This window comes from Gobio gobio (genome assembly GCF_949357685.1).
Source record: "Gobio gobio genome assembly, chromosome: 22".
NCBI classification, from domain to species: Eukaryota; Metazoa; Chordata; class Actinopteri; order Cypriniformes; family Gobionidae; genus Gobio; species Gobio gobio.
The window spans coordinates 26,438,568-26,503,741 of NC_137118.1; the positions used below are offsets into that span (position 1 = coordinate 26,438,568).

Sequence of the window (65,174 nt, forward strand, 5' to 3'; positions counted from 1 at the left end):
AACTCTGTAAAGGATATCTCCTGCGATGTTCTTCCAGAATAAAAGTCTCGTCTCCTCCAAACAGCTTCAAAATATCAAGGTCAGCACAGAAAATATTCTGCAAAAGTTTGTGAAATCGCCTCAGTCGTCTCTCTCAACAACAGATCAACAACACAATCGGTGCGTGTCTGAGTCTGAGACAGAATTCAAAACAGGCGTTGCCATAGCAAGTTTAACCTCTTAATCCGCAGTGGTGCATTAAATGATTAATGAAATGATAAATGATTAATTTAATGCTTCATTTAGCATTGAATTAAATGCTAAAGGACCGGCCACTTAAACATCAGCATAATAAATGCAGTTACTCATCTTTCATCTCCTATCGTGCAGATCCGATCGGACGAATCCAATAAACACCAGCATGTAAGTGTAAGGGTCCTCTCTGAAAAATAGAGGGGGGCGAACAAAAAATCCTCCTTTGTTTACTTGAGCGTATTTGAGTTGTATTAGTAATTAATCACGTCCATTTTCAATGGAATAGCGAGTATTCTGAGGATCTCCCCTGCAGTTTAGAGTCTTCAGCTCCAGTTAAACCCTCCCAGGTCTCTCTCCTTCAATCACAGGCCTTCTGATGACTCATTATATACAGGAAGCGCATTACAGGCTCCGCGAGGTGTCAGTCAAAGCGGCTATGGTTTTGGTTGGATAAAGGCAGGCAATGCCTTGCCAATGCGAACCATATCCATATATGAAGCAATGCGAGCGCACACCGCAGTGGAGACTCCATGACATAGACCGTAAAAAAATATGGACGACGCGACTTCATTGACTTCCGCTGACCAAAGTTGAAGCTTTCATAGGCCCGCTCACGGCGCTGACATCTTGGGACCGAGTCTGTGCAGTAGCGATCTCGGGACCGGAGTTGCGCAGTAGAGAACAGGAAGTAGAGGCACGATTATCAAAAGCCCGCCCACACTCTCGCAGATGCAGAACAATTAATTATGTTGGTGTGAAATAAACAGTTATGGAAATGTAGAAATTAAAGCTAAAGCTCCAATCTCCTCCCAAAAATCCAGAAAAAAGTCAGTTAGTGCCTCAGTGACAACTTCACTCAGAGAAGCCGTCAATCTCAGCTGTCAATCATGACGTCACACCCCCCGTTTTTATAGCATCAAATAACTCACTAAAACTAAACTTATTTAAAAAATGAACACTTGAAATGAAATTATTGTAATAAAAACTGCCTAAAATGACAGAAACAATCTTTAGGAAACAATTATTTGAAGTGTAATTAAATTGTTTAGTGTGTCTCGCGCCCATTCAAATACATGGAGAGGCGGGGTTTAGGAGCTGTACTGGGACCGGCCACCGGGGGGCGATCGAGGCGCGAAAGCTTCAATTTCTATCTGGAGCACTACAGGCTTGTTCCATGACTGGCAATTCTTATCAACTAAATTAGTTTTTAACACTTTGTAAATTCTGTAATAGTTGCTTTAGTTTTCAGTAACTGTATATCCATTATAATTAGCAGTTTATTGCAGATTTATTTGAATGAAACGCTACCCTTTACAATTACAAATCTTCTGAAATAAAGGGCCTTTTTGAAAGGATGCCTAGAGTTTAGTTTTTTTTTTTTTACATTAAAGCTTACAGAAGCAACATTTTTGAGTATCATCCTCAAATTTGAATCAAAATATGATCAGAAATTCAGTTTTATATTTAGGTTATTTTCAGGCCTTTAACATTAAAGTATCATCAATTTTTCCCTGAGTGAATTTCAATACAACTTTTAAGGGTAGAGGAGGCGCCCTGATCCAACTTTTCAAGATGGCGCCCTGATCACATGTACGTTTGTGAGCTCAGCAATCCCAAACTGTTTTATAATAGTTACAACGAAACTTTAGAGGATTTGAAAAGAGGAAAGGTGTGAAGAAGTCAGGGAAAACAGTGTCGGAGACTCCTGCTAGATCTGCTAGCACAGGTGACGATAAACAAGCAGTCGAACGACATAACAGTACTCCTGCAACCGGGGTATTGAAGGACAGTTTGCATGATTATTGTGAACAAAATGATGATTCTGAGATTAGGCTGGCTGAGGAGGTGATTCCACTGCTTCCCGACACCCCGTGCAGTTCCCCGGCCGTTAAACTTCGGAGAACTGATAACGTAAATGCGGCAGTTATTTCAACACAACTCTCCGAGCTCTCACAGTTGGTGAAAAACAGATCAGACGGTTTGGAAAAGTGAATTGGCGAAAACTGGTGGGTGATTAAGGACATGAAGGAGGAGATCTGCAGGAATACGGAACGAATCTCTGGAATGATGGAAACCATTGAGTTTGTCTGCAGCGAAGTTAAAAGTTTGAAAAAAAGAGTTGATTCTAATCGCCTTGCTCATTTAGAAGCCTACACACGCAGATGGAACGTGAGAATCCACAGAATTCCAGAGAAAGAAAGAGAAAACATCCGTCAGGAGGTTATCAATGTGTGCCAACGCCTTCTACCACAATTTAAAGATAAATTCCCTGAAGTAGTTGATGTGGCACACTGACTTGGCCGTGTTAATTCAAATAATAAAGCTCGTGGAATCCTCTTCCAATTTACCTCGCGTTTTTACCGAGATGCTGTCTGGCGTGCCGCCAAGGACGCTGAGTTGATGGTACGGAAATATTTCCTCCTGCTTAAAAGTTAACGGATCTGAATTCCACATTGACTGATACTACGCTGACTTGACCTTGGAACTGATGTGTGTGTGAATTCTGGAACTTCCACTTTGATCCAAAAATACCGTTACCCACTTCTGATGGTGATGCGCTTATTTTTTTTCTTCCCTGGACATTCTTTTTTTTTTTTACATCTTCCCTGAGTCTTTTTTTTTACATCCATTTAAAAAGAAATATGATTATTTCAGACTTTCATCGATTTAAGTAAAAAATGCAAATTATTTTAACCCCTTTAAAAGGGGGAATTATATTTGTTGTTCCTCAATTATATGTTTGTTCTCTAGATAGATTAATGAAGGGATTGTTGACCTCATCCCTTACTTGTTCTGACCAGTTAGGTTCTCTATCTTGGTGACTTAGTCCTTATACTTGTTCTTAGAACAAATGAAGAGTTTGGTTGCAAAACGCGATAAACGCCATTTTTTGACATTTGGATTTTATTATTGGAAATCACTGTTTAGATGTACCTTAATCTATGTGTGAATTGCTGCCATTAATAAGATTTGAAAATGTACATTTTAAGCCAACTACAAAATGTATTTTTTCACAAAACGCGATATCCGCCAGCCCAGTTTCTTTACAAAGTGCGATATAGAACGTTCAGGATGCCGCGCAAGCTCAGGATGTCACGCGAGGAGAGAGTCACCGCCGGTGAAGTGCTCCGAGTTTGCGCAGTGATTTAACGATAATATCAAAACAAAAAACATATTTTTAAAAAGAGGATTCAATAGGCTAACTAAAAAACGTTTACCAGTTTATACTGTAGGCGAGCTGTCAGTCACGTAGGCTACGTCACTGATCAACAGCTGTCTGTCAGTCAGAGAATCAAAGCTTCAGAGTCAAGCTAACGTTATGGATTTCGATGACGGATTGGAGCCGGTCATTCCAGCTGCTGTTGGGAGAAAGAGGAAGGCATCTTAAGAAAATCATCAAAGGGAGAAGACAAACGGGCAAGGCATTCAGGGGAGGGAAAACATCCAAAGATGAATTGTTGTCATCGTGCGACTGCGAGTAATGTTGGTCTGACACACACACACACACACACACACACACACACACACACACACGCACACACATTGATTCACTAGCTTTTCTTAATGGTATTACAGTAGTAGAATACCTAAGGTGGATATATAGCGTTTTGCAAAAAAAAAAAAAAAAAAAAACGTTATGTTGTGTATGTTCTGACCAAAACTAACTCGGAATCTTATTATTATTAATCAATCTTTGTATATACTATTCCATATATTTATGATGTATTGTTTTTTTAACCAATTTAAGATGTTTGACAATGTTAAGATAAATATGTTGCATTTTGGCATGGTTTTTGACTTATTTATGGACATAAAATTAAATAAAAAATATCCTGGATTTGAAGAATATTGTGTCCCGGCCTTCACTGAGCTCAAGTAATAGTTTAATGTACAAAAAATTGTGAATGAACTTGACTGTTGATGTCTTAAATAATAATGTCAAATAACCAACATTTCTCAAAATGGATATATCTCGTTTTGCAACGAAACTCTTCAAATTCTTTCTTCTATTGTTCTGTTTTTTTTTCTTTTTCTATTCTTTATTCCTCTATGTCCTTATCTGTTATTCCTTTAAATTGTTGAGGGCTACGAAACATTCTTAAGCGTAAAGCAGTCTTTCTCTTTCTGTATCTTAAGACCCTTTTATACTGTTTATACACTGCACGGCCAAAACAAAAGTTGCTGTTTATATTCAAAGGCAAATGCTTCAGAGTCTATTATTGGACCATTGGCAACAGACCCTAATGGATAGAGTGTGTCTCTTTTCATTATGTGGGAAGACACATCAAGGCCATTCCAGGATGACAATGTCAAATTCATCAGGGTTAAATTGTGAAAGAATGGATGAGAGGGAGCATGAAGAATCATTTTCACACATGAATTGGCACCTCTGAGTCCAGATCTTAAATGTATTGAAAGTCTTTGGGATGTACTGGAGGAGACTTTACAGAGTGCTGGACTCTTGCATTGTCAATGCAAGATTTTGACCAAAAATGCATGCACCTATTGATGGAAATAAATCTTTAAAAATTTTTATTAGATCTAATAAACTTTTGATTAGAAAAATAAAATAAATGATGGTTAAATTGATGCTTAGATGATTAGGGTTAGAAGAACTGTTGCCAAACATATAACTTGCTGGAAAATAATAATCACCACAATGATGGTCCAATCATAGACTCTTAAGCCTATTTAAATAAAAACAGCAACTTTTTTGGGGGACCAGGAAGTGTATTATTTAGTAAGTTATTGCTATTTGATACTTCAACGATTTCCTTTATTAATAATAACAACAGTAAACAATAAGCTTAAAACATGTTTAAATGGTACAATTAAAAGTTCAACCATATGCATACCATAGAAAAAGATCATAGTTGTAAAATCGTATGAAAAAATAGCCTGTTGTTAAGACTCAGTAATTTTATCAAACAGTGATTCTTCAGTGTCCTCATGATTTAAATGAATCCAAATGATCCATGAAAAGCTGTACAGTATTACAATTTTCAATTGGTCACTTATTTCAGGCAGATTTCCATCAATTTCTGCTGCCAGAGTGATTCTGCGGCCTCTGGGTCATGAGAGGAGATGGGCTGCGTTTTCTCTGCGGAGGAATGGCTGGAAGAACTTGAATGTTACGTAAAGGTTCTCCTGTCAATGGAGTTGGGAAGGAGCTGATTGACTGGCTTTGGGGAATGCTGGAGCGGTGCAGTTTGGATGCAAATGGAGGTGGAAGTACAGCCAGACTCGCTCCTAGAGAGGATTTGGACTTCTTCACTCCCTGGGAGACCTGGTCAGGTGGTAAGGAAACTGTGGACGACATGAAAGCTGGGTTTGTTCTTTTGTTCAACCGAAGATAAAAAAATACAAGGAGTGTATCATATTTATATATGTTGATATATGTTTTTCATGCAGGAAAGATTGTGAAGTGTTTAACACATTTTGTTTAAACTTCAACAAATTTGAACCATTTTAATAATAAACAAATAGACAGCAAAATAGCAAATACCTGGTAAATATGGAACAAACATAATCAACACAGGCTAGTCTCGCTAGTCTCTTTCAACTGTTGCAAAAGTAACCCTATATACTGTCTCCTGTGCAATCTTTCTGGGTCTAAATTAAGTACTTTAGTAAGAACAGGGTAGTGTTATGATGATATTTTTATTTTATTTATTTTTATGTATCTTACAAACATTTAGATGAAAAACTTGTGCGGATATTATTTATCAAATTAAACAATAGAACCTGCTGTTTCAGACTACAACAGTTAAATTATAAACATGATTGCAAATCAAAAGTAATTTTTGTCTTAGTTTCATTTTCCTGGACTTTTAGTTTGTTTTCCTTCAGTCACATTGTTTTGTTGTAGTTTCCCCGCCTGAGTTTGTAACTATGGTTACTGATATGATTAGTCATTCTGTTCAACTGTTCTTCATTTATTATTCTTGTTTGCCTGAGTATTTATCTGCCTGTTTTTTCAGTTCCCTTCGATTGCCGTTAATGCATGTCCTGAGTGTGGTTATGGTTTGCTTTCATTTTATTAAAGTTTATTTTGTATCCATCTTCATTTTCACGGTCATCTGGCTACACCAAAGTTTAGACTATGTGACAGAACAACCGACCTCAAACAGAAGATGGATTATGCAGCGAGATTTACCACTTTAGCCCGGGAAGGGCTTCCTTTATTGGACTTTACTCTTCACTCTAGCCAGCTCGCTTTCTTCGATGATGAGACTTTAAAGTCTCTCTTCTGGATCGGGGTCAGCTATCACTTAACATCAATTAGCTGGAAGGAGGCCATCATCAGGTGTCTGGAGAGCGTCTACCCCTGTTCCAGACCACAGATAAACCCAGAACCCAATCCACCACCACCCTTGACCACAGAGATTTCGCCCGAGCTGCAAGTGAGCAGCCTGTAACAACAGCGCCAACCATCACCCCAAAGCTGATGTAAGTCTGACCAGAGGTGTGAGTCGGCAACAACCGTGCCAGAGGGAATTTTTGTGGTTTTGGACAGAGAGGACTGGTTAATTGATTGGGACTCCAAGATTCCACCCTATCCCACCATGAATCGTCTATACTTTGTCTGTGCCTTCATCGCAGCTGGGTCAGTACAGCATAATGACTGTATCGTCGCCCTGTATAGATATTGAATTACCATCATTGATCCCATCCAGCCTACCTAGCCCACCTCCACTACAAAGCTAAGACAGTCCTTCAGCCCCGCCTCTGCTGGTTTCCTGCAGCCCTACATCTTCCCCTTTGACACCCTGTGGCATTGTTACACCTCAGGTCATGCAGTCACCTGCATTGCCCAAGTGTGGGGATCTCCATCTCGGCCTCCGCCCGATGATCCCTTTGCGCCACCTCAGCCCGTCAACCTGTCGGCTTCGCCTTGGCTCCTCCCACCCTCAGCTCCACCAGAGACCCTCTGCCTAACGGCTTCACTGGGTTCCCTCGGCCTTACGGCTCCACCGGGTTCCCATGTCCCTCTGGCTTCACTTTCGTCAGTCATCACCCTGCCTACAGCTTCAGTGGGCTTCTCCTTCCCACTAGCTCCGCCTCAGTCCTCTGGTTCCACCTCGGATGCTCATCACCGCGGCTCCACCTAGGTCTCCAGCGGTGTCGTTTGGTCCCATCGGCTCGCCGTCTGCTCCCTGGGCTCCATGTCGAATGGCTCCATCTCCGTTGGTCATGCCCCGGATGCCACCATCATGGCTCCTCCCTTCATCGACTCCGCCGTGGACTATCACCCTAGCTGCACTCTGGGTCACCACCACCTGGCCACACCTCCCATCATCTCCTCCATGGCTTCTTCTTCCATCGCCTCCTTGGTCTGTTCTGTCTGCTCTCACCAGCCCTTCACCTGCTCCTCATCCACCTCCTAAGCCCCCACCCTCCCTCATCTCTTCTGATACGGCACAAGGTTGCGCCTTCTGGGAGGGGGCGTTATGTCACAGTCCTTTTCTTAGTTTCATTTTCATGGACTTTTATTTTATTTTCCTTCAATCACATTCCTTTCCTTTGATCTAGTTTCCTGCCTGAGTTTTCTGCACTGTATGATTAGTCATTATGTTCAGCTGTTCGTCATTTATCTGCCTGTGTTTTTAATTCCCTTTGTCAGTTGTTTGTAAACGCATATCCTGAGTTTGGTTATGGTCTGCTGTCATTTTAATAAAATCTATTTTGTATTCATCTTCATTGTCCAGTCGTCTATCTACGCCAACGCTTGGACTACGTGACACAAACCAGACTTTCAAACAAATTTTTACTTTCTTTCTTCAAAATTGTTTGTCACAAATCTGTTAAATTTTTACACAGAGACTTTTATGTGTGCAATTATGTGTCTATATTTCTGAACAAACCAATACAACTATAATTTTAGTTTTTCTTTAGCATCATGACCAGGGTATTGCATTACAAAGAGTCTTATGAACCATGAAAATATTAGGACAAAAGGATTAGACTTACATCTGTGAGTGCAGTGGTCACGGATGGGAGCAAGACTGTTCCGTGTGAGAGCAGTTTCTCTAACCCTCAGAGGTAAAAGATGATTTTGAGCTGTTTAGAGAAGAAAACACACAACAAACTGCAGGAATTCTACAAGTATACATTTTATAGATTAATTCACTCATTTATATCTGAGTGGTTCTTCAATCAGGGACACTTGACTACTTGAAATCTTTTTTCATAATGTTTCAAATGATAAAGCATGACCTTGTAGTTCATGTCACAACTTAAAAGCATAGTTTAACCTGTAAAAATGTTAATGACATAAAAGGCCACTTAAAGAGAGTACATTTATGCTTCCTAACACTTATAAAAGTGCACTTTGAAATAATGTCAAAATAAAAGTTTACTTTAAAGTTCATTTTATATAATTATGTTTTAATAATTCTTTGCCATGCTTTAAAGTACATTTTTATGTGTTTACTAACTTACTTACTTAAGCACATGTAAAGTACTTGATTATAATTTTAAATGAAGTGTGTTATTCAGTATTACACTTCAAGTTAATATATTTTAAATGTACTAAATTGCAACTTCAACATTACAAATATGTACGAAATTACAAATATATTTCAACATCTTTTAAATGACCATGCTTGTCAGTGCACTTTAAAAATAAAAAAATATATATTTTAAAAGTAAACAAACTTAGTGTCCCTATTGTAGTTTTTCGAATATTTTGTGTTTGTGAATAAACGTAATAACGTTCTGCAAAGTTGTAAAGTCGAAAGTGCACGATAAATAAAGTTATTGTCTCCTAAAGGAAAGAATTGACTCTGAACCGCCTATACGAGTCGTTTGTGTTTCGAATCTCACTGTGACGGTTATAACATCACTAGAAAATACATTTGCATGATACCCACCTACAATATGTTGTACGTTGTCTGTCTGCGAATAACTTTGTTGTAAGTATGATTAATTAGTGATGTATATATTTTCTACCGGGTGTTCAAAATACGTGTTTTTGTGTTTTATATTGTGTAAGTTTCCAGCTAACTGGCTAACTCACATTATTACTGTCTTACTGAAATACTTCTGCTAAGCCACTATGGGCCACTATTACCTAGAACTGTCTATTAATGCAGATTTTCTGTTGTTCTTACTACTTTGATTAAAGATAAAGGATGGAGCAAGGTTTGTTTTGCAAGCTTTAATGTTACATTAGTAATTCACGTTAGTGCTGGGTTAATGTATGTGCGGCTGTTATTGATACAGTTCCCACATGCGCACCGCAATAAATTAGAAATATACACATCGGTTTGTTGACAAACACTTGTTAATGCTGATAGGGAGGAATTACAGCTGCAACATCCCCTAATGTACCTCAAACTGAGTAGCGTATCACTGAGAAATGTTCTGCTCAAGTTGTCTTTGGGATGGAGGTTCGGGTTGAAGAATAAGTTCTTCCAATGTTTCATCATCGGACTCGCACTCGAACTGATATGGTAAAATTGCCGTCATCGTTACTGCCTTTTCAGTGTGTACAATCACTGAGCTTTAGGAAGCCTCCGGATGGAGCTGGAGTACAGTTATGGTAATGGGCATTAGCTTCCTACGCGCGCAAATTGTAACAGACTGGGCCATCTGGCCAATCAGAGCAGAACAGGCTCACGGAAAGGAGTCGTTTGAGAATCATTGAAAACACTTGGGGTTACTTGACTGTAACCCTTTTCCCTGATAAAGCGGAACGAGATGCTGCATAAGCTTATGCAAATGGGAAATGTCTTTGACATAACCAGCTGTGAAAATAGTGTGAAAACACGTCAATGAAATTGACCCGGAGGTATTTATAGCCTCGGCCGGTGACGTCATAGGCGCACCTGCTGCACGAGGCTATAAATAGATGAGCTTCAGCTGGAGCAAACCAGATCTTCTTTGTTTGAAGACCAGTCCTGAAGCATCATCAGCACGGCCTAGCAATGCAGCATCTCGTTCCGCTTTCTCAGGGAACAGGGTTACAGTCAAGTAACCCCAAGTGTTCCCTTTCAAAAGCTACACTCAATGCTGCATAAGCTTATGCAAATGGGAACGAGAATACCCACGCCGCCGTGCTTGATGGTGCCTGGACCCCTTACGGTTGTGTAGGTGTGCACAAGAACACAAGAAGCCTCAGGCATTAGCCTGTGATGTCGACTCAAGGACATGAGAGCCCAGAGTGGCATGAGCATCCAAGCTGTAAAGTCTTAAGAATGTGTGCGGAGAGGACCAACCTGCCGCATCACAAACACTTTGTAAGGGAGCACCCCTTGCTAACGCAGTAGAAGAGGCGACTCCCCTGGTGGAGTGAGCCCTTAATCCTATAGGTGAAGCTTGACCGCGCACCTCATAGGCAAGAGCAGTAGCATCCCTGACCCAATGTGACATTGTTTGATGGTGGCAGAACCTCTGTTACGGCCCCCATGGCAAACAAACAGTTGCTCTGACTTACGCCACTGGCTAGTGCGGTGGACGTAGGCCTGAAGAGCATGGACTGGACACAGTCTATGAAGTTTCTCCTGATCCGGCGTTGTGAACGGCAGAGGGCAGAAGGTTTCAAGAGTGACAGGATGTACAGTCGACAAAGGAACCTTAGGCAGGTAGTCAGGGTGGGGATGCAAAATCACTTTCACCAAACCTGGGGCAAAGTCTAAGCAGGATGGCGATATTGACAGAGCCTGCATGTCCCCAATTCTTTTCAGAGAAGTTATAGCCATAAGAAAAACCATCTTTAGAGTCAGAAGTTCGTCAGACGCTGATTCTAGAGGTTCAAAGGGGGTCTCAACCAGACCCTTGAGGGCTAAAACTAAGTCCCATGAAGGGATCTTGGCTCTTAATGGAGGCCACAACTGCCTGGCACAACAAAGTGAGCAGGCAGAAGATGCCTCCCAAGCGGCACCCCATCCACCAGGGCATGGCAAACCAAAAGAGCGGCCACATAAACCCTGAGAGTGGAGGGGCAAGCTAATGTTTCAAAGGGGGTCTCAACCAGACCCTCGAGGACTAAAGCTAAGTCCCATGAAGGGATCTTGGTTCTAACAGGTGGCCTCAACCGCCTACCCCACGAATGAAGCGAGCGAGTAGAGGATGTCTCCCGAGCGGCACCCCATCCACCAAGGCGTGGCAAGCCGAAAGAGCGGCCACATGAACCCTGAGAGTGGAGGGGCAGGTGCCTGATGACAACTTTTCTTGCAGAAAATCCAGAACTGAAGTTACCTGGCAGTTGACTGAATCTACATTGTGTCGTACACCACCTTTCAAAGACACCCCATTTATTAGCATAAACTTTCCGAGTGGAGGAAGCTCTAGCACTTAGGATGGTCTCAATAACTGCAGGCGAAAGCCCCGTGTCCCTCAGTTGGTGCCCTTCAGGGGCCAAACATGAAGGTTCCACAGGTCGGGCCTGGAATGGAATATCGTGCCCTCTGCCTGAGACAGAAGGTCCCTCCTCGCCGGAATCGCCCAAGGCGAGCCGTTGAGGAGAGACACTATCTCCGAGAACCAAACCCTGTTCGACCAACGCAGCGCTATCGATAAGAAGCAAGACCCTTGTTGGCGAACCCCGGCTAGAACTCCCAGGAGCAGAGCGACTGGAAGGAAGGGCATACAGACGCATTTTGGGCCATGTATGAACCATCACATCCAGACCCAGTGGGGCTGGGTGACAGAGAGAAGCAGGGACATTGCGCTGTCTGAGAAGAGGCGAAGAGGTCCAGATCCAGATCTGCTTGACTACTTCTGGGTGGAGTTTCCACCCCCCCCCCCCCCCCCCCCCCATCTGTAACTCTGTCTGGACAGTAAATCTGCTCCCACATTCAACCGCCCTTGAATGTACACTGCTCGAGTGACAGGAACTTGCTCTGAGCCCAGAGAAAAATCTGTCTTGCTATTCTGATAGCGTGAGCACAGACCCCCCTGGTGATTATATATGAGATATTTAGCTGTACTGTCCACCCGCACTAGGAAATGACAGCCCCTCAATTGGGGGAGAAAGTATTTCAGGGCCAGAAATACAGCCGTCAACTCGAGGCAGTTGATGTGCCAACTGAGTTGATGACCCTCCCATTCCCGTTGGGCTGGACGGCCACTTAAGGCCGCACCCCAGCCCGTCAGGGAAGCGTCCGTCGTTAGTAACTTGCGACGACACGGTATGCCTAGAGTGGGACCCAAGGCAAAAACCGGGGTCTGAACCACATAGTTAGTGTACGAAGCCACATAGCGCGCCACTTTATTTGCCTTAGGATTGGCCCTAAGTCCTCTGGCTTTGAGCCACAACTGAAACGGTCTTATGTGCAACAACCCCAAAGGGAAACCCGTGGATGCTGATGCCATTAGACCTAACACTCTGGTGCTGATGATCAGTAAGATCTTGGTCTAGCCTGACTTTGCTCAGGGAATACTGAATGGTCTTGATTCAAGCGGGAAACCATTGTGTCCACCTTGTGACCAAAAACCGAACAAACCCTAGATAAGTCGTTCTCTGGGCAGGAGAAAGAACACTTCTCTTGGTGTTGAGTCTCAACCCTAGAGAAACCAGATGAGCCAACACACTGTGTTGAAGCACCATCTCATGTGATTGTGCTATTTTTAGCAATCGCCTCTGTAATTCAAAATTTGAATGCCCCGGAATCCCAATGGAGCCGGTAATACATCCATACATTTTGTATACGTGCGGTTACAAGGCTAGCCAAATGGAAGACCCGAAATTGGTAAGCTTTTGCCCCCAAGAGCGAACCTCAGGAACTTCCTGTGTTGTGGCAGACTTTATATGCGAATACATGCGTCCTTCGGATCAATCGTGCCGAATCCAATCACAATGTTGAATATGCGACACGACCGCCTTCACTGTAACATCTTGACCTTGAGTACTTTAACTGCTTCACGGTTTAAGACTCGAAGATCTGAGATTGGACACCCCCCCCCACCCTACTGGGGACCAGGAAGTAACTGCTGTCACTTGTGACAGTACGAACGCCAACTCCGCCTTCACGGAAGTGGAGACCACGCCGTTCAAACAAGGAGGATGACAAATAAATTAGTTTACTAATTTTTACCGTGCTTAACACCCATGCAGAAACGCCTGGCAGAAGTTCACACGCTGCCTGAGACTCTGAGAGTGACAATTTTAACACTTCCTGTTGAGGGGATGTTAGACGTTCTATGTCCTGGATGATAGCAGGATTTAAACACTGAACGTCTAACATTTCACTGGAAACCACTGCCCCCCCGATTCACCAGAGGGATGGAGTAGTTTTGAGGATAACAGGGTGGGGCGAGCAAATGTTTGACACGCCCTGTCCCGTGGGGGCAGACTGGGCACCAGACCACCGGACTTCTTATATTGATGACAGTCCCGAGGTCTGCCCTGGGAGGTTGTTGAGGATGACGAGCCGGTCTCCAGTCTTTACGAGGGAGAGCGCGACTCGCCACACTCTGCTTATTACCCCCCTAAATCTTGAAGGACTGAAGAGAGGTTGTGTGGCTGATAGCCCCTCCCCTTGAGTGCATTGAGGAAGAAACTGAGTGAACACTTCATGTTTCTTCCACTCCCTTAAATCTGGCCACTACAGAGTTAACTGAGTCACCAAATGAACCACTCAAATCCTTCAGAAGGTCAGCCTGATATGCCTGCAAGACAGCCATAGTGTGCAGCGCAGCACCAGCCTGTCCCTTTATATTTATTATTCTTATATAAATCATATACAATATATATTCCATATAAAATAATATATTATATATATATATATTCCATATAAAATAATATACAATATATAATTCATATATATAAGCTTTGCCCATGACAGCCAACGTTTATTTTCTACATGGCTTTGTGGGGAGGTATGTCTCTTTAATGAAAATGCAGACCCAGGCGAGAGATAGCTCGTGAGCGTCTCCCACCTGGGGTATTCTCACATATCCACGCGATTTCGCACCCATGATAGTCAAAAATGTCGAAGTCAAGGGTACAAAAACACGTGAAGTAAATGCTTTCTAGACAGAAACCTCAAGCTCACTGCGTTCGGGGATCTCTCATTCACGGTACCAGACAAACTGCCCTGCAGGCCACCGCGCGAACAACCACCTCGATAAATTCCTCGTATGGATTCACCATCATGTGAGGAACGATCGCAGGCGGCTGCTCGAGGTCCGCGGACCCAGAGATTCATCATCATTCCCCGCGCGAGCCGAAGAAACGCTGGAGCGCGCTTCGGGATCACGCGGGGAAACATGCATTTGGTGAGCGAGCAAGCGAAAGGGACGGACCCGTCTCTTGCTCGTCAACAAACCCATTCGAGAGCTCCGAAAACAGGTGCGGACTGAAAGTAGCCCAGACGAGCATAAAGCATTCAAACTGTAAAGGCTTGCAATGCTCGCACTCGTCTGACTCAATGCAGCGACCGCATGCTCTTCCCCAAACACACACAGCAATAAACGTGCACATCCAGTTCTATTTGAAAGAGAACATGGATATACAGCGTTTTACTCTGCTGACTCGTTTACAACTGATTAGATTTAACTAGAACTCTTTCCACTAATGTTTCTTTGTAACAGAGATGAGAAAGAGAGAGAAAAATCTGCACACTGCCATGTTGAAAACTAACTCCTAACAAAGATCTCAAGTTGAGTCTTGAAAGAGAGAGAGAGATTTTTTTTGTTTTTTTTTTCTCAGAGACTTTGTAACACACCATAACACAGAGTTGGTCTGAAAACAAAAAGACCTGGTTTGCTCCAGCTGAAGCTCATCTATTTATAGCCTCGTGCAGCAGGTGCGCCTATCAGTGATGCGCGGGTCAATGTATAAACAACCCGCACCCGACCGACGTTTTCAACTAACCCGCCCGCAACTCGGACCGCAAAAAAAAAAGAAGAAAATATTGTACCCGACCCGCATTTTTTAAAAGTAGTAAATGCTCATCGTAGCTCATTGGGCCATTGAGAAAATGTTTCAGGCCCTGACGTGGTGTGCTCAGGTGCAGCAGCGAGAGCAGGAAGTTCTTGCGGCGGCCCATCATTTTCCATTTCAGCTCCAGATGCATATTATTGATGAACGCGATGTGTATGTTTCGACCCGGCTTGAAAAATTCATCAGCCCACATTTGGAAAACATTTGGAAAAGTGTGAAAGCCCTTAGGAGCGCAAACTGTTATTTTTCTGAATGCTGTATGATATAGCCTAGTGTTATGTAATACAGGCTTGATTTATTCATTTATTTCGTTTAATTTTCTTAACAATTAAGATGCTGCATGTGTTTATCCAGTCTAATCGAAGTGTGCGTCTCTCCCCCGACTTTCCCAACAAAAATCCCGCCCCCTCTCAGAAAATACATAAAACTGACTTTAAATGCATTTAAAAGTAGCCTATTAAAATGGTACAATGGCATTGCTCAGTTCAACGTTTTGGGAAATCGGGCATTTTGTCCCGCGTCAGCATTTATTCAAAAGTTAATAACGCTCAACATTCAAAAGGTAAATAAGGATTTATTGACGATCCGACCGACCGTGACCCGAATATCATTAAAAATATTTTTGGATGACTCGTAACCGCGGGTAACCGCGGGTGGCCGCGGGCACCCGCTCATTTTGGATCAACCCGCGCATCACTGGCGCCTATGACGTCACCGGCCGAGGCTATAAATACCTCCGGGTCAATTTCATTGACGTGTTTTCACACTATTTTCACAGCTGGTTATGTCAAAGACATTTCCCATTTGCATAAGCTTATGCAGCATTGAGTGTAGCTTTTGAAAGGGAAATGTGGTTATGTGCAATGTATATTATGAGAAAATGTTTTTTTGACTTTTGATGCATGTAAAACTGTTGTAGGAGACCTCCAAAACTAAAGTAGAAAACTTTAATTTAGCATAATAGGGGCACTTTAAAGGGTCAAAAATGTTCGCCTAATTGAAGAATCATATAACTACCAATATGGAATATCTTACCTTGGTCATTTCTCTGTATGTATGGTGAGTGATTTGAGCACAGCACATCTAAAGGGCTTGAAGTTCCATGCAGCAGCTTGTCAAGCAGCCGTTCAGAAGGAGTTGAGATCCATGCTTTGTGAGTCAGTATCTGACTCGATTCAGTCTTCCATGCATGTCCGACAGCTTTTTGGTCTTTAATTTTACCATCAAACAGATCATGCTCGCTCTTGCTTTTCTGCGACCTGTGCGCTAAATGTCCTACCACATGACCTCCACTGGTCCTGTGGGCCAAAGTCTGAGAGTTTGCCAGCAAAGACTTACCTAGAGTGATTGGAGGAAGACTCTGTGTGCGTATGGGTGGGAGACTTAGGAAGTCTTTGCTGGATGTGTCCTCAATGAGGTGGGCTTTCTCAGAGTCATTATTTCGTTTTCTGACAGTAGAGCTGTTTTCACTCTCATCTCTGGCTAACGGTTCAACAACACAGTCAAACATAGTGATGATGTCGTCCACCTCAGATGTCTCCTCTTTGAGCTGACATTCTTGACTCAAGTCTATCTGCTGAGAAGGATGCAGTTCTTTCTTCTTCTTGCAGAAGATGTGATTTAGCATACGAAATTTCCCCTCCTTGCGCATAGAAGAGTCACTGTTTTGAGCATGCAGTGGCCTGCTTGACTCAGACCTGTGAAAAATATGGCCATCTTTTAGTTTAGTTTATAAATACTTTATGGGAACTCTTCCTGAATTTTACATCTGAATGATAAAAGAACAAAGTATGGTTTGCAGTGTGTGTGTGTTCACTTCTTACTACTCTACTAATGTGTGTACACTAACTTAAATGCAGAGGACAAATTCTAAGTATGGCCATATTGGCCTTCGCATGTCACTTTTACTTGTATATTTCTTATTTTATGCTACATATTTCATGAGAAATAAACAAACAAAAAGTGATGACTGCACTGTATCATTAAACTGAGAAAGAAGCATTTAAACATGCTTGAAGTCACATTTTTGTTCCATTTTTAATAAAATGTCAGTGAAATTACCTATTAACTGTCACTGTCCCTCAAGAGGCAAACTGGCATGTCAATACCTCTACAGTATGAAAATTTTTCTATCATATATTTGAGTAATCATCATACACTGATCAGCCACAACATTAAAACCACCTGCCTAATATTGTGTATCGGCTCTGATGTGTCAAGGCATGGTATCCTGTGGTCTCTGACACCAAAACATTAGCAGCAGATGCTTTAAGTTCTGCAAGTTGTGAGGTGGATCCTCCATGGATCGGATTTATAGATTCAGAACCTCCCATAGATACTCAATCGGACTGAGATCTGGGGAATTTGGAGGCCAAGGCAACACCTTGAACTCTTTGTCATGTTCCTCAAACCATTCACAAACATTTTTTTGCAGTGCATTATCCTGCTGAAAGAGCCCACAGTCATCAGGGAATACTATTGCCATGAAAGGGTGTACATGGTCTGCAATAATCTATAGGAAGGTGGGACATGTTAAAGTAACCCCCATGACTGCCAGCAATGTTTCCCAGCAGCACATTCTCCAGAGCATAACACAGCCTCCGCCGGCCTGGCTTCTTCGCATAGTGAATCTGCCATCTCATCCCAGTTCTCTCATGGTCCAGTTCTGATGCTCATGTGCCCATTGTAGATGCTTTTGGCGGTGGACAGGGGTCAACATCAGCACTCTGAGCGGTCTGCGACTACGCAGCAAACTGTGATGCACTATGTGTTGTGACACCTTTCTATCATGGGCAGCATTATGTTTTTCAGCAATTTGAGCAACAGTAGCTCTTCCTGTGTGATCAAACCATATGGGCTAGCCTTCGCTCTCCACATGCATCAATGACCCTTGGGCACCCATGACTCTGACCAGTTTTCTTTCCTTCCACCACGTTTGGAAAGTATTACTAACCACTGCATACAGGCAACTGTAGGACAACACAACTTGGGAAAACTTGGTTGATACAGACAAGGAGGGGCATTTTATTGCCGCTTCATGAGCTAAGGAAAGGGGTCTTCGTCTTCAAGTTTTGACTGCCCCATTTACAGCTTATGCACTAAATGGTCATCCATTGGCCAGTGTCTCATAGGTCACTGCTCTGGTGAGTCTCACAAATGGCAACCACACTGAGGAACTGGTGTTTTATGTGTTGGACTCCCCATTCACGTCTATAGTTGACGGCCATCATTGGCTATCCCTCCATAACCCCCAAATTAACTGGGAAAATAACAATTTTATCCATCCCTCCTGTTCTCTGGTGGGGATGGGTTTCTTTTTTGTGAAGAAGAAGGATTGCTCCTCGCAGCCCTGCACCGATTATTGGGGACTCAATGACATTGGAACTGAACAGGTACCCCTACCTCTTATGTAATCAGGATTCATTAATGAAACTACACCTCCACAATGCTTACGATCTGGTCTTGATTAGGGAGGGCAAAGATTGGAATATGGCATTTAACACCTCGATTTTGAATATGGATTTGGCTTTGATAACATTTATTGTCGCTTTATTAGACATGAGAACAAGCTTCCTTCCACTGGTTTTCCTCTGCCCAGTCTTAAGGCACATGGGGCTATCTTGAGGACTATCAAGTCTGTAAGGCAGTTCATTGTAGAAGTGGATGCGTAGAGTTAGGTTTTTTTCTTCCAGATGTTCCAGGAGGGTTGTAAGGTTACCAATGCCCCTACTTCTCCCACTGCCTGTCCCTCTCAGAACGGAAATGCAGTGTAGGTACCAGGGAGTTTTTGGCTGGCTCCAGGTGAGTGGCGCTACTAGTACCCCTTTTCCACCAAGGCAGTGCTGGTGCTAGTTCGGAGCCAGAGCCTAGTTTCAAATCGTTTTTTTCTCTGTCCACACCCAAAGCACCAGCTCCGAACCAGGAGAAGTGGTTCTTAAGTAGCACCAAAACATTGCTGGGCTAGAAGTAAGAACGGATTGCGTCAGGCGCTGGGGGCGGGGTTACCGTGACCCAGGGTATCTGCAGGTTTCACCAAGTCAAATTTAAGACTTTTTAAGACCTTTTTAAGACCATTATGAATTAAATTTAAGACCTATATAACGCAATAAAAAAAACGTACAATAGGAAATGCAGAATCACAAAATGACTTGCAAAGCAAATTAAATTTATTAAAATTGAACAAAGTATTAGTAAACTTGCACTTCCTCATAGCTCAATCCCATCAGGATTAATATACAAACACACTACTGGTCAAAAGTTTGAGAACGGTAAGACTTTTTAATGTTTTTACAGAAGTCTCTTCTGCTCACCAATGCTGCATTTATGTTATTAAAAATACAAAAAATCTGTAATATTGTGACAGTTCTGTTGTGACTGTTCTCTATGTGAATATATAGAAAAGTGTCATTTATTCATGTGATCAAAGCTGAATTTATCATCATTACTCCAGTCTTCAGTGTCACATGCCCCTTCACAAATCATTCTCATATGAGGATTTGATGATCAACAAACATTTATGATTATTATCAGTGTTGAAAACAGTTGTGTAAAACATTTTTTTAGGATTCTTTGATGAATAGAAAGTTCTAAAGAACAGCATTTATCTGAAATAGAAAGTAAAAAAAAAAAGGGTTTTGAAGGATTATGTGACTCTAAAGTCTGGAGTAATGATGCTGAAAATTCAGCTTTGAATCACAGAAATAAATTGCGTATTCAAATATAAAAAAGTTAATAAATGCAGCCTTGGTAAGCAGAAGAGACTTCTTTAAATACCATTCTCAAACTTTTGACCGGTAGAGTGTGAGTGTGAGTGTGAGTGTGAGAGTGAGCATGTATGCATGCATGCGTGTGTGCGTGCGTGTATATATATATATATATATATATATATATATATATATATATATATATATATATATATATATATATATATATATATATATATATATATATATATATAAAATATAAATATATATAATATATATATCAGTTATTTTGATCTCACAAAAAATTATATTATATGTATAATTATAAATTATATTGTCTGTGGGGCAATCCAAAAGAGCCTAGCGCCAATAACATGAAAGCTGATTGGCTGCAATATATGATGCATTCTGGTCTCATTTGTAGTTGTAAAACAGCGAACTATAGTTGGACTAGCGAAAGAACGAACTACAACACACACACACACACACACACACACACACACACACACTAAAGCGCTGCCGGAGCATTTCAATGAGCAAGAGGTAGCGTTACATGGACGTAGGAAAATTAAGACCCGTTTAAAATTATTTAAGACCTAGAACTCAATACTTCAGCGAATTTAAGACTTTTTAAGGCCTAAAATTTTGATTTTGAAATTTAAAGACATTTAAGACTTTTTAAGATCCCGCGGGTACCCTGCCAACAAGACGAACACAAACATGTTACCGCCATTTTTTAATAGCAGCTAATTGAGCTAACAGCTGCTGCTCGTTTGTAATCTCCGTCTAAACAAATTACGACGAGCTGCATGAATGCGTTGAATTCACTGTGTTTTAATGCCGATGTAGAATCGTAAAGCCATTTGCATCAATAGTAACGCAACGTTTGCCATTGTTGATGGAAGGCTTGTTCGAGATGCATCGGTGCTGTGCAGAACAAACGCCGTATGACAACAAGTACAACGAGAGCATATGACTCCTTATGCTTTTTATTCACTCATGCAGTTTTTTGATATCATATGCGGATCGGTTTGCACAGCTGCGATGCATCTCGAACAGGCCTGGTATGTTTGTGTTTCCCGCTGTCTCGCTAGCGTTGCTGAGAAAGATAAGACGTATACAGTGACGTAAGACCTGGCTCTGTTGTGGCTCTCTAGCATGTAGAAAGGCAAACCAGTTCTTAGAAAGCTCGTCAGTGGAACCAACTACGAACTGGCACTAGCACTGGCTCTGAACTAGCACCCGGTTCATTCTGGTGGAAAAGGGGTATAGTTGGAAGGGTCTGTGGTCCCTAGGGGTGTAACGGTAGACTTATTTGTACCGAACCGTTTCGGTACAGGACTTCCGGTACGGTGCACATGTGTACCGAACGGTAGCAATGCAAGCTTTAACAGTTAACAGTAGGCTTGTTTTACGCACGGAACATACTTCAATCCGAGTTCCCACACAAACAAATAAAGTATTCTGTCCATTTTATCACGAAATTCAAACGATAAATGCCGTTTTGACGCTCTTTAATGTGGTGTGACTGATCACTGTATAGGTGCGTCGGTTCAAGCGGCAGAGCAGCGCGCGAGTGAGCACGATCATCTCTTATCGTATCATTTGACTAGGGAGAGATCATCTCTCCCTAGTCAAAGAATAAACATGAATCAACATCTGAAGGTATGTTGAGGACACATTACAACTTACTGAAACGTATCATATGTTGTGTAATCGTTCAATTAGAGCCTAGTTTCAAGTATGTGCAAGTAAGGGCTCCCTATATAGTTTACAGCATTATCTTTAAGAAACTTTTAGTTATAATTGAATTAATTTAAGGACAGACACAATTTGTTCAGTAACTCAAGCAATTTTATATTTAGTTTTCTCTCCCCTGCTGTACCAAACCCATATCAAACCATGACTTCAAAACCGAGGTACGTACTACCGAACCGTCAGTTTTGTGTACCGTTACACCCATAGTGGTCCCATCTGTGGTGTGGACCAATCATAGGAACCTCAAATACATCAGCTCAGTCAAAAGACTGAATTAGAGGCAGGATCAATGGGTACTTTTCTTTGTCTTATCGTCTGGCTCCAAAAATTCGAAGCCAGATGCTCTCTCCCACTTCCTGAAAACATTTTGCCTTATGATGGGAGCTGTCATCCGTCCCACCCCACCCAGTCTTGGTGCCTGCTCTCACTCTCCTGCTCTGCCCAATATTCTGAATGCCCTCCCTGGTTATGACACACTGCCATTCTCTTGATGTGACACTCGCCTAGCCCTTTGGATTGGTTGCCTCAATTAACTATTCTCCTGGCTCTCAACCCTCAGTTGTTTCTCAGAATCCCATTCCTCTCTGTCAACTGCCTGATTTGTTTCTGTCTCTGCACCTGGGAATCTGCCTTCTGTGCGTTTTTACCAAACTTTTCAATAAACTTTTGGGGTAACTCTACTATAGGGAGTGTTTAGTTGCAGTTATTGATGTTAATGGGTGGTAGCCAGTTATTGACACTAAGAGGGCATTGCTTCTTTAAAAAAAAGTCATAGATATGTCAATATGTATTCAGCAAATCTTTTTTTCAAAAAATTTTTACAAAATGACAAACCTGTTTTCTGTGGACAGGAGTTTGATGCATGCAGTATGACCACAGTACATGGCGTATGTGAGTGGCGTGTTCTCATTAATATCTCGAGGGTTGGGCTCCACTCCCAGCTCCAACAATACCTGCACACAGTCATCTTTACCGGCTGCAGCAGCCCAGTGAAGAGGGGTCCTGATAGAAAAACAGATATTATGTTGTATAATAATAAAGAATATGGAGGTGTTGGGCTCATGGTTAAGAATATGACATCACAATAAGCACACTAAGGAACTGCCACTGTTATCCATCAGTAATGTGCTCTAAATGTAAAGTATACTGTAAGTACATTTATGCATTTGGCAGACGCCTTTATCCAAAGCGACTTACAGTGCCCTTATTACAGGGACAATCCCACTGGAGCAACATGAAGTAAAGTGCCTTGCTCAAGGACACACTGGTGGTGACCGCTGAGATCGAACCAGCAACCTTCTGCGTATCAGTTCCATGGTTTAACCCACTGGACCACCATCTCACACAAGCAACTTACTAAACACTAAAAAAGTGTGTTCATACATAAAAACGCTCTATTCTTACTAATTTTTAGGTTCATACTTAAGTGGTCCTATTATTAGCTTTCTTTAGTGTATAATGTTGCTGTTTGAGCAAAAGGTCTACAAAGTTCCAAAGTCCCTCCAAAGGGAGTTATTCTCTAAATGATGTTTTATTAACAAAGTTTGGGAGGAGCACATTCAAATTATCTATCCAAACAACTCGTCATCAGCAATCTCCTCACCTCTCCTCGCACAGCACGCCAAATACGCATACCATTTATTCTATCTGACTTATTTGTAAGTTGAACTTGTGAAATCAGTGCACACTGTTTCTAAACTCCTTATAATGCCTCCATTGTAGTCTTGAGTTTTCTTCTGGGAATGAACACGTCACAATATTCTTAATTTAAATAATTCCCGCCCAAAGCATACGCAAAATAAAGGGGGGGGGCCTGGTTGAGTTAGTTAGTAGTGTGTTGACACTCTACTTATGGGAAGGGGCATGACATTTCCCAAACATGCCTGAGGCGCTTGACCAATCAAAACACACTGGTCCAGCCGACCAATAAGAGCACATTGTGCATTTCAGAAGGTGCTTCATAGAGACAGGAACTAAACAGAGTGTTACTGACAGACTGGGAAAAGAAGAGCTTGCAACAATGTCAAATATGTGAAAAATAATAATGTGTTTTTTGAACATTCAAGCATAGACCCCAAAAACAAAATCAAGACTTTTAAAAGGGGCATAATATGTCCCCTTTAAGAATTTTGACATTTTAAGGAAACGTCTGCTACAGTGCTTCTACGGTGATACTAGAGTTCTGCCCCATCACAAATAAAAGTGACATATTGTCCTCCAAACCAATGGCAAAAATTCTCTGTTAAACACTGTTGCTAGCAAAACCAAGTTTTGTCTTAGTTGTCCCTCTGGTAAACAAAAAAGCACTTCATATGAACTCCACTCAAATATCCCACAACATGTTTACTGTACCGTTCATCCACGTCCAAAGCTTGCAAGTTGGTCTCAGGAATTCGAGACAGTTCATAGATGATGTCACTGAAACCTGCAGCGGCGGCAATGTGAACGCAGGTCTTCCCATTCTCGTCATCATAATTGATCACAGAGGAGCCCAGATTATGGTCAAGAATGAGGGAACACATTAACTGGCTGCCACTCTGCCACATAGTTAAAAAACAATGAGACATATAAATTAATTATCAACTTGCAATTAGGGGTGGGCGATAAACCGGTAGATCCGATTAACCGATTTAAATTTGTCAAATGGTTTCGGACTATCGTCTCTATCGCGGTTATGCTCATGTGACGTACTCGCACTATGCCGCCACGAAAGATTATTATTTGAATGCGTTTTTAAGCCATGCGGTTTAAAAAGAAAGTGATTTTAAACTGCTGAAGCGCAATAAGCAGCAAAAGAGGACTCATTTCGGTATATGCATACGTTGTCTCTGAGACTGTTTCTTAGCTTTGTGAGAGACACGCACACATGAAGCCTTGAACTGAGTTGTTTTTGGCGCATTATTGGGCTTGAACGGTCAAATACACACTCGTCAAAATACCTGTCTTTGCTAGTATCATTGGAAACACAGTCGTGTATGTCTTAAGTGAACATGAACAGTTGAGATTTGATTAACATTTGATTACTTTATACAATTTATGTAGTACCTATTTCTTATTTCTAAGTTATTTTCTATGTATTATTTCTATTTCTTATTACTAAGTTTTTCAGGTAGGTCTAATTAATTTGTTCCATTTGTAGTCTTTGTTCTATTTTAGATTTTGCAGTATATTGCTTGTAATTAGTTTCTTTGATCATATTTTTATTCTTTGTTCTAATTTTTCTCTGTTTACTGAGATTGACCGTTTTTGTTATTCATCTTTTTTGTGATATTGAAATCGGTAATTAAATTAAAAATAATTATCGTGAAATAACATTCCTCATATTGTGAAATTTTGGTCATATCGCCCACCCCTACTTGCAATGTACATATATAAACCATCTTTCACAATGAATTTTTAAGACATAAATAGTATTACATTTCATGATGAATCATGACATTTGTCTACCTTACTAGGAAATGAAATGTATATAATAGAGTATGAATTAGTGTGCTATAGTATACCAATACAATATAACACTACTGTAATAACACTTCAGAATGATGTATTTGTTTATGATATGTACCTGCACAGCCCAGTGAAGCGCTGTTTTAAAATCTTTGTCCACAAGTGTCGGGTCAGCTCCTTTCTGCAGCAGCGCCTGCACATGCTCTGGTCGGTTATGGAAACAAGCCCAGTGAAGAGCTGTCATTCCCTACCAAAGCACAATCAGAGGGTTATACAGGTTACACAAATGCTCATGGCTGTTACTTTATAGCAGCAAATGGAGCATCAGATGACAGTGAAAATTTTTCCCTGCACAACGCAAAAATACAACAAACCTACTGTTATCTAAAGGCCAAAAGGACAGCACAGCATGATACAATAACCATGCTTTTTACAAATGGATGAAAGTGTATGAAAATGTATAAGTATGACCACACAGAGAGCAAGCCTTTTTACATGAAACCCAGCAATATGCATCCAGATCATCAATATTTGTCACCCTACATTCAAAATAAAGAAATACAAGCCTATTATAGGCCGTTAAGATTTTTTTTCTTTCTGACAATATGTGTGTTTGACTTGAAGTGGTGCTGCGCAGACCGATCGGTGTATGACTTCAGAGTACAGCGAGAATGATTCGAAAGCATACAGAGCCTCTATGCCGTGGGCTACGCATCAATTTTCATTTATACTTCTACGTTGTTGTCCGCGTCGACATTCAATTACACATGTAGAGGGAGCATGATAACCCCTGAGGGAGGGGTTCTGGCAGACCAATCACAGCATTTGTGGTCCGCGTAGAATTGACACATTGTTACATTTTTGGAGAGTGGCACGTCAGGCTACATCGTAGCTACAGTTCACACACGACGCAGAAGTATAAATTGGGCTTAAGACAGTACAGTTAAAATTATATATGTAATTTTAAAAAGTACTTTTTATATTATAGTATTTTACATATGCTAGTCATAAACATGTTAGTCTACATATCAAAATAAGTGTACTTCCTTGAAGCAAGACAAAAGATTATTAAAACAAAATTTTTTGAAATATACTTCAAAGTAAAACCTTTCATTTTACAGTGTGTGTGCAAAAAGCCTGCATTGGAAATTCATTTAATCTAGTGCAGGGGTTTTCAAACTGGGTTCTAACGGGTCCCCAGAAAATCTCAGAGAATAAAAAGAAAAAGCAAAAATGGACCAAAAATTCGAACTCTTTTATAAAATTATTGTGAAAGTTGCTTATATAAATAATTTTTATTCAACATTAAGTATAGCCAATTTAAGTTTGGAAACAATATGTTGTATTTATAATGTCACACTTACTATTTATCTAACAGTTTAAATGTTTTTTCCATACATAAAAATATATAGATGGATATATTGAACCCATATTTGGGGGTCCTTGGCATCATATAGTTTGAAAACCCCTGATCTAGTGGATCTTACTGAAAGCTAATTTTTGGAGATATCAACCTCAAATTTGGAACACAACTAGTTTAGATTTATGGCTTTGATTTTTTCACTGCGTTTTAGAGTAAAACATGTTTTGGAAAATATTTCATATTAAATTAGAAAATTTTATTTTGTATAATACTTTTTCATAACAATAAACTTAAACTTCTATAACTTTTTTTTTTAAATTTCACTTTTTTTACTTCCGCAGTACTTGGCCATGTGTCTTCTTTAAAAAAGACACCAAACTTAAAGCCCAAAGTTCTTCACTGTCCACATTTCACAATGGTCCGCACTCCATGTGACGTAATTTTCCTAACCACGCGGTCCATGGATATTCAAAAAACAGCGCATGTAAAGAAAAACAAACAAAAAAACAACAGCGCATGTGCGAGTGACTTGAGTGCTTGAAAACAAAGACCACTAGACAGTGCGGACACGGCGAATGCAGCTTTCCGTGACTCACCTCATTATCTTGATGATTGATTTCACACAGTGTTGACTGCTGCAGCAGAACAGCCATGAGCCTAAAACAAACAAACAAAGCATGTTTATTGTTCTATACATGCTGCATACACCAATTTTAATTCCATAACTAAACGTGAACCATATAATCAATGAGGAAAAAATGAAGCCGTTGATTTTCTAAGTCAGGAAAAGGAAATGATTTGGTTGGTTGGAGGGGTTGGTGAGATCAGCTGAAATCGAGCATTTATTTTCAGAGGCAGAGCACATTATTGTCATGATGCACTTTAATATCCAAAAGACGATGTGTGACGCGGAAAGAACCATAAAGATACTTTGTAACCAATAAACACAACACATTAAACATTGACATCACAGAACAATGAATTGAGGAAAGATGAAGGATTAAATACAGAATAAATGATAATCAATGCAAAAGGGAACAGGTGTGAACTAATCAGAAACAATGACAACCAACAATCAACAAGAACTCAGGCAAATACAAAGGAAGTGGGAAAAAAACAGAACATGACAATGAACCTAAACACAACATGATCATGACAATTATTATTATTTTGAAGACTATTTTCAGAATAACAGGCACTGATGAATCAAGGAAAGTGAATTAAGAAAATTTATTTTTGGTTTCATATTTACTTTAAAGGGTTAGTTCATTCTGTCATTAATTACTCACCCTCATGTCGTTCCAAACCTGTCCAAGAACTTTGTTCATCTTCAGAACACAAATTAAGATATTTTTGATGAAATCCGAGAGCTCTCTGACCTCTCCATAGACAGCTATTTAATGAACACTTTTAAGGACCAGATAGGAAGCAAAGACATCGTTAAAATCGTCCATATGATTCCAGTGGTTCAACTTTAATTTTATGAAACGACGAGAATACTTTTTGTGCGCAAAAAACTAAAATAACGACTTTATTCAACAATTTCTTCACGTCTGTGTCAGTCTCCTACACTGTTGACGTAGTAAATACAGTCCAGTGCTTCAAAGTTACCTCAGAGCTACGCCAGAACGCCGGCTTACCATTGGCCGATGATGTTCACGTGAGCAACATAACCAGTGGCGGTTCTAGGGGGGTGGCCAGGGGGGCCGGTGCCCCCGTGTCAACAAGCCTGGCCCCCCCTCTGGCCCCCGTAAATTTGGAATCACATCGCACCAAACAATGTTCTGAAACTGGTTGCAATGTGCGTTTTTTGCTGTGGCGGTGTGTGATGAAAAGAGCACTTTATTGTGTCATAACCAATAACCAATGCAGAGAAGCAATGAGGAGGCTGTTGACAGTAAACAGGCAAGTGATGTCTGTTTATGAATGATTCGTCACTCAGTCTGCATTCGCTCAAATGGTTGTAAAACGCGGGCTATAGCGGTTGCTACGCTCTTGATTATAGATAAAATAAGCTCTCTTTATACACGTTGTGTTGAATGTAACTGCACCCTTACGCAGCAGTGATAGCTACTGGAGATTAATTTTACTGACTTGACGACTTTGAATTCCATTCAGTCATTTCGTTCATTTACTGGTAGTTAAAATATATTTTTTCAATGGCTAATTTCTCCGAACACGTCCACATATGTAATCTTTGATCATATTCCGAATTAGGAAGATGCAGCCAAAGATAAATTATGACCAACGCAATGAAAGAACCGTTCATGTGCGAATATGACAGAGATAGGCATACCCGAGAAAAGATACAGAATAATGTAATTTCAGTCTTGTTCACATATAGCGAGAATTAATATTATTTTATCCAATTGTCCAGTGTTGCTTATAGAGTATTAGATGTTTGTTTTGATGTCTATGCTAACTTTGCGAAGAGTCTGCTAACAGAGAGCAGGTAGGCTACAAAACATGTAAAATAAATGGTTTAGTTTTACTTTTATAAATTGAGCATGCATGATCATATTACAGATACATTACTTTTCAAATAAATAAATGAACTTGAAATGATTTTACTTCACGTGTAGAGACTGCAGATCGAGTGATACAGTACATGGCCAAATAAAAGACTTTCAATAATCTGGGAATAAAATAAAGGGTTAGTTCCCCCTAAAAGAAAATAAAAACACCTAATGTAACTCACCCTCGTGTTGTTCCAAAACCTGTATTGTTAGAATGTCGTTAACCAAACCATTTCAGTGCCAGAATGTCCATAAAATTCAAGATATGCGGCAGAAATGCCCCTGTTTGAGTTTTAGACTCAGAGCGTTTTTACACTGGGCACGTTTGTTGTGGTCCGCGTCAGAGCGCGTTCTACACCGCGAATACACCGCAGGCTCCCTCTCGCTCGTATCCAAGGTAAATCATCAACACTATCATCCCTTACACATGTGTTGTATTGAACTAAATACACCGTCATCTGATAAAATGCATGCGCAGGTTACTTTTCTTGCGCACCCGAGTCTTAATCTTATAATATATAATACAGTCTTATGTATCCTGTTTATATATATATATATATATATATATATATATATATATATATATATATATATATATATATATATATATATATATATATATATATATATATATATATATATATATATATATATATATATATATATATATATATATATATATATATTAACAAAAGTACATATTTTGAATAGGCTATCATAATGTTTATAGTTATTTTATGTTTATTTCCATTTGTTTAGCTACGCATTTGTGTTGCCTCTATCCAAAAAAATACATATACAATGGTTATTAGCAGTTGTGTACTTTGTTTTTGATTCATTATTGCATTAAATATTATTATATTGGATCTAACTATAATTACCCAGTTGTGAATCATATGACCAGTGGATCGTCCGTGGGTGGCCAGAAAACATTTATTATAAACCAGCGGCTCGGTAGCGGACCACTGTCGGAAAAGTGGTGGCTGCCGCCGGTGGTCCGCTAGGAAAACGATGAGCAAAATGCCAGCTGGCCCCCGGTGGGCCGCCAACTTTGCCTCCAGTGGTCCGCCACTGGCCCGCTAGTCGTATTAGCTTGTTGCTTTCAAATTCCCATGAATCGCAGCACAGCTCGAGCGCAATTTGCGCAACCGAGCTCAGACTACCTCCTTCAGGCAGTCTCGAATTCAGTTCCCCTGAGCTCAGCTCACCCGGGTCCGCATGACAACTTTCACATTACCAATTATTCAAACTAAACTGCCAGTGTGAAAACGCCCTCACATTTACATCATGATATAGACTAAGCAATATAACATGAGTAACGAGTGCAATATCACACAAGTTCTGTTTTTCTACCCAGAATAGCATGAGTGCAAATGCGATAGGCCTACTGATCTTATACAACAGTTTAATAAAATAAATAAGTTATAAATGTTATAAGTTATAAATAAAATGTGTTCAACATAAGAAAGTCCTATTTGGAACGACATGGGGGTGAGTAAATGGTGATAGAATTTTCAGGTGAACTACCTAATTATCTACTGGTTAAGATAAATGTTAACGTGTGCCCCCTAAAAGCACAAGTGGCCCCTGCCTGGCCCCCATAGTTACCGTGGTCTAGAACCGCCACTGAACATAACGCATGCGTGTGATGCTGACGCAGGAGCTGACCAATGTAAACTGCATAGGAGACTGACACGGAAGAGAAGAGATTGTTGAATAAAGTTGTTATTTTTGTTTGTTTATGCGCACAGAAATGATTCTCATCACTTCATTAAATTAAGGTTGAACCACTGAAGTCACATGGACGTTTTAGTAACTAATTTCGGGAGGAGCACGTCCAGATAATTAAACCTATCTAAATAATGGAGCACGCCAGATAATGTAACCTAATCAAACCCAAGTGGAGCACGTCCAGATAATTAAAACCTAATTAAACACGAGTGGAGCATACTGAACTAATCAATTCAATCAACAACAGGAGCGTTTATATACAGCTGACTCACCTTCCTTTCGTAGACAGTTTCTTAGCATCCCTCCACCACCCCATCTCCTTACTTTGATTGAATAAAAACCTATTAGACGTCAACTCAATCCATAATGCAATACAGTCTAGTTCTAGACTATCTTCATCATGGGGGGGATACTCTGGGTTCGGGCCAAAATTCCTCCCCCGGAGCCCTCCCCCGGACAGCACGCCAAATACGCATAATCTTTACTCCATTTAATTTGATGTAAGTGTGAACTCGTGACACAATGTTTTACAACCTTTCTGGACCTTGAACGTGTTAATTAAATTGCTGTCTATGGAGGGGTCAGAGATCTCTCGGATTTCAGCAAAAATATCTTCATTTGTGATCCGAAGATGAATGAAGGTCTTACGGGTTTGGAATGACATGAGGGTGAGTAATTAATGACAGAATTTTAATTTTTGGGTGAAATAACCCTTTAACATATCTTATTATCTTGTCTTAACATAGACATTTCCAGTCCATGTTATCTGTTGATGGATGTTCATAACATAAAAAAAGAGGTTTTAAGTGTAAAAAATCACTTTTGATTGGCTGAGATTTCCTTTGCACCTGTTTTCTAATTACCATCTCTTCATCTTGTCATATGCATAGCAAGTGTTCTGCTAAATGGACAGTTAGAAGGCGGAAGATCCACTAAACTGCATCTATTGTTGTTCACACAAATTAATGGCTGACATGGGTTGAATTCCATGAGCCTACTGATGAAGCCAACTAACTAAACAAGACTAAATAACATTTGGAACACAATTTTGCAATGATTTTATTACAAAACAACAAAGGGTGGGTGATGTAATGTTTTTTGTTTACAGTAATTGTACTGTACTACTACGTGCTACTTCTTGTTTCATTAACGTATTTGCAATAACAAATTCTGTTTTCCTTGTTACCTGAAGTCAGTTTCAGCAGTAGCAGCATGAATTGGCAAGCGTCCGTTCTTATCAGGAATGTTCTGTTTTGCCCCGTTGCGAAGCAAACACACACAGCCTTCCAGCCAACCCTGCAGAAGACAAAAACCACCAGACCAAATTACAGTAAAAGTCATTCAAAATAAACAACCATTTAATTCAGTCAATGAAATGAAGGTCACTACAAATTTGTGCATGAAAGTTTATAAACATGCTGAAGAATCCACTGACAACAGTGCACACAAACAAGGCAGAAAATATCATTTTTAAATAGGACCTATTATGTTCAACCTTCTTTAGTGTGTAATGTTGCTGTTTGAGAATGAAAAAGCCCTGCAAAGTTCTAAAGCACAATGTCCCTCCAGCGGGAGTTGTTCTCTATATCAGTGCGCACTGTTTCTGAACTCCCTGAAACGCCTCTATTGTAGTTTTGAGTTTTCTTCCAGGTACGAACACATCATAGGCCCTGTCCCAAATAGCACACTTCATGCACTTACGGTCTTGTGGACTTAAAATGGCCGTCGGGTGCACGTGTTCATGCGGTCCAGAAGACCGTAGAGTGTCCCATTTGTCATTTTAGTTGTCAGAAGGGTGCTCACATATGCGCCCTCGATGCACACTTTTGCCGAGCCCGCAAGCAGACAGACTTCCACCCAACAGTAAAAGCTGCATTAAGACACTAAAGTGTGGACGAAAGTGCTTAGGGTGGCATTAGTGACAATATTCTTCATTTAAATAATTCCCGCCTAAGACATACACAGAATAAAGGGATGGGGTCTGGTTGAGTTAGTTTGTAGTGTGTTGAAACTCAGTTATGGTAAGGGGTGGGACATTTCCAAAACATGCCTGAAGCGCTTGACCAATCACAACACACTGGTCCAGCTGACCAATCAGAGCACATTGTGCTTTTCAGAAGGAGGGGCTTCATAAAGAGAGGAACTAAACAGGGGTGTGTTACCCGTACAACGATGTAACTCACTGCTTAAAGGACAACTCCGGTGAAAAATGAATCTAGGGGTAATTAACACATGGTTACCGAGTAGATCGTTCTCTGGGATGCGTTTTCATGAAAATCGAATGTAAAGAGTTTTATCTCTAAAAACAGATTAGCTTATAACGCTAGTATGGGGCATAGAATAAGTAAAATTAAATCACTAGTTAATACCACTAACAAGGCTCAAAATAGCCTCACACTAACACGGTAGCATAATGAGGGTCCCTACATGCAAACCGAAGCATTGAGAACTTTGTAAGTGAACAAACAGTTTAATAAGAAGATACTTTATAAAGACAGTACATTACGCGTATACAAACAGGAGCCATCTTGGAAAACAGTCTCGACAAGTCGAGCCACGGTTGAATAATCCGCCATCTCTTTAGTGTGTATCCTTTGGAAGCACTAGTCTCTGTTACGTTCAGTTTTTAAAAAATTATTTTTATTTATTTATTTTCTCTGTTGCGTTCAGTGCTTTCTTCCGGAAACAACGGATCATGCGAGATTCCAATTCACAGTTCATCACTTGCTGTGCTAAGTGATGAACTGTGAATTGGAATCTCGCATGATCCGTTGTTCGTGGCTCGACTTGACCCAGAATGCTTTCGGGAAATGCACCCTCAGAGTGTTACTGACAGACTGGGAAGAGAGGAGCTGGCACAATGCAATGTTTTTAACTATACATAATATTGCTTTTTTAAAGGAAGTGATCCTGAGAGCGTTTTCTTACAAGGTATGTCGCTAGAGAGAGGGACGTCCGTCCACAGGCATCTTGTGTATTGATAGAAGCTCCCATCTTCAGCAGCAGTTTCACCGTATCCACCTGTCTTCCAGATACAGCATGCATCAGCGGTGTGGAGCCTGTCGTCAAGACACAAGCAGTCAGAAACGCAGTGCTTAACAGCAGTTCTCATTAAAATTTCAATGTACGTCAGCCCTACTGTAATCTGTTTATGATGATGGCTTATTTCTGTCTCAGCTTTGTTGAATGTGTGGATTGTATGACAATCAGAGGTATTCAGATTTTGAGCGATGAATCCTCTCATGAAATACCTTTTCCTAATTAGGGTTGTGGATGGCTGCCAAGTGGTGGTTGCTTGGCACCATCCCACCCTCAATTGCATATAGGTTTCTAAATATCGCATCTATGTAAAGCACACCTATCCTCAAAATTCTGCATAGTGTTAGGGTTTTTTTCAAATTGGTAACCCTAACTATGAGCAACAGTGATAGTTGCCTTGGCAAACAAACACCATTAACAACACAATCCCAATGGCCAACTTGCATCTGAAATACTACAGCCTTTAGTATCATGACAGGTCTGATGTATCAACAGAAGGACTACCCTTGTTAAAAAAGTACACTTTATCGTACTTTAAAAAGAGTACGTATTACTGTAATAATAAACTTTAAAATAATATACTTAAGGGGTTAGTTTGCCCAAAAATGAAAATTCTGTCATTAATTACTCATTCTCATGTCGCTTCCAACCCGTAAGACCTTTGTTCATCTTTGGAACACAAATTAAGATATTTTTGATGAAATCCGAGAGCTTTCTGACCCCACATAGACTTCAGTGTAATCACCACTTCAAAGGCCCAGAAAGACATTGTTAAAATACTCCATGTGACTCCAGTGGTTCAACCTTAATTTTATGAAACGATGAGAATACTTTCTGTGAGCAAAAATACAAAACAAAAATAACAACCTCTTATACAACTATTTCTTCTCTTCCATGTCAGTCTCTGACATGAATTCGAAAGCGTTGCACTATTTACAAATGATGTTTCATTAACAAAGTTCGGGAGGAGCACCTATCCAATCATTATGTCATTCCAACCAGCTGTCAGCAATCACTAATCAACATGTCTACCCAATCAGCACAAGTGGAGGGCTATATAAATACCCAGTCAACTCCAATGTCAACCAATGTTCCTTGACAGGTTTTCAGCATCCCTCCACCACCCCGTCTTCCTCACACTCACCAGGTTACTTTCCTAACCAGAGATACGGGGGGAGTACTCTGGGTTCGGGCCAAATACCGAGCTCGGAGCCCTCTCTTCGGACAGCACACCAAATACGCATACCATTTATTCTATCTGACTTATTTGTAAGTGTGAACTCGTGAACGTAAACTGTGTAGGAGACTGACACAGGCAAGAATTAAATTGTTGAATAAAGTTATTTTCGTTTGTTTTTGCACACAAAAAGTATTCTCGTTGCTTCATAAAAGGTTGAACCACTGGCGTAACATGGACGATTTTAACTATGTTTTTACAACCTTTCTGGGCCTTGAAAGTGTTCATTAAATAGCTGTCTATGGAGGGGTCAGAGAGCTCTCGGATTTCTGCAAAAATATCTTCATTTGAAGATGAACGAAGGTCTTAAGGGTTTGTAACGACATGAGGGTGAGTAATTAATGACAGAATTTTCATTTTTGGGCGAACTATCCCTTTTCAAAAGGGCATTATTTGAGGGGACAGCCATTTGTAGTGGAGTCCGAAACCATAGTGGACGTTATCGAGTGCACTCATTCAATCCCACAATGCACCACAACCAATGTACACTCAATGGCTAGAGAATACCCATAATGCATGATGCGATGATGCGCAGAATTAAATCTTGCGTCTTTCCAGCAGATAGTGCCCCCAGCTAAATCATCCATCCATCCATTTCCAATATGGCTACAGCGTAATATCATAAAGGTAGAAACTCCTTTTTGATTGATAATTAAATATTTTATTAAAGCCCTTCTAGCACACTCAGTAATCAAATTGACTCGTTTTCATTCACTCCTTCAAGTGGACTATATGTGGAGTAATGTAGGGATAGTGAATTAGGGTATAGGGGGCAATTTCGAACACAGCCTTGGTTTTTAACAGGGCATAGAGACAGATCGCATTTAGGCCACGCCCACACCGGGGGATAAAACAATCCAATGCTCTCCATTAACTTTGTATTGCGTGAGGCTGCCTCCTTGTCATTTATGACAAGCTAAACAAGCTAAAAAACACATAAATACGTTTTTATAAGCTGTCGACCCACAAAAACGAGTGTTTAAGGAGACAAAAGTGGATACAGGCAATAAAACGTGAAGCATCAGCAGGAAGAATGGGTACATTTTGGGATCCTGACACTCAGTATGCCTATGTGTGCAGTAAACATTTTGACACTGTTAAATCAAATATCCAAATGTCAGTTTTATATATTAAATTGTATTGTATATGTACTGATTACGTTCCCCTCAAGTGTGTGTAGTTCAAAGTGTAATATAACATGTCGTGCTCTGTCTCAGGCCTAGTCCACACGTACACGGGTATTTTTATAACCAGAGTTTTTCCTCCTCCGTTTTAAAAAACAATCGCGTCCACACAAGCATGGTTTTAGAAAAATCTCTGTCCACATGAAAAAGCAAAATCACGCTATGATTGGCTGCCTGATTTCCACATGGGTCCCATCCACGGCATTGATGCACTGAGGGATGCCATGGGCTCAGTGAAACCCTTCTACAAGTTCCTTTACTGGACTCAGTGACAGGTAACTTTATATAGACAGGGGCAGGGCCCAAGTGGACTGTAATAGCTTCACACACTTGCCTTACTATTTTGTATAATTGAATTCTGGCGCCTCTGTTCTGCAATACAATGAGATAACTGCGCATGTATCTGTATACATTTGATAAGCGCTGTTAGCAGAGTTATTAAAAGCTACGTCCGCCATTGCATAGACTCCACTCATGTAGGGATGAAACGATTACCGGTTTCACGATAAACCACGATAAAATTTAGTGACGGTTAGTAATATCGTAGAAAATTTAATTATCATTAAAACCGCGTGTGATTATCACGATTGTGAAAACTCGCGGTAAATCATGTCCAGTCAGCATCAGTCTGACGCAGCGCACCGCTGTTTTTGAATGAGAAGAAATGGCAGAAGGCAGTGACAGCACTGGGAGATTGTTCAGCCTCTAAAAGGACCAAATCTGAGGTGTTGTCATATTTTGGCTTTTACAAAAGTCCTGAGGGAAACTTAATCTAAGATGGTCACCCCGTCTGCAGAACATGCCAGAAGAAAGTCGCTGTAATAGGGTGAACACTTCAAAACTACGAACGCAAGGCAAGTGGACTTTGACCTCAATACCAAACCTACGTCTGGGAAATAATAACGTGAAGCGAACGAACAAATTCAGACAAGACTAGGGTGACATTTAAGGGATAATATTCAGGGCTCGACATTAACAACCGCCAATTGTGGGTAACGTTAACGTTATTTTGGCTGCACACTAGTCACTCTGGCTGTTGAACTTATTATAGTCTTCTCAAAAGCCATCTGTTATAATCGCATTGCGCATTATAACCACTCACACGTGTTTCTATTGACTTTATGAATGCAGTGTCTCATAATCAGAGGCGTTCAGAGCGCGCGGCGCGCCGCACTCACTCGCTGAAATCTGCACTCAAAGCAGAGATAAACGTATGCAGGAGATTCACTCATCATAGAGTGATCGACTGTTTTTGTTCTATTTCAGCAGCGAAAATAGTTTCAAACGAACACAGCAGAACCACATCAGCGCATCTGATATGACTGGCATAACGCTGGCGAATTTAGGGACCGTCTCTAAAGTTACAGACAACATTGGTAACGTTATACACGTTTCAAACTTCAATAGCATTTGAAGAGAATAACAGTCATAAAACTGACTGTAAAGTGATCATTTAGGTGTCAGGTATGATGCACACATTTTGATATTTAATAAAATAAACTGTCAAATCATATGGAAATATGGATATGCATTATTTCACTAGGATACTGTTTGGGCTCTAACACAAAACATGCTAGATTTAAATGCATCATTGCTGAACACTGATGCGAATATTGCTTGAGAATATATTTACAGAGATAATATTAGAGATTATATTTACGACAAATTATTATTATTTATGCATTATGCGTTGCTATTGACGACGGCCATTAAGGAAGGAAATCCCACAGAATCTATCTTAAAAAAGTGCATAGAGCTGCTTTAGTTATTTGTTGTTTGTTGAATTTCAAATATAAAAATTGTTGAAATGTTTTAAGTGTGTGCATCTGTTCTTTTTGAACACTTTCATCTCGTTTGAACAAAACCGTGATAATATTGATAACCGTGATAATTTGGGTCACTATAATCGTGATGTTAAATTTCCATACCGTTTCATCCCTACACTCATGTAAACAAAAGAGATAACGGCGCACAATCTGACGTCAAACAAAGGCGAGAACGGCGCACACTTTGACTTAACAAGACGAAATCTCCGGTTTCACCATCCACGCGACAACACTGTAATCGGAGTTTCTAAAAATCTTCACCCTGGCCGGAGTTTTCAAAAAAGTCCCGTTTCAGTAACCGGATACTGCGTTTGTGTGTGGATGAACAGCCAAACCGCATAGAAAAAGAAGAAGTTTTGAAAATACCCGTGTTCGTGTGGACAGGGTGTCAACTGCCTGTATCCACTTTTGTGCCCTGAAACGCTATTTTTTTTGGTCAACTTCTGGGTTTTTAGTTCTGGGTTTTGTTCAGCTTGTTTGCTGTACCCTTTGTCACATATCAGCTTTTAGACATTGTTCTGTTTTTTGTTAGAAGTCATAAATGAAAAGAAGGCCGCTTCACGCAAGAGCGTTGGATTGTTTCTATATAGGAGGCCTGAGCTGTACAGGCTCCGCCCTCTTCTGGAAAGGGGCGGGGAGCAGCAGCTCATTTGTATTTAAAGATACATGCACGAAAACAGCATGCTTTCCCTTCCCTTTCAAAACTGGGCATTTACAACATAGTCAATAAATAATCTGTGGGTTTTTTTTAGCTGAAACTTCAGACACATTCTGGGGACACCTGTCCAATATAACATAACAAAAATGGGCATAAAATGTAGGGCTGTGCAATTAATCGAATTTCGATTTCGATTTCGATTTTGCCTCCCAACGATCACCAAAATAGTACAATCGAGAAAAAACGATTATTTTGCCATGTTCAGTTTTGCAAGAACACTCTTATTTTGTCTTGCGTTCTGAATGAAACGCGCACGCGCACATCCGCCCCTCCCGAAGCCACAAACTCTCTCAGTTTGTGAGTTTCGTGACTCGTGTGCATATCATCCGCTGGAATTTAAAAACAGCGTTTGGTGAGCAAAAAAGGCAAAACCAACTCCGTTGTCTGGGAACAGTTTGGGTTCGAGGAATCAGACGACGAGCAGAAACATGCTACGTGCAAGATTTGCAACATGGTAGTGGTTGCAACGCAAGGGAACACCACAAATTTGTTTAACCACTTGAAAATTAAACAGAGTGACCTGCTATGACAATCTAATAAAGAAACAAAAACTGACGAGAGCAGGGGTGCCGTGTAAACGTCCTTTTTTCCCCTCATATTTTTCAAATAATTCTCTCTTTGTAAACTTTGCTCAATGCATTCGAGTGCTGCCATATTTTCGAATATGACCAGTCGTTTTCGCCGTCATCACCCGGGTTTAGTGCCAGAAGACGCGAATGAGAAGCCGCGCGCGCTGTGAGAGAATGTATCTCTGTGCACTCATCCGAGAGCGCGAACACGTCTCTCAGCGCGCAAATATTGAGTTATCTTTCAAGTCTTGCTCTTGAACGGACAAACTCACACAAAACGTATGTCAACATGTCCATCTTGATGAGTATCCTAGCAGACATAGTCTGTATATGCCTTAATTGAACTTTATACAGTCGATAAAGACGACGCATATCCGATCATTAGGTCTTAAAGAGGCAGTAGCCTTTACTGCTGTCTGTTTAATGTCAAACAACAAAAGACAAGGACATCACTCACTGCTCTTGATTGAATAGCTTTTGTAAGTTTAGTAGGATTAATCTTTAATTTATGCACTCAAATATGCAATGTTATGTTACATTTAATACATTTCTGTACCTGAAAACTAATGTTAGACGTACATGAAAAGCATATCTAGCCGAACCATATTGTTGATCTTATTTATTTGTGGTTATCATTTTTACGTGAATACTTTTATACTTTGATTTGAATATATGTTATATTATTTATTTTAATAGTTCAAAAAGTACAACAAATGTTACAATTTCAATTGAATTGTTGAAAGGTGTATTTTTAATAAATACATCACATTCCCAAAGTCATGTGAAATAATCGTGTTACATAATCGTGATTTCAATATTGACCAAAATAATCGTGATTATGATTTTTTCCATAATCGAGCAGCCCTAATAAAATGTCCCCTTTAAGTACACTTAAGTACCCTTTTATGTCATTAATATACATGTGTATAATATACTTTTGAGATATAAAATATATTTTTAAGATTTAAAGTACACTACAAGTGCACATTCAATACAGTTGTGCAGAGTGTGGTTGTTTTCACAAGGGTAAAACTAATTTGAAAATGATCTTAGAGTATAAAAAATAAGTGCTTATGCTGTGTGAACGAATACCTTCCCCATCGCAGCACTCAAGGATGGAGGGGTCCTCTCGTATGGTGGCGGTCAGCATGTTGACGTCGCCGTTCGCTGCCGCCTGGTACACCACATTCAGATCAACCTCCTCCGCAGCTTCTGAGAGGAAAACAGATCAAACGGATATAACATATGTTGGGTGTAAATAAAATGCTGTGTACTGATACATTTTTGCTTGAACATTTCAGGTCTGCGTTAGAGAAGAATAAGGGGAAGTTGTCAATGCTGTCACAGCTTCAGATTAATCAACCTACTCTACAATTATATTTCTACTTCTAATAAATCTACAGGTTAAGACAAGCAGGTGTTGAACCTATTGGCTTTCCTATAGAAAAGAACTGAGATTTCTCATAAGTTTCTCCAAGAAACCCATTAGATTAAATAGATAATAGACAGCAAATGGAGTGTTTTTTTGTTTGTTTGTTTTTTTTTCATTTTCCCTGCTCTTTCCAAGGGCTGCATTCAAACTCAAATGTTTCTCTCCAAATTCTTCCCAAATAAAGTTATCCGAGCCTTTATAGCTCAGTAGTACTCCTACAGTTGTCAACAACTGGAAAATTAATTAACTCTTAAGGAGATATGGAGACAAGGTTAATGACATGAAATATACTGAGAGAGCATTACGGCTTTAACAACCAATTATATTCCTTTGGGCTTATATTGTCTAGGGTGCTTGTTGGGTATATTGCATACAGTGGATCTGCTGACAGAGACCTCATCAGAATACAACAGAAAACACTGGGATTTCTCATGAAACATTTGGATGGTGACCATCATCCCCATGTTTTACAAATCAGCATAATCATAGTCGCTAGTGTGCTTTTCATTCTGGTGGGTTATACCTACACACAAACAGATGGCAAGCCAAACAAATGATGGGCTATGGCAAAACCCACTGATAAGCATTACCATGGCAACACCTCCTTGTTATCAGCTCGTGTGTGTGTGTGTGTGTGTGTGTGTGTGTGTGTGTGTGTGTGTGTGTGTGTGTGTGTGTGTGTGTGTGTGTGTGTGTGTGTGTGTGTGTCTGTGCGTGTGTGCGTGTGTGCGTGTGTGTGTGTGTGTGTGTGTGTGTGTGTGTGTGTGTGTGTGTGCGTGCGTGCGTGCGTGCGTGCGCGCGCGTGCAGTGCTTTACCTTTGTGCTGCTCAAATACGGATGAAGAGTGGAACTCCATAATCAAATGCAGCTATCAGAGAAATCCGTCCAGTGCCCACGACATGATGATGTCCCTCCGCTCCTGAGTCCAGCACTGTCCGCTCACAACGACTCAAAGCACTCGCATGGAGAACAGCGAAAGACACGGACAGAGAAACGGCTGCTGGGACAGGAGAGGCTGAGAGCGCGTCCGCGGGTGTCGCAGATGCGTGAGCATCGGTTCCTGGAGGGGCTGCTCCGTTTGATTTTGCGTGATGTGATGATGGGGGAACACACTGAGCATGTGCAGAAGCCTGCTGGCATCACTAGTGTCACGGTCTGTGTGTTCACAATCTGTGTGTAGAGACAGGACTGGTTCACTCAAGCGCAATTCTAGGATTTCAATATTAGTCCCCAATGAGGGTATGATTAAAACAATTAGGCTATACGTTGTTTGTGTTCTAGGATATGCATGAACAATGCAGTAGATTCTATAACCTACAGTGCAACCTATCAAATCCCTGAATATTTCCAATATATGTTTTAACAGCTAATATTCATTAGTAATCATTAAGATTAATAACAAACTTTATATTACTGTTGTTGTCTAGATTGGCAATAGGTGGGTAAAATATTTAAATGTTTCGATATTTTTATTCAATATGTTTAGATGCTTTAAAAAAAACACGTCACGTTTTAAACTATTATTTTTACTTTAAAGAAGATCTACATTTATAATTTTCATTCATAACATGATGAATAACATGGAAATGGGCCATGTTTTAGTGGAGGATTTCTGTCACTATAACCAGTAGATGGCAGCAGAGGACACTCATTAGCTCATTTCAACTCCCCTTTATGTGTTTTGCTTATGGATTTATAATAAAATTTATATTATAATACATTTGAACAATTTTATGTTTGAAGTATAGCAAGGAAAAGTCTCGTGCCATTTAGATGAAAGGAGTTCTTTAAAAATGTATGGGAATAAATTTCCCATAAATTTGAGACAGTGTATGGGAAACTGTCTTGAATTGCTCCTGCTTCATAAACTGCATTTATGACAAAGAACTACACAGATGCAGATATCATAACAATCTATCAATAAATACACGTTGTCCACTGCTTTTGACGCTATTGCTGCGCTGCTATGGATTGAAGAACATGCTGAATAACGTGGGCTAAATTATGGGGATGAGCTGAAGTCTGCCTCTATTTTCATTTGAGTTTTAAAGGTGACTGAGGCGATTACCAATTAGTGTACAGATTACGGAGTTAATTGCAAATTTATAGGGGGACTGGGTGGAAACTTTTGTTGCCCATTGCGCTTCTGCAGAGCATTTTAAACTTAATGTTGTTCTTTTCTCTCCATCCCCTGACGTTTTCCACTGAACAGTCTAAGGTGGCTTTGGTTATGGCATTGCTGTCGGGACGCGCGGCTCAGTGGGGAATGGTGGTGTGTGAAAACCAACATCCTTGCTGTTCCTCGTTCCGAGCACTCTCTGGGGAGATGAGGTGGGTCTTTTATCGCACGGTAGCGGGCGCGAGGTCCGCCTGCTCGCCTATCTTCGTCAAGGTAACAGATTCGTTTCCAACTATTCCATCGAGTTCCGGATATTGGCAGCGGAGTGCAAGTGGAACGAGGAGGCGCAGTGGGACATGTTCCTGCATGGGTTGGCTGAACATATTCGGAAGGAGATCTTCACGCTGGAAGTACCTACAGATCTCGACGGACCCGGTAAGACTGCAATGGGCAACCAAATTTCATCACTGCCAGGCCCTGCTGGCCGGGAGCCTCCGTCTTCACGAAACTGGACTTGTGTAACGCTTATCATTTGGTTCACATAAGCAGGGGCGCCGCTAGCAATTTTGGGCCCTATGAAAGAATTTGATGTTGGGCCCTCTACCACTCCAACCTAGCTATCCAAGATCATCTCAGGGGGCCCCAAAAGTGTGTGGGCCCTTAGAATCGTCCTAACTTTCCCCCCCTTAGCTGCGCCCCTGCACATAAGGGAGGGGGGTGAGTGGAAAACCGCGTTTAATACCCCTAGGGGGGACTTTGAATATCTGGTTATGCCTTTTGGCCTGTCAAACTCCCCTGTGGTATTTCAAGCATTTGTCAATGATGTTCTGAGAGACATGTTCGATCAATACATACTGTATATGTCTACCTGGATGACATATTGATAGTTTATTCGTCTCTCCAGGAACATGTTAAGCACGTCAGGAGGGTAGTTCTTTCTTTGTACGATAAGATGCACCCTTGCTGGTTTTTTTCTCATCGCTTGTCATTCGCCGAACGTTACTACGACATTGCCAACAACTCTCTGTTACCAGTCAAGTTAGCATTGGAGGAATGGCGTCATTGGTTAGAAGTTTCAGGGGTACATTTTATCGTTTGGACCGACCATAAGAACCTCGAATATATCAGATCCGCTAAACGACTAACTCCAGGCAGGCTCGGTGGGCACTTTTTTTCAATCGTTTTGAGTTTTCCCTTTCGTACCATCCGGGTTCCAAAAACATCAAAGCTGATGCCTTGTCTCGCGTTTTTGATCGTTCCGAATGCCTGTCTTCTCCCGAGTCCTGCTCGTCCTTCTCTTCTGGTCCCGCTTGTGCTTTTCTGTTCATGTGCTTCGTTCCTGTTGGATTACGGTTCCCGTCTCCCTGGTCTTTCACCCGCTGACTTGTAACGGAGGACTCGGTTGCCCATTGCGTCCTGCCCTGCCAAGAGAGACTGTTTCCCGACACCTCGACGATTCTGACCCTTCGCATTTCTACTTGTGTTCAAAAACTTTATAATAAACATTTTTGTCTCACACTCGCAACTGAATCCTCTTCATTTATCCTGACACTCGCGTCAACACAACATGTATGCGTTGTGATGCTCTGGTGAATGTGTGTTGGAGATATTTTAATAAAATAAAGTGGTAAATTATGTTTTTTGCACAAAGCACCCGTGTCGCTTCATAAAATAGAGGCTAAACCACTGGAGTCACATGGGTTAGTTTGATTATGTCTTTACTACCTTCTGGGGCTTGAAAGTGGTAGTTGCGTAGACTGTCAACGGAGGGACAGAAAGCTCTCAGATTTCATCAAAAAGATCTTAATTTGCGTTCCGAAGATTACAGGTTTGGAATGACATGAGGGTGAGAAATTAATGACAATTAAGCAAGTTCCAGGGGAATTTTTCATTTTGCATGGTCAAACCTATACCACAGACATGAACTAAAATATTGGGGATGTCAACAAACTTAATTACATGTCCATCATACTTTTTTGCATTCTTCTTTTGTGGATACAGTCTTCTTTTCTCAGACTTTTCTATATCTGTTGTTCTCTATTCTATTCTATATTATTTTATTATATGTCCCATATTATTTTTTAATTATTCTGTTATTCTATTCTATTATAGCATTGTGTCATTGTAGTAATTTCGTGAATTATCAGGCCTTAATGTCAAGGCTAAACCTGTTATGATCTTGTTAAAACAGAATCTAAGTCCTTCACACATATTTTCGTTTCATTCATATGTATCATGCAGCCTGTCACCATGGGAACCCTCGAGGACATCATGAGAATCAGTCACTGTGCAGCAGTGAGTCTATGTCTGCACACACTGATTCCAGAAATAAACTCAAATATCTCACGACCTCCACATCATAATTCTCTGTATGAATCAGTCACATTTAGAATAAAGCCCGTTTTTGACAGGGTGCCAATTCAATTGCGATTCTAATCACACTCTCGGATAGTGACGACGTCAATGAATGGAATTATTTTTTTCATTCATAACAGCAGCAGCTGCATTCTGCTACGGAAAGGGGGCGTTCCAGAAGTGCGTGCGCGCCCCCGCGCGTGTGTGGACTTGTAATTTACTTGATTTGTTATTTGCAGATTTAGGCTGTATTTTGTGTTTGGCTTTTTTCTGTTTAATGAGCTCAGAATTTATTTTACATTGCCCCAACATAGTAGGCTACCATTACTTTACATGTTTATAAGGTCAATACAAAAATAAACGTAGGCTACCTTATAAACGTAAGTCAACAAATGAATTCTTTACGTAAAGGTTATTTGCACTTCAGCTGCCATTTAACGACACTGAACGTTTTAGAAGTGCGTCTTTGAACAGAAACCGCATAATCCCCTTCGGTCCAGCAGGTGGCGCAATACACAAGCAAATAAATGAAGGCAAATCGTGTCAAATGTCAATAGATTCTGTATTCTGACACGGCTATGCAGCCTTAAATAAAATGTAGCTATTATTCAGTATTTTATTCACCATTTCAGCATTGGTCTGTATGTACATGGGCCCAGAGGTTCTTTGATATTGGCGAAACTTTACTGAAGTTCCTTCAACCCGAGCACACTGGAAGTTTGAGCAATTATGGTGAATAAACATTCTTATATAAACAGATCAGATGTAATCAAAGAATAACAGAAAGCACCCAAAAATGATGTCATTGTCAAAAAAAGAAGAAGAGGAGAAGAGAAGCATGATGAACATTCAGTAAACATACCATTTAGCTATTTTTAATGAAGATGTGCTAACTAAAATACCACCATGGAGTGAATCTAAATATCCTAAAAGTAAGTCAATATATAAAAATATTACATTTTTAAATGGTAATAAATGAGTCAACAAATCCACCAAAGACTGCTAGTGCTAGGTCTTGAATAAACTGTAAATTGTATAAACTGTAAGAAGTATGCTTTGATCAAGTGTGAACAACACGCTATTGTGTGCATTTTTGAGCAAACAGTAGAAATCTACAATACACTGCATAAGTACTGTGGACTGGAAAGAGACTTTGAGATATGTTAATGTTTTTTCCCCTCCTTGTCATATCAAAGGCCCTTTCATCTTTATGAAGTGAATTATTAACACATTCCTTTAAAGAGGTGGGGGTGCTCACCCCTGTTCTCTTCATTTGGTCAAAAAAAAGGGGGATCTATTTCTTTCCCTCTTTACAGTGAGTGGCTTTCTGCCAAGGGCCCTGTGTCCACTGGAGCACTGCAGGCCGGCTGTTTGTCTGTGCCGGCTGTGGGCAGCCTCTTTTGTTCCTTGGAATTTGAAATGGGAACGTCAGTTGTGTGGGAGATGTCTGGCTTCTCCCAGATGCCAGACAGAGCAGGGTGGGTGTGTTTTAGGGGGATGGGAGCAACAGGGACAGTGCAGGGGGTATACAGTACATGCATTTGTGCACATTTATGAAGTTTATATTAGTGATAAAACTCCATTATGTGATCTGCCTTTTCCCATTCTCCTGGACATTCAGTCCTGTGCCAGAAATATTTTCATAATGAGATTCTGAAACTGACTTTCTAAATAACAAAAAACAATAAATAAATAATTTCATGATGATAATAAATGAAAATAGACAACTGACTGGAGTGTTCATAGTGACAAAGAGGTACACTTTAGTATTCTTTTAAAATGTACACTTTAAAATAATATATTAGATAAAATAATATGTTATATACTATAAAAGAATATGCTTTTGTTCAAACTGAAATGAAAATTAAATTTACATTAAACGCAATTAGTTCAACAAAAGTGCCACTTAAGAAGCCCTTTAGTACATTTTATAGCTAATTTGATAATTATTTCATTTATAGTAAACAATTTTTTAAAAATGTAATTACATTTAAGGCAAGGTTAATACTTTAATGTAATTTCTATTGAGCCGTGTACCTGTGTCATGTATTTAAATAATTTTGTAATTAAACATCTGTAATAATAAAGTTGCAATTTAGTACATTTAAAATATATTAACATTAAAGCAACAATATGTAATTTTTCACCTCTAGAGGTTGCTTATTCAAATCAAAGGCGTAGCTTGATGATTTCGCAGAGCTTTTATTATGCAGCAGTCGACCGCTTCCGCTTCTTCCGGTCATGCGAATGTGGGGTAACGCTGTGCTGTTTTATCATATTAGATACATTATTTGAGTGTGTTGAAAAATTATGGTATAATGCTACTCTGTGCGTTCACTCAGCGACTACATGAGACAATTGTTGCACACTGCAGTAAGCTAGATCGATATTAGACATGGTAAAACATGGTACTCACGGTAAATCATGAAAACGAGATGTAAACAATAAGACTGTGTTGAGCTATATAAATAATTATTAGTTTTCTGTCTATGAATGTAGCCAAACCGTTGCTCGCCTGTCTAATAACATTCATATTAAAGCGTCTTTGGTGATTCCATGGTTTATACAAAATAAAAAGGTAACACATTTATGGTTAAAACTTAAACCTTATTTCTCTGGATTTAAACATTCTTCGAGATATTTGGGATAATGTAAGTAAGCTACACAAGTCAACAAAATATGTAACAGTGTTCTATATTGTCCCTTTAAAGGTACTAACGAATAACACGCTACAGTTAAAATTATAATCAAGTACTTTACATGTGCTTTAGTATGTTAATCAAAACATCAAATTAGTTGTACTTAAAACAAATCATTGCATTTATTCATGTTATGTCTCGGGTAACATAAGCATTTCAGTGCTCATCTACCTGATTCTTCAAATGCAAAGTATACTTTTGAGCTCTTAAAAGGGCCTTGGGGTCTCTCAGATGCAAACCAGAACATGAGAACTAGTTGAACTAGGAAGAAACGTTCCAGTGTTTTGCATCTGACCAGGGTTGTTTTTCAAAAATTACTTTGATATTCCCTCTCTAAGCATTTTTTTAAAATGGCAATGCCAGCACCACTGGGACGTTTTTGGATGCGCATCACAAAAAAAGCTTCCAACGTGTCTGCCAAGTGAAATGGGGAAAACTCCTGATCAGGAAATGTGTGGCGGGACGTCCTGCTGGTGGATGTAGCAGCACACATCCTCTTCTCATTAATACATCCCTCCACACCCCACTCTTATCTGCACAAGGACATGCACATCCATGGGTCACTATCAAGGAAATGTGTATGCTATTCATTACCATATGAGTTTTGAATTTGAGTACTTTGATCTCTCAAGTGAAGCTGAACTGTTCATCAAGATTACAGGGGTAGTTTCTATCTGCTAATAGAATACTAAATGTTTGGTCACATTAGTGAAAAAAGTGTGCAAAATAGGTAAATTGCATATAGTCAATAATAGCGATGTATGAAGCACAGCTCACACGGAAGTCACTTTTGAACCAAGCAGCTTCACCACAGCGACCAACTTGAATATGAGCAAAATACATGGGGAACGGATAGTTCGGTAGATAACTATAGTTCTGTGAATTCCAGGTGACCTCCAGAGGCGGTGCTTAAGTATTATGGATTATCGCAGCGCCAGGGCAATAGCCACATTAGCTCAGCATTCAGTCTCTGTATGTCTTTCTAGTGCATTCCGAGTGACAAATAACTCTGGTGGACATCTTGAACACTAGTGGATGACTCTTACCAACATAATCATGAGGAATGCACTCACCTGAAAAAGTCAAGGGCTGAATCTGAAATCGCCACCTATACCCTCAAATAGGCCAGGGCATTTGAGGGGACAGCCATTTGGTGTCCGAAATCATAGTGGACATTATCAAGTGCACTCATTCAATCCCACATTGCACTGCAATAACGAGTTTTTCATTCACTCTTTCAAGTGAACTAGGGAATAGTGATTGAGGATTTAGGCTGCGATTTCGGATTCAGCCAAGGTTGCTCCTGAAGAACCACTGAACTGACAGGAAGAAGGGTAGCAATGTTGAACTTACAGAAGTGGGCAGAAGTACATGGAGAAGCCCAAGTAGCAGCTGCACAGATATCTGCCATAGAGAATTCTCTAAAAGCAGCCCAAGTTGTATACACAGCCCTATTGGAAAGACAAGAGATACCTCCTGGCAAAGGCTTTTGAGCTTTGTTGTATGCCATAGTGATCACCTCCACAATCCAATTTGACAATCTGTTTGTCTAAGGCGAATGGTAGCAGCCACATAACTCTTTAAGGCTCACAAAGAGCGCAAGAGGTTATCCTAATATCTTTTGACTGATCTGATTGAGATTAAAAAGCAGCCAAATTGTCCAACTGATTTATAAACTGAGGAAACAGAGCTTTAGGACGAAAAGATTTAGTCGAAGCACAATGCCAGAATCATCCAACAACCAATGGATACATAACTCACTAAAAGACAACACATGGCAAATATGCTTATTGGAAGTGATGGCCAAAAAACAAAACAAAAAAACAACAGTTTTCAAAACTATCCACTCTATGCACTTTAGGTCAGCTGTCTGCAAATGCTCAAATGGTGACAAAGTCACGTACAAGTGGCAAATCCCACCCAGGAAAATGGGGGTTACGAGCTGGTCTGAACTGCCTTACACCCTTTAAAAGAATACAAATAAGAGTATGAGAACCAAGAGAAGAACAGTTAATTGGTACATGATACGCAGAAATGGCCTCTTTAACGTGGTGGCTGCTTTGCCTGAATGCAAAAGATGCTGCAGAAGACTTATTTATTTATTTGTGAGGGAATAATTACCTAATAATTTTTTTCTGACACACATGATTTACAGTTAGTTAGTCTAAGTATAATTTAATAATAACTTATTTTAAAAATGCTTTCTGCTGTGCCATTAGAAAAATGTTCTTGAATCTTAAAAAACTAATTAAGGCTGTAACAAAACAATCTGCTTCACTGGTAAAATTAAATTAATTGCTAATTACAACCTTAAAAATAAAAAGCCTGTACAAATACTATACTGTAGAAATCCTGAAATAGGCCTAATGAAAATAATTGGGAATCATGTAACAAACAGTATATTTAATTTATCTATGGTACCTTTTGTGTAATTTTGGTTGCTTGGCTGTTTCCTTTAGCCTGGATGCCAGCCGAACTTAGCCCCGCCCACAACATTTTTACTCGGGGCAGTTCGGTCTGGACTTGATCGGTAGAGAAGTAATTATGCCCGAACAGAAACTGTTCGGACCAATGAAATTGTCAGGGCGGGCTTTAGACGATGATGGACAGATGATCAACAGTAACGTAATCATCTACGTCATCAAAGGCGCTTGGGTTGAGTTTGTTCTAATCCTAAATGGAGACTTGTTTGTATATGCATTCACCTTTACAATTTCTCTCAGAAATGATGATCGTGTTGGTAAGTAAACTCTGTGTATCCTTTTTTTTACAACACCGGCAACGTTCCTCAAAACTAGCCAAAAACAAGCCCAATAGCTTTCCGGGGGGGGGGGGGGGGGTTCTCCGGGAAAAAAGGCATTTGGGGGGTAAAATATGTGTTATTTTGGCAGGGCTGGCAGCTAAAAATCGCATTCCTGGGTCTGTATATCACATAATTAGGGTCGCTTCAACCCGCGGACATGCCAACACAGTGCAGTTGAGTTCTGTTGACATTTGATAACTAATGTTATGCGTCGTTCCGTTGCTCTGATTAGTTGTAGGTCTATCCAATTGAGGTCTTTCCTGTTTCGGTTGAAACACGCCCCATAATCACAGTCCAACGGAGCAGTATCAGACTCATATTCTGACTAGAATTGAGTATGACGACGTCAGGCTATGTTTCCTTATGAAGGTCCAGAAATTTTAATATGATGTCATTACATTGCTGTCTTGTAACGTAATTCTGATATTTAAATAAAATCTGCAAATTCGTTTGAAGACCCAAATTAACCAGAGATCAGTTAACACGATTGGAAGATCTGGCATCTGTCAACTCATCTCAGATGTATTAAGTGAGGTATAAAGAACAGACCCCTGGCTTGTCACAAGACAGGTTTGATCTTTTATTTTTCTTGATCTTGTTTTGGTTCTCTACTTTGCACTTTTCTCAGCTGTTTGCGATTGCTATCAGCACTTGTGCTTATTGGGCTTACACCTGTTTCTCTTTGTTCTGATTTCTCAAGTATTTATGTCACTGAGGCTGCGTCCAAAACCTGGATAATGCTGCCTTTGGAGGACACATGTCAAGGTAGGAAGGTATCAAGGCACCTCCAAATCCAATGTTAGCTTCACTTCCTGTCTTCTGAGAGACCTTCATCTGATCGATTTTTGAAGGCAGCATAAGTGTATCCTTCGCTGCCTTTGATATCTGACAATCCTGTGCGTTCCATTCGGTTACAGTTGAGCTAGAAAAAAAAGATGGCGTCAGAAGGTTGCGTTTGCTGGTCAGTTTGTGTAAATGTAAGTTTTTGACCAACATTTTCCACTTCTGATGTCATTTCTAGCGAGAAATTATGTAGTAATTAAATATTTCATTAGTTCTCACCAAAGCTCTCTCTGTTTTGCTGTAGATCATTAAACAGTTACACTGCCTTAGAAGTCTGTCCGTTTCGTGAGGTGCCTTCATGCACAAACGCTGCCTTACAAGTCATTGCCTGATAAGGCAGTGAGGAAACAAGTCAGCTGCCTAGGTTTTCGGACGCAGCCTGAGTCTTTTACTCCATGCCAGTTTATTGTTGAGCATACCTGTCATTGATAGATCACCTTGTCTAGTCTTGTCCTGTTGTGTGGGTCCTGTGTGTAATCTGCCCAGTTACTCTCATGCCTGCTAGACTGCTACTCTCTGCTGCTGGAGTTTGCGCTCTTCACTCCCCGAATGAGTTTCTGCTTATCGTGCACCTGTGCTCTGAATTCCGCTGGGTTGCTGTCAAGCCTTTTGAGTTTCCCTTCTCCAGTTCTACGTCCAACAAGATGGGCGGTGACTCGCAGACTGCCTTATTTGACGTTTTCTGCTTTTCACAATAAATCTCAGTAACCAGCCTTCGCTTTTGGGTCCTTTTTCTACACGTTGTGACAGGGCTGGCCATCCGTTTGGCCAATTGTGAGACAGAGCATCATGCCCCAACATGGTTGTCTCTGTTCTCACAAACCACAACTGACAGTGAGTGGTCGCCTGCTACCTGTTTGCTCGACCCGGGAGGTAAACTGCCCTCAGAAATGCTAGTCGAGGAAGAGACCAAGCGAGAATCTTGTGAGTGAGATGCAGGGACCTGAGCAACTTTGTGCTACCTTAAAGGTTCAGGTGAAACACTGTTGAGGTGTTGTCAGACCGAATGAGCACATGAGAGCATTCCAGAACTGGCAAGAAATAATGAAGGGCAACGAAAATCACACTTAAAGGGTTAGTTCACCCAAAAATGAAAATTCTTTCATTAATTACTTACCCTCATGTCGTTCGACACCCGTAAGACCTCCGTTCATCTTCAGAACACAAATGAAGAAAAGAAAGGCCCTCCATGACCGATTTCAAAACACTGCATCATGAAGATTTGAAGCGTTATGAATCAGCGAGTCGATTCATGATTCGGATCGCGTGTCAAACCGCCAAACTGCTGAAATCACGTGACTTTGGCGATCCAAACCGCTGAATCAACTCACTGATTCATAACGCTTCGAAGCTTCATGATGCAGTGTTTTGAAATCGGTCATCACTATATAAGTCGTTATTTCGGGGGGGTTTGCGCACAAAAACTATTCTCGTCGCTTCATAAAACTATTGTAGAACCACTGTAGTGAGATGGACTTTGTCACAACATCTTTAATACCTTTGGGTCTTGAGAGTGTAAAGTACATTGTGCCAATGGAGGCCTTTCTGAGCCATCGGATTTCAACTAAAATATCCTTATTTGTGTTCCAAAGATGAACGGAGGTCTTACGGGTGTCGAACGACATGAGGGTGAGTAATTAATGACAGAATTTTCATTTTTGGGTTAACTAACCCTTTAATCCAGTAGGTTGATGTGGACTGAACTGGAGACCAATGGCCACAAACACCCCTGTGATTCCACACTGCACCCCAACCAAGGAGAGAAGCATTGGTTGTGACCACCTCTCAATGTGTGGGAATGACCCTTAGGGTTACACCTGACATCAGAAATTCCCAGTGTTGTCTGGTGGGGTTCAACAGCAAACTTATGTTCCACGGCTGGAGAGGCAAGCCCAGTGGAATCACAGAAGTTTCTGCAGTGTTAGTAATTGCTAGGCCATTGTTAGGGTGTTCTGGGTAACTAGGTGGTTGCTAGGATGTACATGGTGGTTTCTAGGGAGGTACTATGCTTTTAGTTACTGTCCCAAGTCAAAAGAGTCACATCCCCACATAGGGCTTGCGTCATTGTGGACATTTTTGTGGGTGGATTTCTTGATTCAGAGAGTCTCTTGTGTCCCAGGTATTAGCCCACCATCTATGTGTTTCTTTCAATCCTTCCTTTCTGCCATTTTAATTCAGTTGGAAACACTCTAGGGTTTAAGTTAATGGAGGTACTTAACCCAACCCCCTCAACAAACCTGCTTCTCCTTGGTCCTTGTTCCCTTTTCATTGGCTAACTGATGGAGTCAAGCTTTTCATTGACAAGGTGTGCTTCTTTTGTGTGATTGTTAGATCCTAACTCCACTTGCTTGTAGACCCACTAACATAATTACGTGAATGGCCTGATAATGAGCAGATTCCATACATTTGTTTGTCCTCACATGAAAACACTATATGAAATGTGCAGTATTGGTTCGATATGCTATTGCAGTAATGCTCAACCTTATTGACTCCAAGGCCCTCCACTGTCCAAAACAACATTTAAAAGCCTCCAAAGATATTTCTGAGACTCCTGTTTTAAAGACAAAGCTGCTCATTTTCAACCTGGAGGAAACCCACGTTTAAGCCCATCTTGTGTGCTGGGGCCCCCTAGTGGGTCCCGACTCTCTGGTTGAGAACCAACTATTGGTTTTGGCATATTTCTTGTCAAAATCTTCCATGACCAAGTGATCAGATCTATAACACCATTAATTATAAGGCTCTAAATCTTTACTCAAGGTGGTCCTGCTCCTGGAGGACCACCAGCAGGAGAACCACCATCCACTATCCAGCAGAGATTAGCTCCAACCCTGATTAAACACTCCTGAACCAGCAAATCAAGGTCTTCAGGGTCACTATAAACATCCAGGCAGGTGTGTTGGAGCTGATCTCTGCAGGAAGGCAGCTCTCCAGGAGCAGGATTGGACACCCCTGCCCTTAATAAAAAGTTTATTTTTTTTCCCCACAAGAAATTTGAAAAGAAATATCTAAAATGTTTCCTCAGGGAGAATCTCAACTCTAAGACATTGTATAGTTGCTGTGGTTCAATAGCATCACCCTCAGGCCAATGAAGGGTCATTATCTAACAAACGCAGCTGTACCCTCAACCTGTGGTATTCTCCCCCAAGACAAAGAAGAAACTGATGTCTGCTCGTTTTACATGACCTGACCTGAAGCTGCCACTTTTTTGTGATTTGTGTTGCAGAGAAAGAAAGGCAGGGGAGGGAGGAGAGAGCGTAGGCTGGGCGTGGAGGAGAAAGAAGGAAAAGACAAAAGGAGGCTTTGAAAAGGGCCCTTTTCCCCTGCAGTAAACTTTGCCAACCTCTAGATGTTTTGCAGTCAACAGAGTACAAAGGCTGCTTAGGGCAGCACAAAATCCTGCAATGAAAGACATGAGATTTAACGAGTGGTCATATCGATGCAGGAAACCTTATCGTTTCTGGATAGTTTTCTTGATGAATACCTGGTTACACTTTATTTCAATGGTCCACTTTAGGCATTCTACTAACTTTAAGTAACTTGTCAACAAACTCTCATTACAATATTAGTAGACTGTAGTAGGTATTCTGTTTGGGTTAGGGTTAGTAGAATAAGTTGACATATTGTTGCAAAGTTACTTATAGTCAGTAGAATGTCTTTTGGGGAGCATTAAAATAAAGTGTAACCAATGCTTTTCTATTAATCATTACCTGCAGCTGCACAAATATTGTAAATGTATAACAGCATGCATGAAAACATTGCCTATGGCCAGAGTAAAACATATAGAATAGAGATTATAGAAAGCAGATACCGTCAGAAGTACACATGGCATGTCTGTTTACTTACAAACAGTACATTACAACTAGACATTGCCAGACACTTTCAGTGGTCGAATGGACCAATGGGTTGTTGGTTGGTGGAGACGTTTGGTCAGGTCTGGCTGTGTAGCTTCAATTGTTCAATTGTTGTCTGAAAGGTCAATTACATTAGACAGAACCAGCTCCACTAATGGACTACTTGAACCAAAGTCCTCCTCAAGGCAAGTCAGTTCACTTGGAGGCCATCTTGGAAACACGCTCGGGTAGCCATTTTCAGCTATAAAAGTATGTCTTTCTAAATTAATGGGGAAATACAGAAATCTTAAAAACTATAAACATATTTCAAACAAACAATATCAAATCAAATGGTAATTGGCTATTTTATTTGGAAGGTGCGACCGTTACCTTACTAAAGGCATGATGTTGGGCATTTATCCCAATCATTGTAATTACAGTGGTCTGCACTGAGCTCTGTCACGTGCTTCTGGCTTCAAATACTGCAACTTGCTAATTTCTAGTTATGCATGTTTTCTATGTGCTGTAGTTGCCAAGTTCCATGAACACCACTTAAAATGAGTGTCCGCAAGATTTGAAAATACTGACCTTTTCAAAAAACAGGAGGAGAAATACTCTGAAAATGACTGTGTCCAAATCAGTAAAACATCAAGTTTTAATCCAGCCCTAGCCGATTTGAGAAAGAAGTGGCTGGTAAGCATACAGGATAATTTCACCATAGACCTGTTTGAAGCACAAATCACAGGGGTCTGAAGGAGTTAATTCCAGTCTCCCCAAAAATATACATTATATCAGAATATGCATTTCCCACGGGAATCAAACCCATGAGCTTAATTAAAGGGATAGTTCACCCAAAAATGAAAATTAGCCCATGATTTACTCACCCTCAAGTCATCCGAGGTGTATATGACATTCTTCTTTCATACAAATAAAATAGACTCATGTTTATATTGCTCTGTTTTTGAAGTCCATAAAAAATGCATCTGTCCGTCAAATAACATGCTCCACGTGGCTCCGGGGTGTTAATAAAGGCCTTCTGAAGTGAATCGATGCGTTTGTGTAAGAAAAATATCCATATTTAAAAATGTATTTCATTTTTTTCTATGGCTCTGCATCAGCCGTCGCGCGCCATCACTTCCGGCGAATAAGGTCAAAATACATGCAAAATACCGGCGCTATCATAGATATATACATAGATACCTCATTAGTGCCTACGCGGATCGGCGCGGATATGCGCGGATCGGTCGAATGAGGCATCTACATATACAGTATATATCTTTCATCACGATAGTATTTTGACCTTATTCGTCAGAAGTTATGGCGCTGGGAAAACTAGATGACATTTGTCTGATAAGAGGTAACAAAATAACATAAATACTGTTCGGTTTCTCGAAGAAACCGATCGTTTCGTGTCTTAAGACATCAATATGTCGCCATGGTTTAATAAGGATTCGTATGTGTATGTGTTTTTACTCTCATTGCTCTCATACTCTCAAATATCCCCATTGACATGCATTATACGACTATCACACTGCAATGGTTTGAGTTAAAAATCTTAATTTGTTTTCTACTGAAGAAACAAAGACACCTACATCTTGGATGCCCAAACATAAACATTTTGTTTTTGGGTGAACTATCCCTTTACATTGCTAGAGTCATGCTCTGAGCTACAAAAACACTGACCTAAAACCCCTAAAGTTTTCTTCATGTCCAACAAGTAATACCAGTAAAATGGCACACTTTTATCTTATAATAATGAAAATAAAGGAAATGTTTCCACACAATGAAGTTGTTTTATTTCAGTAGTGGCCATGTAATGAACTGGCAGGTGTATCACTGGTTGTTTGCGCATTTGAGATTAGAGCGAAATTGTAAGAGAGCAATCATTTGCTCATGTGATAGTCAGTGGCCATCATCAGAAGCTCAGATAAAAATGCTAATCAGAAAAAAAACACTTCCACTATCTATTTATTACAGCTCAGGCGTTTCCTGTTACAACGTTCAGCACATCTTCATACAGAATGTTTCTCATGAGAACACAGATTATTACTCATTTTTAGGGCTGTCAGTTGATAAAACTAATGAAAATTAATCTTTGTTTGTTTTAAATATACTTTTAAGACTTTAGGTAGCCTATACTACAAGTGCACATTCAATGCAATTACCCACCTGTATTGCACTTGTGCATTAAATGTTTGCTGCTACTGCTTACCACAAAGCTGCTGCAAGCATCTTAAATAAAGCTGTTACTTTTTGCTTTATTTGTCATGCAAATGACCTGCAACTTTGAGAAGCACCATTGACTCTAATGAAGTTTATTAAGTCATGACAGCCTCTCTCATGTACCTTTTTATTTTAAAATATGCCCCCCCCCCCCTCTCTCTCTCTCTCTCTGTCTCAGAGTTTTTTTTTAGCTTTTTCTCCCATAGTGTCTTTCTGTAGCAGTGGCTTATTTCACAGCTGAACAAATAAAAGCTGTTTTGTGTGCCAGTGAGAACACTGCATTTTCCAGTTTTTCATCGACATCCCATAAAACCAGCACAGGTGTTTGCAACAGAATGCCATGGCAGTTTGCTTAGCAGAGAGTAGAGTTTGAGCATATATCTAGGCATAGCAATAATTCAGCATGTTATAGTGGTGGATGGGCCAGAATGAATAGGTGATAACAGCCTTATAAGGGTCTCCTGACCTCTGCTGTCACTCATGGTTATGATAAGGTTGAGGGATTCATCGCTGTGTAGCAAGAGTGACTCGTCATATGTAAAGCACGGAATTTGATAATGATAAGTATATGTGTAGGCTATTCAGTGAAAATCTAAATGGGGTGAGTTGGAATAATCTGTTACCATAAAGGTGACATGAAATTAAAACTAATGCAGTTCAAACTGACAATTGATTTCAGAATTTTACCATTACCACCAGTACCATTGCAAAAACTATTCAGTTTCAATGAAGCGTCACAAAGTGACAGTGTTTACGCTTTTTAATTAGATTGTTTACACTTTTAATACACTTTTTTGAGAGTTGCCAATTGAGTGCGTAGGAATCAGATCAGCTTATATGGGCTGGGTTGGAATTTTGCCAATCAGCTGATAGCAGAGCTTAACTACGTGGCCTATCTGAACTAACGCAGAATGCTTGATTTGTGTTTCACAGGCGTACAGACACAGGCCGGTGACAGTCTACTGGCACGACCTCATTATAAAAGGGAGCCTGAAGTACACATCATCCTCTTTGCCTTCAGGTGCCATTTGTTTGTGACGTGTCGATGGTAATTATCATGGATGCTAGTGCAAAGCATTTCAGCAATTGTGTTCATTATACGACACCCGATGACACACACAACTTTTGTGTTATTTGCATTGGCGAGGAGCATGCACTCTCAGTCCTTGAAGGGGCTGAATGAAGAAGCTCCACACTCGTTCCTCGCTGAGGAATTCAAGAAAGGTGTGGCTCTTTCTCTTTCTTCAGTGGCTGATGAGGGCGATCTGCTGGATGACGATGTGTTATCACTCACATCCTCTGATCCAGTGGGTAGCACTCTGCTGGCTGAAAGTCGGGAAGAGCAGGATGTGGCTGTAGAGGGTAAAGAAGTAGTTGAGCTCTCTCAGGCTGCCTGCCCCGCGTATGAAAAGTTGTTGGAGGTTATGTCCTGCGCCACAAACAGATTAGATCTGCTGTAGAGGCGCAAGAGATGTGAAGTCACTCGCAGCATGTTAGAGAAATTTCTGTCTGGACATAACCCTGCTCCTGTGAGTCTTCCGTTTCTTCTGGATCTCCACACAGAGGTAGAGAGATAATTGAGGAAACCATACTCGTCCCGCATCCACCTCTTTCAGCATGTGAATTACGCAAATGTAGAGGGTATGTATCAATGCCCTCCGTGGAAGAGGCGCTGGCAAGCTCTCTCTCAGTGGGTGAGGCATCGTCATTGAAGACACCGGCTCTGCCATCCAGGCCTCTGCATTTGAATGGGAGAGCATACGCAGCAGCGGGCCAGGCCAGGACTGCCTTGCACACGATGACCGAGTTACAAGCTTACCAGGCCGACCTGCTGCATTTTTTGGGCCTAGTTCGTGCACCTTCGGGAGTGATGGAATTAAGATTTCCTCAGGTTTGACTGTAGAGCGGATCCCCCCCCCCCCCCCCCCGGTCTGGCCCCCTGTATAATTTCCTTGAGGTCATGTGTAGACACTTTATCTTCTGCTGACCAAGGAAGGCTCAGAGATCTTCTGGACTTGGACCCCAACAGGATGTGGTTTGTTCGCCTTGGATCGCAAACCCCTTCTGTTGTACAGCAGCTCTGGGAGTGCTGGAGTCTAGAGATTGAATCATAATGCAGATTTTACATGGTTGTAGGTAGCCCTCTGCTCCCATTGGTCATCTACGCTGAGTTGGAGTAGAACCTTCCCCGTTTAGGGCATTTTGAACAAGGTTATCCATTCCCTGTAGTGAGCTCGTTTTTTATTCCAGTAATCATTCTGCTATAGACTGTGATACCAAGTGTGAGTGGCTCTGTGAGCCTCCTTGGTAAACTGTGAGTTGGGTTGAGTAGTTACTTCCCTCGCTCTGAGGGTCATTATGCAGAGTTATCTGCTCTCTAGTAGCCTACTTCCCATCTCTAGAATCTGGCTTGAAATGATTTTATTGCCAGATAGCAATCCCTTCTCGTTAGAGGCCTCCTCGTGGAATGCTGAATTTTAGAGATTCTGCTTTAGTCACTGAGTTTAGTTTACTGAAGTAGTAAAGTTAGCTTCCCTGGGGATCCTAGTGGTAGATAGATATCTTTTGTGTTCCCTCTAGAGCAGGGGTCTCAAACTCGCGGCCCGCGGGCCACTTGCGGCCCGCAAGATGATATTTTGTGGCCCCCTTCTTGACATCAAAGTTTAGTGTTAGTGCGGCCCGCACGTTGCTCTGAAAAGCACCTTTTTGCTGAATCGTTGTGTGTGCAGTGCTTGCCGCGCTTGCTGCCTCCTTTGTGTGTGTGTGTGTGTGTGTGTGAGAGAGAGAGAGTTGGCTCGCCCCTCCCTCGTGCAATATAATTGGTTGACACCACGTGATTGACAGGAACAGACGAACGAAGCTGATCAGACAGTTGAAACGAATGTGGTCTAACAACGCTCGTCAATGTCAAAATGATTGAGATGGCCAATCAAATCAAAGTAGACAGGGTTAACGTTCTCTTTTGGCTCGTGCACATTGTCTTCACACACAGACGAGCGCGTCAATCTATCGCTGCTGAGAGAGACTCTATTCTTTCCGGTGAAATCACAAAACAAAATGCAAACGTGTCCATGGTCTTATTATACAATCATTGATGAACATCTTTGATTTTAATGAAGAAAAACTATATGAGAGCGGATTAGAACCCGGAACCTTTGACACGGTTGACATAAATTCTACCACCAGACCACTAGGGAATCTGTAAGTAAATTGCGGATCTATGTATTTATTCACTCACTCATGTGAAGAATATCGGGACTAATAATATATTTGACACAAATGAATGCAAATATTGTTTACAAATAGTCCCAAAAAGATTATTTCCCAACTAGAATTAGACCTAGAATTTCGCTCACTGTTCTGTTTGACCTGGTTACGGCCTTGCTGTGAATTAGTCTATTATTTAAAATGAAATTAAAAGCATTCATTATTTCATATTACATGATTTAATTTATATAGGCTATATTTAGTTCAAATTCAGAGGAACAGTTCATGTTCAGAAGAAACATTCATGTTGAAGAACTGTTAATAATAAAGGTTCAGAAGATTGAATCAGTTGTGCTACTTTTTTTTTGGAATCCTTGAAACACTTTTTATGTGTAATACTTGATGCGGCCCAGCATGACCCAGAGTCTACCTCCAGCGGCCCCCAGGTAAAATGAGTTTGAGACCCCTGCTTTAGAGGTTGTGACAGGCTAGGAATAAGTTCTTGGGCCATATTCCCTTAAAGGTATATATAATTAACACCAGACCCTTGAGCTCTGCCCTTGGGCCAATCCCTATCGCTTGGCCCTGCAAGGAAGGGAGGAAGGTTGTTTCCTTGTTAATGGTGTAAGGCTTGGGTAGTGGCCTTAGGGAGTAGTGTCACCAATAGTTCCGCTGCTGTGTCCTGTAGGTTGTGGAAGTCTCTAGCAGTTAATTCTGTGTGTTACTTTTTTTTGGATGCTTAGCCGATAGGGCATTTTCCCTTCATCATGGTGTAGTAGGTCTTGTTGCCATTCTTCAGGTATGCCTGCCCACGCCACCTTCAGACAAATAACTGGATGATATATAATAACTGGCTCCCTTTTATACTCAAGTCGCATCGGTAGTGACGTCATGGGCTGTCGCTGGCCAATGTCATTGTCGTTTAGACACATGCTTCAGACACTAGTCACGCTGGGGGCATTCCCCATAGAGTCTTACAGATGCAGTATCTTGTTTCCCTTCTCAGAGAATACTTGTAACAAAGACATTTTTGTGTTTAAATAGGATGTATCACACTGCTAAGCTAATTGGAGGGGGACGTTATGGTCTGACAGGAACCACTCGTTGAGTCTGCCACGAGTGGCTTCCTGTCTCTCACGTCTCCAAACTAGATTAATCTAGCCGTGGCGCAGACCATTACCTCCAGCAACTCCTCATATGCAGGGCTGGCAGGCTGAGAGCAATATGCAAGCAATATCTCCATGCCCACCTCATCCTGGCTGGATGGTGCCCGTAACATGTTACCTGCTGAATCAGAAGACTCAAGAGGGTACATCCTTATCCAGCAGATCGCTCGAGCCAGTGACTGAGGAATGCGAGAGAGTCATACCTTTCTCAAAGGTGCCCACGATTTTCTGCGATCCCCATGATTTCAGTCTCCGCTGTGCCTCAGGTCAGTGCCAGAGCCTCGGTTGCATTCGCTTGTTCCACATCCCTCGAGAATAGGGCCAAGTGCAAACAGAGCTTACTCATTGTGAGTCTCTCACAATGGGCGCATTCAGATCCCTCGAGAACTGAATGCATGTGCTCCTCACCCACACTCATAATGCACAGGTTGTGTGTGTGTTCAAGTGTCAAAAACCTGGGACAAGAGGCACACATTTGCTGAAACTCTAGTGCTCTAGTGCTTATCCATGATAGTCATCTTCACCCACGCTAACACAAACAAATGGCTCCTGAAGACAAAAAAGCTGATGACGTACATTGCAAGAACCCTCTTATACTCACGGGCGCTCTGGTAGTAACATTATGGACTATTGTCAGCCTATTAAATTTTTGTGTTGGCACACGTGCTTCAGACACCGGTCACGCTGATGGTCACCCATAGTGTTGATCCGAGACACAGTGTTGGGTTTCACTTCGAAAGGGAACACACACTCCCACCTCTGTAATAAACACAGAGATGTTAGTCCTTTCCAAATCAGTACATTAAATCACAGTCAGGTAATAAGAATTATCACTCAAATATCGTTTAAAGAAAGAACTAGTCCTGTCCGAAAATTTTTAGGTGCATTGGAATTTACATACTTCACCTTTAACTAAAACCATTGAAGCAACTTTATCTGAAGCAACGTTCTGTAACATGTTCTTTTTCAAAACCGTTTCACCAAAGGATTGAAGATCATGAAATAATCAAATGTAATGAAGGTGTCAACAGGTAGTTGTTAAGAAGCAGACTGCCTTTGTCAGGTTTCTCTTATTTGAGTTTTTCCACTTTGTAGCATTCCAAAGTTTTGACGTCTTTGCTAGGATCAAAAATGAATTAAATTCAAAACCTCAAACTTAAGCTGTAGATTGATGCATGTTGTAACTTAATCTCCCAGGACAACAATTTCAAAACTTCCTGAGGTCATGATCTCTGTATTAAACATTTTGTTTACTATCATACTGATTCACACACATTGACACTGAAGCAGCTGCTATTTTTGCATTCAGCAACCTAATCAAACAAATGCTATCAATCTACATCTCCCTTTCTGCAGGCACAACTGGAGCAACCAGCCAACATCTTTAACCACCAATACCACCACAGTCTGATGTCATGTCTTGAATGGCAAGATTTACATTAGCATGCAACGTTTACTTTCAAGTTTTCAGGTTGTACATCAATCCACACAGCTTGTAAATAATGCATACCACATACATTGAGTCACTTTTAATTGTCTGCCAAATGATACACTAAATGTAATTTAATAAATAGACAAACTGCATAACCACACAATATGTAAATGTGTACACACTATACTGAAATTGTAACAAAATATCCTCTCCCTCCACAATGTGTTCATATGGTGTTTTACATCCAAGTGTACAAGTGTGGTAGTAGAAGTTACGAAAGTGTTCTCTCTTTAAGTATACTTAAGTTGCCTTTTATTTCATTTTACGAAAATGAACCATGGTTTTACTACAAATAAAACCGAAAAACCCTGGTTATTGTAGTTAAACCATGGTAACCACAAATTAACCATGGTTTTGCTACTCTAACCATAGTTTAACCATGGTATTTGTGGTAAACTGTGGTTATATAAATGGTAATCAATTAGCCAAAAAAAAAACATGGTCACTACACTTTTACTATAATAAAACCATGGTTATTTTTCGTAAGGGTACCCACAAGTCAAGTTTAAAAAAATATATATATATATAAGTTTAAGATTTTAAGTACACTACAAGTGCAAATTAAAATTTGTTATTGCAGTGCATTGTTTGAGTGTTGTTTGAGCATTGTTTGGGATTGAATGAGTGCACTGGATAATGTTTACTATGGTTTCAGACACCACTATAAATGGCTGTCCCTTCAAATAGTGCCCTATTAAAGGGTATAGAGGATGATTTCATACAGAGCCCAAGACACTAAACAGAACAAGACAATGAAACTAAACATGACTGTGACAGCTGCTTTCTGCCTCAAAGATCCCTCTCTGGTTCTATAGGACTCAGATAAGAAGGACAAGGAAGTCCCAAGCATCAATACAAAATCAAACTAATAGCACCATAATAGTTAGCTTGAAAAACATTGCCGTGTTGATATGAGGCCAGACCAAAAAATTTTTTTTACAGATCCAGAAATAAAGCTCATTTGCTGTATCTCCTGATCGTAAAACTTCTTTCAGACTGCCCAACATTTCAGCCGTTGTAACAGCAGAGTTCTTCTATCAACAGTGCACAACTTGACAAAAAAATACTCCTTTTGTTGCATTAAACAATGATGTCATTGACGACTGCTGTGGAATTAAAACCTGCCCAACACATATGGCCCTTGTTTTGGAAGAAAATCTGTTTGGACCAGTTGGATAAAATTAGTTTGTCGACTAATTGGCCGAGCCAAAAGAACACGCTGTCTGCGGGGTATGTGTTTGAATCTCCCCACTGCTGTGATTAAAGCCGATTAATTGCAGTTCCCACCCAAACCCAAGCAGCCCTTGAGCTTAATCATTCTCTCCTCACTGATCCCCTGTCCAATTACACAACATTTTCTGATGGACTAAAACTGCTTCAGCTTTCACAGAGATACTGAACAGTTGAGGAGACAATAAGTTAGGCTAATTTTTAGGTTTCAGTTAGTGACAAAGTTAAAAAGAGCATGACCATTCATCATACTTGTTGAGGCGATGTTCTTATATAGGAGCTAATCATTTATGGTTGTCCCTGAACATTTGTTAAACGTCCTGTTTCCTGATCATATGTAGTCATTTTGTAGTTTTTCGTGTTGTTTTCCCATTGATTGTCTTGTGTCTTGCTACCTTGTTATCTTGTTAATGTCTTTGCCCAATGCTTCTGTGTTCCAGGTTGTTGTTTTTTCTTCTTCTTCCATTTATTAAAAACTCCTGCAATAAGATCCATGTTTCCACTGGCCTTCCTTGCTCTCCTTTGTTAAAATTGTATTATTATTCATTAACCATTTCAGA

At 40.6% G+C, this 65,174-nt stretch overlaps 1 protein-coding gene across 1 annotated transcript; it reads right to left on the bottom strand.

The window, feature by feature from the left end:
• Nucleotides 1-4,996: 4,996 nt before the first annotated feature.
• Nucleotides 4,997-33,695, bottom strand: LOC307118299 (ankyrin repeat domain-containing protein 55-like). Its single transcript, XM_079803880.1, has 9 exons — nt 33,571-33,695; nt 31,829-31,938; nt 26,992-27,052; nt 25,151-25,279; nt 23,938-24,122; nt 22,420-22,587; nt 16,160-16,821; nt 8,206-8,295; nt 4,997-5,541 (listed from the first exon to the last, which is right to left on the bottom strand). Exons 1-9 carry the CDS (start codon nt 33,685-33,687, stop codon nt 5,270-5,272), a joined length of 1,794 nt encoding a protein of 597 aa, XP_079660006.1. The 5' UTR covers nt 33,688-33,695; the 3' UTR covers nt 4,997-5,269.
• Nucleotides 33,696-65,174: the final 31,479 nt, after the last annotated feature.

Coding starts and splice junctions, on each gene's coding strand:
- LOC307118299 (XM_079803880.1), bottom strand. CDS start 33,687: ATGCATGCTGTATCTGGAAGACAGGTGGATACGGTGAAACTGCTGCTG. Junction 27,053..31,828: donor ACTGCTGAAACTGACTTCAG/GTAACAAGGAAA, acceptor TGTTTGTTTTAG/GCTCATGGCTGTTCTGCTGC. Junction 5,542..8,205: donor TGACCACTGCACTCACAGAT/GTAAGTCTAATC, acceptor TGTCGTCCACAG/TTTCCTTACCACCTGACCAG.